The sequence below is a fragment of the Chiloscyllium punctatum genome, chromosome 17 (genome assembly GCF_047496795.1).
Source record: "Chiloscyllium punctatum isolate Juve2018m chromosome 17, sChiPun1.3, whole genome shotgun sequence".
NCBI lineage: Eukaryota > Metazoa > Chordata > Chondrichthyes > Orectolobiformes > Hemiscylliidae > Chiloscyllium > Chiloscyllium punctatum.
In genome coordinates, this window is record NC_092755.1 from 63,886,536 (window position 1) to 63,958,624 (window position 72,089).

The following is a 72,089-nucleotide window of genomic DNA, read 5'->3' on the forward strand; positions in this document are numbered from 1 at the left end:
GTGCAGACCAAGTGCTCCAAGTCTCACGCAAAAAAAAACAATAAACGCAGAATCCACTGACCTAACCGCAGGCTTGGCTTCTTCTGCAGTGTCTCAAGGCATTGCTAAGTAAAGTTAGAGTTAAGTAAAACATGCCTTTTGTTTGGCAGCCTGTGCCTGTGATTGTTACCGCTGATATTTAAGACTTTGCACACTGGGCCAAAAACCTTTTTTAAATCAAGACTGCCTGTCACTCGAATTTTAAAGAAAATATTTAATAACCCTGAGAACAAAGGGATTTTTCAGTACTGTTGTGCACATAAACAAAACTGTTTATAATTACCAACTACTTATAATGCAGACAAATTCAGCACACATGAGCTTTTCAGTGGGCAGTTGCTCTTTAGCCTGGCATTACGAGTGCGTCATACCTTTTTCTTCTTAAACCACAAGGGAATGCTGTCTCCTGCCCTACCTCAACTGGAGAACTTCCAAGCACATTTATTTCTACACCATCAAGATTGGATTGAATCCCAGAAGTCCATTGAAGATTGCTCTACCTCTCTCCTTTGACTAGTAAGCCCCTCAGCACCGTCAGAGGATAAATAATGATTCTTCACTTCCAACCCTGAGTAAAACATCATGCTTCAGCCAGGGAAATTTCTTTTATGTTTTCTGCTACACAGATATGTCCTCCCCATCACAGGCCATCAGGAATTCAAAAACGTGTACAAAAAATGACATGGAAGCTCCAGTCATTGTAATAGGCCACAAGAAAAATGTTCTATGGAGGATGATAGTTCCATTAAAACTGCTTTTCTGAAAGTGGATTAATGGAAAAGTACCTGAGTGCCAATAAATAATCATATGACCATGTTGCCTGGGAGTTGACCATTACCACAAATATCAACATAAGTGAATAACAGGAGTGATTCAATGGTCAAACTAAAACTTTAGTTTTTTAGTTCAGCACAAACTTTTTTAGTTTTTCAGTTTAGTACAGAAAATATGTCAAACAGAGATCACTTGATATATTGTGTGTTGGCTAGAAGAGTTTTAACTCTGACTAATTGAAGGGAGGTAGGCAAGGAGGGGGAGCGTGAGAGAGTGAATCGTTATGGAATCATGCTCTTTAAGTTTTGCGAACCTCATGCCTTCTCTCTTTTCGTAAAGATCAAAGGTTTCAGTTCTACAAGAAAACCAAACCTCTGACTAGTCTACTGCTTTTTGTCATTTACATAAATGATTTGGATGTGAATATTGGAAGAATTGTTAGAAAGTTTGCAGATGACACCAAAATTGGAGGTGCAGTGGATAGCAAAGACAGTTACCTCAGAGTACAATGGATCTGATGGGCCAATGGGCTGATGAGTGGCAGATGGAGTTTGGTCTCGAAAAATGTGAGGTACTACATTTTGGTAAGGCAAATCAGCACAGGACTTATACACCTAACAATAGGATCCTGGGGAGTGTTGCCGAACAAAGAGATCATGGGGTGCAGGATCATAGCTCCTTGAAACTGGAGTCGCAGATAGCTAGGATAGTGAAGAAGGTGTTTGTTACACTTGCTTTTATTGGTCAGTGCATTGAGTACAGGAGTTGGGAGGTCATGTTGGGGCTGACATTGGTTAGGCTACTTTTGGAATATTGCATTCAGTTCTAGTCTCCCTGCCAAAGGAGAGATGTTGCTTACACCTGAAAGGGTGCAGAAAAGATTTACAAGGATGTTGCCAGGATTGGAAGGTTTGAGCTATAGGGAGAGGCTGAATAAGCTAGGTCTATTTTCATTGGAGTGTCGAAGGTTGAGGGGTGACTTTATAGAGGTTTATAAGATCATGAGGGGCATGGATGTGGTGAATAGCCAAGGTCTTTTTCCAAGGGTACAGGAGTCCAAAACTAGAGGGCATGTGTTTAAAATGAGAGGGGAAGGATTATAAAAGACCTAAGGGGCAACTTTTTCACATAGAGCGTGGTGTGTGTATGGAATGAGCTGCCAGAGGAAATGGTTGAGGCTGGTACAATTACAGAATTTAAAAGGCATCTGGATGAGTGTATGAATAGGAAGGGTTGAGAGGGATATAGGCCAAATGCTGGCAAATGGGACTAGATTAATTTAGGATATCTGGTCAGCATGGATGAGTTGGACCAAAGGGTCTGTTTCCATGCTGTACCACTCCTATGACTTTACTGAGAATGTAACAATATAAACTGGCTGGGAACGAGATGGATGTTGGTGTAGATTTGCAGTCTCTCAATAAGGTTGTGGGGATGGGGAGAGGGATTCTGGGATGGTTTTGCAGGAGTGAATGGGAGACCTGGAGAAGGCTGGAGAAGGTCATTTCTTGCATTATTACTGTGGGACCTTGCTCTGGGCAAACTGTTTATCATTATTCCTACATTCTACCTTCTGTACTCTACCTCATGTGCCTTGGATACCTGAAAAGCACAATGTAGATGAAAATTGCTTCATGTGTGCTTGCCCTATGAACGTCTGCCTTTAAACGTGTTACAAACCAATTGCATGGAGAATGATGACAGGTAAAGCCACCCCATGTTGGAGCACGAAATTCAGAAAGTTCAAGAGAATATGTTAGATTGGTAACAGATAGCTGGGCTAAGCAGTTAAATTTCTCGTTGTGGATAAATATTGTGCGAATTATCTTAAGACATTTCTCAATCACTTCAATGCTGCTGATTAGGAAGTTCTAAGACCTTAATATAAAAACCCAGGAAACATCTATCGAGAAGACGAAAACTAAAAAAAAATGAGTTGGCAGGAATTGATCATGGGGATACCCTGAAAAATAAATTCTTCTTTATTTACTTTAATTCCATTTTTTACCACCTCAGTTGGTACACTAGTCTATAAATTCAGATCTTTATAAATAAATTATCCCTCAAAGAATTTTCTCAAGTTGCTTGTTTCTCAACATGTTTACTTCATATGTCGTTTCAAGTTTTCAATCAGTGTAGTAAACATTACAGAGCTCACAGAAAAGGGAAAATTGTAATGCATGTCACATTCTTTGGTTAATACAAGCACTTACATAAACTACAGAAAAATTCAGAACATTTTGGATTTGGCTCAGAAATGTTAATGGGGAGACTGCAGGGAATTATTAAACCCTTTCATACCTAAATCTACATTTATAAAATAAATAATAGAAAACAATACTGTTACTTTGTTTATTTCTCTCATTTGATTACAGATGGATTTTAAAAAGAATTTAAAGATTCCATTGCAGATGTCTGGTATGTTTGTGGCCAGTAGACAATGTCTTACTCAGTTGGGTGAAAGCATATTTTGGAAATGTTTACGACACAGAGTCAGGAGAGATGCTGAAGCTAACAGTCAAAAAAAGCCAGGAAATAAAACCAAAACAAATTCATGTGATATAAAAGCAGTAAAAGTTAATAAATATTTTGATAGTTTGTGGCAAACTCTCTTATATAATAAAGCATTGGGAGGATCAAAAACGATTGTTCACTTTCAGTGGGTTTAGATTGACAATCAACTTATGGTTGGATCAGGGGACTTAACACACGAAACACATAAAGGACTTGATCATTAGAATGAGACACCATTTTGTTAATATGATTTATTAGTCTAATTAATTGATAAGGGAAGATTGATCTGAGTATTGGCTGGTTGATACAAAGCTAATGTGATGAGGTGATGTGGTTTAGACTGCGATGCCAGATGTTCGTTACCAATGTGACAGAAGTGAGATAGAGAACACACTCACACATTAAAACACGCACACTTTAACATACTTTAATACTCCCTTTAATACACCCTCACTTTAACATACACACACTCATACACACTTTGATACACAAATTCACAGACACTGACACACACATTCACACACACTTGAATGCATACATTCACACGACTTTCGCACACACAAACACTTTGACACACACATTCACACACACTAACACACACATTTTTCCCACAGCAGCACTTTGACACATACATTCACACACTTTAACACCCCATTCACACACATTTTAACACACTCACCATACACATGTACACGTTTTCACATGCACATTCTCACACAAATACATTTTCACACACACAAATACACACTCATTTCAACATGACCACACACACACATACACACACTCAAATATACATGCACACACTCTTTCACAACCACGCAAACAAACACACCCTTACCACAGGATTAGGAAAGAAGCCAAAGAAAATATTAACTAAGAAGGGCCTGCTCTTCCAAAAATAAATATGTCCAACTGCAGAGCAAGAGTATGATGTTTAACAGCAGCAAACTCAGCAGATGTTATTTGAGGCAGAACCCAGAAATGAAAACTAACCATGAAACTTGTGAAGATGTTTAAGTATTAGTGAATGAGGCCTCATTTTGAAAAAGCCATTTGCTTTTACTAGCAATATTGGCTGCTCTGGAATGATGAGAAGGACTGGAGAACAGCAAATCCTACATCATGACAAAAGTATCCAATTCATTTCCCAAACTATCAGCATAGGGCAGAGGCTCTGGGAGCAGGCAGAATGACTGCTCTGCTTGAGCGTGCAGTGTTTCTTTTTGTTGGCTGCCGCACAGTGGTTATTTTTCTCTGACTATTGAAAACATTGCAGAACCAGGGTTGAGAGCAAGATTGATTTCTTTCTTATTTTCCCTTTGCAAAATCAAAATACCCTACAACTGTTCCTTTTCACTCCCTTTCCCAAACTTTGTTATTAGAGTTCCCAGCTGACCACCTCCTCCCTCCTCTTGATTTGATGTATATCTGTGAAACAGGATACCTGAGGGAATTTGGGAAGTTATCCAAGACATGACAAGATCTGGATGGAAGATGTGAATCAGCTTCCAGCTGTCTGCACTCAATGTTTGATAGGCTACAAAAAGTGAATACCTTTTCCCTTTTACAAAACTGTTACACTAATTTCCTTGCCATTTTCCTGTTAGTTGTAAAACATACTCAGCAGTTTACTAACCTCCATTCCCAACACATATTATTTTTTAATAGACCAATGCCATAAAATGTACAGGGTAGAATTTAAAGTCTCCCCACTACCTCTGGGTTGGGGACCCTTTAATAAAAACAAAGTACTGTGGAGACTGGAAATCTGAAACCATTACAGAAAATGTTGGAGGAACTCAGCAAGTCTGGCAGCATCTGTGGATAGAGAAACAGTGGTAAGATTTCAAGTCTGAAATGACTCCTCTTTAGAACTAAGTATGGACTTACGTTGGCCTAGAGGCCATGGAGTGAAGAGGCAATCGGCCTTAAATTGGCCTAGAAGCCATGGGGTGAAGAGGCAGTCAGCCTTAAATTGGCCTAGAGGCCGTGGGGTGAAAAGAAAGTCAGCCTTATGTTGGTTTTGAAGCCATGGGGTGAAGAGGCAATCGGCCTTATGTTGGTCTCGAAGCCATGGGGTGAAGAGGCAGTCGGCCTTATGTTGGCCTAGAGGCCGTGGGTGAAGAGGCAGTCAGCCTTATGTTGGTCTAGAAGCCATGGGGTGAAGAGGCAATCGGCCTTAAGTTGGTCTAGAAGCCATGGGGTGAAGAGGCAATCGGCCTTAAGTTGGTCTAAAAGCCATGGGGTCAAGAGGCAGTCCGCCTTTTGACCCCTCCTGGCTAAGGAGAAAGTGAGGCTGCAGATACTGGAGAGTCAGAGTTGAAAAGTGTGGCGCTGGAAAAGCACAGTTCTGATGAAAGACTTACGCCTGAAATGTCGACTCTCCTGCTCCTTGGATGCTGCCTGACCTGCTGTGTTTTTCCAGCACTACACTTTTTGACTCCACCTGGCTAAGTCAGGCAAGCACATTCAAAGTCAGCTCCTCTGCTGCCAACAAGTCAATTAAGAGCTCCTTACAGGACTCATTCTGTTTCTATATCATGTGTCGGCAGGTAAATCCAGGTGGGCACTCCAGTCAACCAGCACCAATCCCTTGTGAAGACCATCCCTCCCCTCAGCAGCATTGCCCCAATGAATCCACCCAGTTTCCTCACATTTGGGGTATGTTGCTTTCCCAAGTCTCCTCTTATGCCTCCTAGAGGCTACTGCTCCTGAAAACTGGCACTGCAGAGAGGCCAACCTCTAAATGATCATAGACATGCAGGAGGCTGGAAGAACACAGCATGCCAGGAAGCAACAGGAGACGGAGATGGCAATGTTCGGGTATGACCCTTCTTCAGGAATGTAGGTGGGGGTAGGGGAGCTGCAGATAAACAGGGGGTGGGGGAGGGCTTTGGGTTGGGAGAGGGTAGGGGGTGAGGTAGTGATAGGTGAATACAAGCAGAGGATATGACCTGGTTGGTCAATGGGAAGAATGAATCCAGTTAGTAGCTGGAAGGAAGAGTCAGTTGGTTCAATGGAAAGGAGGAGGAGGGGCTGGGAAGGGAGTTGGGGGATGAGAAGGGAAGTTATTTGAAATTGGAGTACTCAATGTTGAGTCCTCTGGCTGTAGGCTGCCCAGGTGGAGGATAAGGTGTTGTTCCTGCAATTTGCGGTCTGATTCATTATCTCTAACCTCTAATTAATCAGCAGCTCTTAAAAGTGGGATCCTCATTGTGATGCCTTTGGGAAATCCCAGTGCCAGGAAGTTAAATATCTGATTAGGATTTAATTCCGCCAGGCTTCAGGGAATGACTTGGAGAGAATTCACTTGCTGTCTGGCTGATGGACAGGGCCAGTATTGCATCCATAAATTCAGCTCAAAGTGTGCAAAACTGACATGAGAAGCTCATTCTTCACTGCAGGATGTTTTCTATAATGGCCTGTTGGTCCACTGAACAAATACCAGTCCATTTGTCAATTAGTATAAGTCTTTTCTTGATATAAATGAACTCAAATCTAGCACACACAGCTTAATTGCACTCCCTCTGCCATAAGGTGGGACAGCACAGGGAGGGAATCTAGAAAATGATAATGACCTCAACTTTTATCCTCCACTTCAGTTTGCCTGTCCACCAGTCTTCCTGCATCAACATTTCGGAACTCGCTTCCGAACGGCACAGTGACTGTACATGTCCCCTAGAGTCTGCAATGGTTCAAGAAGGCAGCTCGCCAACACTTTGTCAAGGATAGGTAGGGATGTGTAATAAATGCTGGTCTGGCCAGTGATGCCCAGACACCAAAACAATTCCCCAAAATGTAACCAAATCCACAGGCATCCATCTTAAACAAACAACTGTAACCCTGAAACATGTTAACCCACCATAGGAATTGTCACAGAAATAATTGGAATGTGCAAATGTACTTCCTCCTCAAGTAGCTCTAAAAGAAAACTCTAAAAGCGTTCACAAATTTATGTAAATTTGTAAATATTGTAATATTTTTATCAAGATGCAGATCAAATTCTTGTCTGTTGCATCAGTTCAGTTGCGTTGTTTTTGAGATAAAAAGACTTATATGAGTTGGATTTTAAAGATGAACGCATTTTCAATGACTGGTCTTCACACAAATCAAATTAATGTTTCAACTCCATGTGCTAAAATTGCTTCAAATTAATTAAAGTCATGAAGGTAATAGTATATGATTTAAGCAAATGCTTCAAAGAGCAGTCATCTTGGTAATCCTAGCAAAAAAGAGGTTGCTTTAAGATTCATCCAACATGAACAATGAGGTTATGTTTATCTAAAGAAATTACTTTGGAAAGAATTCATGTTCCCATCCATTGACATCCTTTCTGCAAACTAATACTCCTGTCAGTAGTTCCCTATTTATATCAGCAATAGAAACTGATTCATGCCCCACTCAGTCTGTTCAGTTATAACATGGAAGGCAAGTGGTAGGTAAATGATTTTATATTTGCTGCTCCTTGGATGCTGCCTGAACTGCTGTGCTCTTCCAGCGCCACTAATCCAAAATCTGGTTTCCAGCATCTGCAGTCATTGTTTTTACCTAAATGATTTTATACACCCACAACAAAGAAAGCCATAAATAAAACAGGCCTACAAACTGAAGAGAATATTGTCCATATGTTAAAGATATTTAACACAGACATGGCCAATTAGGAAAATATGAGTTTGAAGGTGTGGGGCATTAAAAACATCAGTATGTCAAAATTTGTTTTGGCAAGAGGAAACAGGCTTCAGGATCTCTATGTAAAATAGCTAAAACTTTGACAATATTCCTTTCATGACCATGTTGTAGGCACTTCCGTGTGTACGTGTGTGTTTCCGTGAATCCATGTGTGTTTCCGTGTGTGCATGTGTGTGTTGGAGGTTGGTGGGGTGGTAGGTGAGGACCAGTGGGGTTCTGTCCTTGTGGCGATTGGAGGGGCAGGGCTCAAGGGCAGAGGAGCGGGAAGTGGAGGAGATGCGGTGGAGAGCATCGTCGATCATATCTGGGGGGAAATTGCGGTCTTTGAAGAAGGAGGCCATCTGAGTTGTACGGTATTTGAACTGGTCCTCCTGGGAGCAGATGCGGTGGAGACAAAGGAATTGGGAATATGGGATGGCGTTTTTACAGGGGGCAGGGTGGGAGGAGGTGTAGTCAAGGTAGCTGTGGGAATCAGCCGGTTTATAGTAAATGTCCGTGTTGATTCGGTCGCCCGAGATAGAAATGGAGAGGCCTAGGAAGGGGAGGGAGGAGTCTGAGATGGTCCGGGTAAATTTGAGGTCAGGGTGGAAGATGTTAGTAAAGTGGATGAACTGTTCAACCTCCTCGTGGGAGCACGAGGCAGCGCCGATACAGCTCCGATGTAGCGGAGGGAAAGGTGGGTGGTGGTGCCAATGTAGCTGCGGAAGATAGACTGTTCCACATATCCTACAAAGAGGCAGGCATAGCTGGGGCCCATCCGAGTGCCCATGGCTACCCCTTTGGTTTGGAGGAAGTGGAGGATTGGAAAGAGAAGTTGTTCAGAGTGAGGATCAGTTCAGTCAGTCGAAGGAGGGTGTCAGTGGAAGGGTACTGGTTGGTACGGCGGGAAAGGAAGAAGTGGAGGGCTTTGAGTCCTTCGTGATGGGGGATGGAGGTGTACAGGGACTGGATGTCCATGGTGAAGATAAGGCGTTGGGGACCGGGGAAGCGAAAATCATGGAGGAGGTGGAGGGCACGGGTGGTGTCCCGAATGTAGGTAGGGAGTTCTTGGACTAAGGGGGACAAGACCGTGTTTAAGTATGCAGAGATGAGTTCGGTGGGGCAGGAGCAGTCTGAGACAATGGGTCGGCCGGGACAGTCAGGTTTGTGGATTTTGGGCAGGAGGTAGAAACGGGCGGTGTGGGGTTGTGAGACTATGAGGTTGGAGGCGGTGGATGGGAGATCCCTTGAGGTGATGAGGTTATGGATGGTCTGGGAGATGATGGTTTGGTGGTGGGAGGTGAGGTCATGGTCAAGGGGGCAGTAGGAGGTGGTGTCCGCGAGCTGGCGTTTAGCCTCAGCGGTGTAAAGATCAGTGCGCCAAACTACTACCGCGCCTCCCTTGTCTGCCTGTTTGATAGTGAGGTTGGGGTTGGAACGGAGGGAGTGGAGGGCTGCACATTCCAAGGGTGAGAGGTTGGAGTGGGTGAGAGGGGTGGAGAGGTTGAGGCGGTTAATGTCACGGCGGCAGTTGGCTATGAAGAGAAGAGATCGTGGGCAGGTAAGAGACCAGCGCGGAATTAAGGGCTACGGGGAGAACGCTGGCAAGTGGAGCTGAAATGCGCATCAGCCATGATTGAATGGCGGAGTGGACTCGATGGGCCGAATGGCCTTACTTCCACTCCTATGTCTTATGGTCTTATGGTCTTATGGTGTCCAGGTGGATGGGGTGTGTTGGAGGTGGGAGAAGGGGTCATCAGAGGGTGGGCGAGAATCCTGGTTGAAGAAGTAGGTGCGGAGGCGAAGGCGGCGGAAGAATTGTTTGATGGGGAATGAAGCTGAGGCCTCTGCCGAGGACCTTTCTATACAAGTGGATTCAGCAGCTCAGCAGCTTGGAGAGAAAGAGCTTTCTTTTGTCCCTCACTAGTTCAATGGTTATGGTTCTTGTAGACTGCTTGGACTCTTTTGTCAGAAAGCAGTTGATTTCTGAATACATTCCGCTTTGTGTTCCCATGGTCAATAAGCCTTTCAGATGTCTGTCAGAGGTTTTACGGGGCAGGGTGTTATGTACACAATTGCTGTAGTCAGCCAGACGTTATACAATTCAGAACTCAAAATGACTACTAAACCCGAACGAATTATGTTTCCAAATTAAAGGCAATGAAATCAATTAAACTGGAATCTCATTGAAGTTTAATCCTTGCCATTATCACAGGAACAAATTATTCTTCACACTTTTTTTTATTAGATTACTTACAGTGTGGAAACAGGTCCTTCGGCCCAACAAGTCCACACCAAACCGCAACCCACCCAACACTACAGTCAATTCAGCATGGCCGATTCATCTAACCTGCACACTTTTTGGATTGTGGGAGGAAACCAGAGCACCCGGAGGAAACCCACGCAGACACGGGGAGAACGTGCAAACTCCACACAGTCAGTCACCTGAGGCGGGAATTGAACCCAGGTCTCTGGCGCTGTGAGGCAACAGTGCTAACCATTGTGCCACCATGCCGCCCTAAAGGTGGTCTTTCCTGGAAGAGTCTTGCGTGGTAGTAACGCAGTGATCTAGAGGTGATAGAGTCTGACAAGGTCAGAAACAAACATAGACAGGTGCCAAAATATCTGCCTCCACCTGCATTTTTAAAAGGTTTGTAAACTCAGTTTAAAGAGTTTAATTTAACTTTAAAAATCTGAGGTTTTAACCCCTCTTCTTCATAAGCTCTTCTATGAACAGATTTTCCATGATGCCTAAATTTGTGTATAAACTCTAATTTCCACATGATAGTTAACTGATTTGTTAGGCTGTGTCTTCTGCATAGTTTGAAAATCAGAGGGAAAACATATACTACATGTTCAAATTATTCTTGGGCAGACTTTTGTGGAATTAAAGATATAAGCCATATTTCTTGCGTATATTTAAATCCAATATCTGTTGCTCTGACACTGTGATATAGGTTTACTTATGACAATGGATGAGTGTAGTTAGAAAGTCCTTAAAAGTCATAAACCTGCCAAAAGTAAGAGAAATGAAGGATGCTTAATGTGTCTTTATATCATAATTTTCATTTGCAAAAGGAGATTAGCACTGTTGATGTAATATCGCTCTGCTCTTCTGGTGCCACAAGTCCTGTGACAGCTCTCGTAATGCTTTTCGTTTGTCTAAAATAAAAAGAACAAAATAGGGAAATTAGCCCATGCCAGCAGAGAATGGCTGAGAAGCAAATCTACATTTTTAAAAAAATTTGGTTATGAGATGTGGGCATCACCTGCCAGGCCAGCACTTAAAGGCCATTCCTAAATAACTTTGAAGAAGCGGTCATGAGCTGCTTTCTTAAACTGCTGCTGCTCTTGGATACAGGGACATCCATTTTGCTGTTAGAAAGGGAGTTCCAGTATTTTGACCCAATGACAGTAAAGGAACAGTGCTATAGTTCCAAATCGGGATCATGTGTGAGTTGGAGGAGAACTTGCAGGTTGTGGTCTTCACATGTATCTGCTGCCTTTACCTTTCTAGGAGGTCCTGGGTGTGGAAGGTACTGTCAAAGAAGGCTTGGTGAGTTACTGCATGCATCTGGTTGATGATACACACTGCTGCCAAAGTGTGCCAGTGGTGAAGACACTAAATGTTGAATGAGGTAGATAGAGTGTCATATCAACCAAGCTGATTAGCCCTGAATGGTGTCAGGTTGTCCTGAGTGTTGCTGGAGCTGCACCACCCAGACAAGTATGGAATATTTCATCATGCTTTTTTTTTTGCTCTTGTAAGTGGTGTACAGCCACTTGGAAGATAGAAGTTGAGTACTTGCCATATAATTCCTAGCCTCTGATCTGCTTTCATAGCCACAGTATTTATAAGGCTGATCTAGTTCAGTTTCTGGTCAATGGAAACCAACAGGTTATTGAAAGTGGTAGATTTAGCATTTGTGTGGCACAAATCTAACTTGCCACCTATCAGACCAGGTCTGGACATTGTCCAAATCTTGCCACATATAGACATGGATAGCTTAAGTTTCTGAGGAGTCATGAATAACGCTGCATGTTGTGCACCATCAGTGCCCATCCCAACTTCTGACCTTATGATGGAGGTAAGAGCTGTTGGATCAGCTGAAGATGGTTGAATCATGGAAACTACCCTGAGGGTCTGCTGCAGTGATGTCCTGAAGCTGAGATGATTGATTTTCAACAACCACAACTGTCTTCCAACAGCCATTGGACAGTTTGCCACCCGATTCTCACTGACTCCACTTTTGTTATGGCTCCTTGAGGAAAGATTGGTGATATTTACTCCTAGGAACTTGAAGCTCTTGACCACCTCCACCTCAGCACCATTGATACAGACAAGGATGTGCCCTCCACTCCATTTCCTGAAGTAAATGACCAGTTCCTTTATTTCGCTGACACTGGGAGAGAGATTGTTGTCTTTACACCATCCCACTAAGCTGTCTATCTTCTTCCTGTACTCTGTCTCATTTTTCTGAGATGCAATCCACTATGGTGGTGTAATCAGCAAATTTGTAAATGAAGTTAGAGCTGAATTTGGCCACACAGTTATGAGTGGCTAAGGAGTACAGTAAAGTATGCAGACTTGCAGGGCAACAGTGTTGAGGATTATGGTGGAGGAGATGTTGTTGCCTATCCTTACTGATTGTGGTCTATGGGTCAAAAAATTGAGGATCTAGTTGCAGATGGTGGAGCAGAGTCCTGGGTCTCAGAGATTGGAGATGAGTTTGGTTGGAATTATGGAATTGAAGGCAGAGCTAAGGTCAATAAATAGGAGTTTGACATAGGTGTCCTTGTCTTCCAGATGTTCCAGGGATGAGTGTAGGGCCAGGGAGATGGGATTGGGCATGGATCTCTTGCGATGATAGGCGAATTGTAGCAGATCAAAGAAATCTGAGAGGTTGAACTTGTTGAGAGCCCATTACTAACCACATAATAATAATGTCAGACCCACCAGGTGGTAGGTTTAAAGCATGCTGCATGACTTTTCTTTGGCACTGGGATGATAGTGGTCTCCTTGGAGCAGGTCGGGACTTCAGATTGTAGTAAGGAGAGGTTAAAGCTGTTTGCAAATACTCCCACCAGCTGGTCTGCACAGCATCTGAGTGTACAGCCGTGGACTCCATCCAGGCCAGTCACATTCCGTGTATCAATCATACATTTTGGCAGCGTGCACAGCTTTTCCTCTGTTACCACATTCTGTGTGTGGGATTTTTTTTTAAAGCTATATGTTTGAACTCTTCAGCACTTAAAATATGATATAATCATTGGATTTTAACTTACTAGTCCAGACTTTTAAAGTTTTTATAGATTGACTTATGATATATTGTCTTATGACTCCAATCACCAATCCCCATTGCAACTGTATAGCCATAGAATCATTAAGTCACAAAGATGTACAGCATGGAAACAGACCCTTTGGTCCAACTTGTCCATACCGACCCAGATATCCTAACCTAATCTAGTCCCATTTGCCAGCACCTGCCCCATATTCCTCTGAACCCTTCCTATTCATATATCCATCCAGATGCCTTTTAAATGTTGTGATTGTACCAGCCTCTGACAGCTCATGCCATACAGGTTTATTAATTTAAATGCAGTCGTTTAATTCCAACTGAAATGTAAACAAAGTTTGGAGTGCTCCTGAAATGTAGTAAGATGTTATATCAATACCAGTTTTTATTTTTTTATGTTCCAATCTGTCAAGAACCAAACTAGTGACATAATGGTTAAGATGCTCATTTTATATTATTGGGTTTAAGATTGCGACTCTATTATACAACACTGTAGCAGTCACTTTCACTGTTGATCTTCCTTTCCTCGGTGGAATTGTCACCTAAATTGAACGGTTTATTGAAATTGGAAATTGAGGCTCATCTCTTCAAAACTGGCAGCACTCTTATATGTACCACTGGGTTTAGACAACTGCTTGTGAAGGTAATCACAAAGAAATTAAGGTATTATGTTCATACCTAGTGTCCTTATCTGCTTTTTAATTTGTCATTGGTGGGTCTGTGTGTGTTTTGATGGAGAGAGGTGCATAGTGGAAGCATAAATGAAAGATGTTGTGAAGCTTGAAAGGGTTCAGAAAAGATTTACAAGGATGTTGCCAGGGTTGAAGGATTTGAGCTATGGGAGAGGCTGAACAGGCTGGGACTGTTTTCCCTGGAGCATTGGAGGCTGAGGGGTGACCTTGTAGAGGTTTACAAAATTATGAGGGGCATGGATAGGGTAAATAGACAAAGTCTTTTTCCTGGAGTCAAGGAGTCCAGAATTAGAGGGCAATGGATTAAGGTGAGAAGGGAAAGAGGCCTAAGGGGCAACTTTTTCACGTTGAGGGTGGTACAGGTATGGAATGAGCTGCCAGAGGAAGTGGTGGAGGCTGCTACAATTGCAACATTTAAGAGGCATTTGGATGGGTATATGAATAGGAAGGGTTTGGAGGGATATGGGCAGGGTGCTGGCTGGTGAGACTAGATTGGGTTAGGATATCTGGTCGGCATGGACGGGTTGGACCGAAGGGTCTGTTTCCATGCTGTACATCTCTATGACCCTATGGCTCTATAATTGAGAATGCACTTAGTTTTCTGTGGCCTGCCTCATGTTGTATTTAAAAAATTGGTAGTCTAATGAACTGTGTATATCCAATTGTTGGTCTAGTCATGGAGACTGGATTTGTGACTGATTATTTGTTCATTTTATAATGATCATGTCCCTATTTCAGGTAGTGTTGGCTATATTGCACATTACTAACAAGCCAATGAGTTTAATCCTGAAGATTGAGCAGAGGCTCCTACCCACTCATCAGCTACAACTCAGATTCACCTTTTTATTTACAAGATACAAGCCCAGGAGGCTGTACAGTAATAGTCTGAGTTTATACTAATGCCCAATCCATATCTGGTGATATGTAATCAAGATGACATATTGTAGATTTTCGTTTCTGGTTGGAAATTTATATTCAGCCGGATAAACTAATTTTTCACCTACGAAAACAAGACACAGGAACTTGACCTTAAAAACGGCATTAAGACCGTAAACTTTGCTCTAACTAACTCTTTGAATACTTACTGTCGCACTTCTGCTGTATCAGATACAGAGTCAAAATAGATGTAAATCATTCTGAAAATCTGTGGATGTAAAACACATGGATACTATTTTTTAAAATTGATTAAGTAAATACATTTACTTCCACATTTTCTCCCTTTCCTCTTCCTTCCCCTATATGTGATGTTCCCTATCAAGGTTGGCTCCATGTTGTCAGTAATCCATCAGTACCTTCCTCCTGTGAGCACATTTCACACCTAGGCCCAGATTGAGTTTTTGACCATGTATTTGACTGTGCAGGAAAGACTTGCACTCAAATGTTGGATGCATGAATTCTTGCCAATTTTATTTCCCCCACTTTAACATTTCCACCCCAGTTAGGATTAGTGAAAACATCATGAGCGGCCTTTCACCTGTTTTTAACAGTCGGTGGGTAGGGGCTGATAAATGTTAAAGCACAGACTTTGCAACCCTGGCAACATTCTTGTAAATCTTTTCTGAACCCTTTCAAGTTTCACAACAGCCTTCTGATAGGAAGGAGAACAGAATTGCACGCAATATTCCAAAAGTGACCTAACCAATGTCCTGTATGGCCGTAACATGACCTCCCAACTCCTATACTCAATACTCTGACCAATAAAGGCAACCATATCACCTTCTTCACTATACTATCTACCTGTAACTCTACTTTCAAGGAACTATGAACCTGCACTCGACAGGCCCTTACCATTAAGTGTACAAGTCCTGCCAAGATTTGCTTTTCCAAAATGCAGCACCTCACATTTATCTAAATTAAACTCTATCTGCCACTCCTCAATCCTTTGGTTCGTCTTATCAAAATCCCTTTGTACTCTGAGGTAACGTTCTTCATTGTCCACTGGACCTCCAATTTTGGTGCCATCTGCAAACTTACTAACTATATCTCTTATGTTCACATCCAAATCATTTATATAAATGGCAAAAGGTAGTGGACCCAGCACTGATCCTTGTGGCACTCCACTGGTCATAGGCTTCCAGTCTGAAAAGCAACCCTGCACCACCACCCTCTGTCTTCTACCTTTGAGCCAGTTCTGTATCCAAATGGTTAGTTCTCCCTGTATTTCATGAGATCTAACCTTGCTAACCAGTCTACCATGAGAAACCTTGTTTCTTTTTAATAGATATTTTTATTGAAAATTTAACATGTTTTTACAAACTTACAAATAAAAAAAACACAAGTACAAACACTAATATACAGTTAAATCTTAAATAAATAATAGCCAAAATTTGTCAAACGAAAAGAAGAGAGAGGAACCTTGTTGATCACCTTACTGAAGTCCACATAGATCACATCCACCATTCTGCCTTCATCAATCCTCTTTGTTATGTCTTGAAAAAAATTCAGTCAAATTAATGAAACATGACTTCCCACGTACAAAGCCACGTTGACTATCCCTAATCAATCCTTGCCTTTCCAAACACACATACATCCTGTCTCTCCCAAAAACTTGCCCAGCGCCGATGTCAGGCTCACAGGTCTGTAGTTCCCTAGCTTTTCCTTACCACCTTTTTAAAATAGTGGCACCACGTTAGCCAACCATCTTCCAGCACCTCACCTGTGACTATTGTGATACAAATATCTCAGCACGAGCCCAGCAATCACTTTCCTAGTTTCCCACAGAGTTCTAGGGTACACCTGATCAGGTCCTGAGGGTTTATCCACTTTTATGCGTTTCAAGACATCCAGCACCATTTCTTCTGTAATGTGGACATTTTTCAAGATGACACTATCTATTTCTCCACATTCTATATCTTCCATGTCCTTCTCAACAGTAACACTGATGCAAAAGACTCATTCAGTATCTCCCCCATCTCCTGCGGTTCAACACAAAGGCCACCTTGCTGATCTTTGAGGGACCCTATTCTCTCCCTAGTTACCCTTTTGTCCTTAATGTATTTGTAAAAACCCTTTGGATTCTCCTTAACCCTATTTGCCAAAGTATACCCCTACTGCCTTTATATTCTTCTAAGGATTCACTTGATTTATCCTGTCTATACCTGACATATGCTTCCGTCTTTTTCTTAACCAAACCCTCTATTGCCCTGGTCATCCAGCATTCCCTACACATACCAGCCTTTCCATTCACCCTAACAGGAATATACTGTCTCTGGACTCTTGTTATCTCATTTCTGAAGGCTTCCTTTTTCCAGCTGTCCCCTTACCTGCAAACAACTGCACTCAATCAGCTTTTGAAAGTTCTTGCCTAATGCCATTGAAATTAGCCTTTGTCCAGTTTAGAACTTCAACCTTTAGATCCGGTCTATACTTTTCCATTGCTATTTTAAAACCAATAGAAATATAGTTGCTGGCCCCAAAGTGCTCCCCCACTAATACCTCAGTCACCTGCCCTGCCTTATTTCCCAAGAGTAGGTCAAGTTTTGCACCTTCTCTAGTAGGTAAATCCATACACCGAATCAGAAAATTTTCTTGTACACACTTAACAAATTCCTCTTCATCTAAACTCTTAACACTCTGGCAGTCCCAGTCTATGTTTGAACAGAATGTGGGGAGATGAATAGATCACTGCGTTAGGCAGGAGAAATGTGCCCTGTTTGGAGGTCTGAGGTAAGGAAGAAGTTATTTCTGAGACGCAATGGCTCCTATTGGTCTGTATCAGACAGCACTGGCCTGACAGGTTGTCTTCCTGTTCTGCCAGCTGTGGATGAAATGAAAGCTTAAAACTAGCAAAATAAATGATAATTTTTTAAAAATAATTTATTCCTCAGGTCAGTAATTGCATTTTTAGTAGTAATAATTAACATTTGTATCCATAATATAGTAGGAAATACAAATATTTATGTATTTTTGTATACTTCCAAATTGCCTTTCACAAAGGTACTTTGTTTTTGAAGAGTACTAGCTGTCAGTAGCCATTGATATTCAAACAGGAAGATAAATTGGCCAGTTCTTTTTGAAGCCTGGAGTAATCTGGAAAGTTTTCTCTTGAGTCCCAGACAGTTTTCATGATAATTTAGCACGCTGGATCCAAAGCCAGATCCAGCATCTTAAAAGCTGTTTGCACAAAAAAAGTAATTTTAAAAGGCACCGTTCACGTGATTACATCGAGATTAATGGGTCGATGTCAATGAATTATTACAGTAATTGAATATTCATCACCTGCATTTCAAGTTTGAAATATTGCTTTAACTCATAAATGACCATCCAACATTATTTAGAATATATTTGGAAGGCAAAGGTATTTTTCTTATTTGTTTAATGAATAACATTTGCAGTCACTTTCTTTGTTGTCAGTAATGAAATTTTCTCAGGGTCTCTGGACATGAGTCTTACATTGTAGAATTTCACAGGAAATTCTAGGTTAAAATTTTAGAGACATGCATTATAACTTATAGTTGATTTTTAAAATCCATTATTTGTCTTCTTATTGTTGCTGACATGTTACTACCTTCTGTTTTCTAGCTTTTTGTACGCATAAACTATATATGTCAACATTCTCTTGCAAACAGAATGACCTGTGAGGTATTACTGCCTGTTTGGAAAAACAGGGAAATTGTTTAAATAACTTGGGGGTTTGTCTATCTTTTATGCACTTTGTAGTTCAAGATTGATCAGATGGGTATGAATGCCACTTACTCTGGGAGCCAATAGGGTCTGCGGATGCTACAGAAATCAGAGTTGATAAAGCATAGCACTGGAAAAGGCACAGCAGGTCAGGCAGCATCCAAGGAACAAGAGAGTCGATGTTTTGAGCAGTACCCTCCTTCCGGATTAGGGAGGGGGAAGGGGGGAAGGGGGTTGAGAGATAAATGGGGGGAATGGGGAGTGGGGCTCGAAGAAAAGTAGACAATAGGTGGGTGAAAGTGGGAGGTGATAATGATTGGTTACTGGGAAGGGTGGAGTGGATAGGTGGGAAGGGGAGATGGACAGGTAGGTCAGGTCAACAGGGCAGATCTGAGTTGGAGGGTTGGATCTGGGGTAGAGTGTGGGGAGGGGAGATTTGGAAACTGGTATATTCAATGTTCATGTCGTGTGGTTGTAGGCTCCCAAGGCGGAGGATGAGGTGTTCCTCCTCCAGTTTGCAGGTGACCTTGTGTAGGCTGTGGAAGAGGCCCAAAATGGATGTGCTTTTAGGAGAGTGGGAGGGGGCATTGAAGTGGATGGCCATGGGAGGATGGGGTTGGTTGGTGCATATGTTCCCTGAACCATTCCGCGGGTTTGTGTGTGGTCTCTCTAATGTAGAGGAGACCACATTGAGAGCATCGGATATAATAGATGAGGTTGGAGAATGTTCAAGTAAATCTCTGCCAGATTTGAAGTGATCCTTGGGGGATCTAGGATGGCGGTGAGGGGGGAGGTGTGGGCGTTAGTTTTGTACCTCTCATGGCAGCAGGGGAAGGTACCAAGTGTAGCGAGGGGTTAGTGGGACATGTGGACCTAACAGGGTAGTCGTGCAGGGAATGGCCCCTACAGAATGCAGATAGGGGTGGGGAGGGAGATATATTTTTGGTGATAGGGTCTGACTGTTGGTAGGGAAAATGGCAGAGGATGATGCGCTGGATTTGGAGATTGCTGGGCTGAAATGTGAGTATCTTTGTTGGGGTTGGGAGGAGTGACATTCAAGGACAAGTGTGGGAATGGAGGAGATGCAGTTGAGGGCACCATTGATCACTTGGGAGGGAAAGTTAAGGTACCTTAGGCTTCAGATGAGGAGTGAGATGGATCAGTGCTAGCAGAAGCAGTAACAGTCTATTCATCACAAAGCTCCAATTCCACAACAGAGAAGGATGAGCAAAGACAGGCAGCTGCATTAGGCCAGAAAAATGTGTTGCTGGAAAAGTGCATCACGTCTGGCAGCATCCAAGGAGAAGGAGAATTAACGTTTCGGGTATAAGCCCTTCTTCAGGAATGCCCGAAACATCGATTCTCCTGCTCCTTGGATGCTGCCTGACCTGCTGCACTTTTCCAGCAACACATTTTTCAGCTCTGATCTCCAGCATCTGCAATCCTCACTTTCTCCTAGCTGCATTAGGCCAACCAGGGTCTCTAAGCAGAGGATGAGCTTCCCCAATGTCTTAAAAATAATATGTCTGGAGGCTTAGGGTATTACATTGGCAATCTGCTACCAAACCTGCTGTAAACTGGTCACACTTTAGCAGTGGCTGTCAAGGTCACCACTAATTTCAACTTCTTTGTTCTAGTTCTTCCCCGGCTGTGCCAGAGACATTTTCAGGATCTTGTGATTGGGGGGGCCAACAAGGTATAATTATGTTCGCCATGAGGGGCAATGCTGTCAAGTTTGCCTGTGATGTTGACAGTCAGATTGAGGGGGATGTTCAGACTTGCAGCTTCTCACATGAGAAGGATGCTACCAATTGCACCGGTGGTAATTAACACACCCTGGGTCATCAAGGATAAGTACACCAACAATCAGTAAATAAGGATTGGCCTGGCCCAAAATTACCATCACAGAGGCATGGATAGGATAAATAGACAAAGTCTTTCCCTGGGTTCGGGGAGTCCAGAACTAGAGGGCATAGGTTTAGGGTGAGAGGGGAAAGATATAAAAGAGACCTAAGGGGCAACTTTTTCATGCAGAGGGTGGTACGTGTATGGAATGAGCTGCCAGAGGATGTGGTGGAGGCTGGTACAATTGCAACATTTAAGAGGCATTTGGTTGGGTATATGAATAGGAAGGGTTTGGAGGGATATGGGCCAGGTGCTGGCAGGTGGGACTAGATTGGGTTAGGATATCTGGTCAGTATGGACAGGTTGGACTGAAGGGTCTGTTTCCTTGCTATACATCTCTATGACTCTATGAAAATGATTCACACCACTTTGACCTCGCTTGGCCTTTCCATAACTACTGGAGAAGCTACGAGCCTTGCTCATGTCAAATCATTCCCTAGAAGTAGGTCAACTCTATCTACAGGTTCACGATGGACATCCCTACAGTTACCTTTCCATATGTTAGATCACACTCTCAGTGATCCCAACATAAAGATATTGGTTCGTACTCCCCATTAATAATGTTTGCTAAAACTTTGGCATTCATATCAGTCTCCTGTAGAAATGATATGCATTTCAACAGTAGAGGAATGTGATGAATCCTGTGTCTCCATGAACAACTGGAAGTATACTTGCCTTAGTTGAGGAATAAAGAGTTACTTTTCCTTTTCCCTGTAACTCCCAGTTATTATGCTTCCAGTTCCTGTGCTCAAAGCAATGCTGATACACAGTCTCACAGCTACAGTCAGAGCTACAACTTGGGCAGAGCTCCATGCTCTGCATTGATCACGTGTATCTGATAAATTCTATGGATTTACCTCACACTTCCAACACTCTGCATAAAGGTGATGCGCATTGCCACAATAGAAACCTTAAACTTTTGGACATTACTTCCATCCTCAACGCCTTCTTTTGTGCCCTGAGGAGGAGATACACATCCAGATCCAGATCCACATTCAGATCCTGACTGTCTATTCTCAACCCTGGCTACTTAGAGTCATAGAGACGTGGAGGTGTACAGCACAGAAAAGGACCCTTTGGTCCAACTCATCCATGCAGACCAGATATCCTAAATTAATCTAGTCCCATTTGCCAGCACTTGGAGTCATAGAGTCATAGAGATGTACAGCATGGAAACAGACCCTTCGGTCTAACCCATCCATGCCGACCAGATATCCCAACTCAATCTAGTCCGACCTGCTAGCACCCGGCCCATATCCCTCCAAACCCTTCCTATTCATATACCAACCAAATGCCCCTTAAAGGTTGCAATTGTACCAGCCTCCACCACTTCCCCTGACAGCTCATTCCATACACGTACCACCTTCTGAGTGAAAAGGTTGCCCCTTAGGTCTCTTTTATATCTTTCCTCTCTCACCCCAAACCTATGCCTTCTTGTTCTGGACTGCCCCACTCCAAGGAAACGACTTCGTCTATTTATCCTATCCAAGCCCTCATAATGTTATAAACCTCTATAAGGTCACCCCTCAGCCTCCGGCACTCCAAGGAAAACAGCTCCAGCCTATTCAGCCTCTCCCTATAGCTCAAATCCTCCAACCCTGGCAACATCCTTGTAAATCTTTTCTGAACCCTTTCAGGTTTCACAACATCTTTCTGATAGGAAGGAGACCAGAATTGCACACAATATTCCAAAAGTGGCCTAATCAATGTCTTCCCTTTCCGCCTCTCACTTTCAATCCTTCCTTGGTACATTGTCAGGTAGAGGCGATAGAAAAAGGGTTTGGATTTGTGCACCAGTCCATAATCATCAGCTGAGGAGAAAGTGAGGGGACTGCAGATGCTGGAGATCAGAGCTGAAAATGTGTTGCTGGAAAAGCGCAGCAGGTCAGGCAGCATCCAAGGAACAGGAGAATCGACGTTTCGGGCATAAGGCCCTCGAAGGGCTTATGCCCGAAACGTCGATTCTCCCGTTCCTTGGATGCTGCCTGACCTGCTGCGCTTTCCAGCAACACATTTTCAGCCATAATCATCAGCCACCTCACCTGCTGGTTATGCATTGCAACCTCTGGTTATCTTTGGGTATTCTCACTAATGAAAGGAGTGAACTTCTAAATTCTTCCAAGAGAATTATTTACCTATAACCTTCATGAGTACATTCTACTTTTAGTGCCCACATCCAACAGCCAAAACTATTTTGCTATAACCACTCAGAATTCTTTATAAGTCTGCCCAGGCTTCTGACAGATATTGCAAATTTTCTGACTGTAAGCCTTAGGGGCCAACTCAGATGCACTATGAACAGCCTTTTTTGCCACCTCATAAACTATAGAAGTTTTAGAGCAACAAAGCGTAAACCTCAAGAGCTCTGACTTTCAACCTACCTTGCATTAGCAATGCCCAATTTTCTTCATCTGCCTAGCTATCTTTTCAACAGAAATAAAAAATGCCTTTTCATCAAATTTTGTGAAGGCTTGTGCAAACTTAAATAGCTTTCACTGGTTCTTGAATTGGACTTCAATCGTTCCCCGTGAGAGAGTTCCCCAGAGTCAGAGCCCCTTTCTTTTAGTCCCAGCCTTTTAGGTTGGTATTCCCTCCCTTTCTCATATTATTTCACTCGTGTCTTTCCCTCTTCCCTTTGCAATTCCAGCTTTTCCTTTTCTTTTCCCCTCTTGTTCCTCACCTTTTTGTGCTCTCTTGAGCACTTCCCTCTCAAGTTTAAGTTTTGCAATTTTCATTCCTAATTCTATTTCCCATTAATTCAATTGCAATTGCATTTTAATTGACTCACTATCAAGTTTGCATCGCTGTTCTTCTAATTTAAAATGCTGTACTCATGCCTGAATTATGTCTGATTTCCTTACTCCAACTTTTAATTGAAATTCCAACTTCTCTGTCACTTCAAGCAGCCAAACCTTGCTTACCCTTTGCAAATCATTCAGGTATAAATCTTCAACCTGCAGAAAAGTCTTAGCAATTGCCAAAATTATTTTAATATAATAATGCCGAAGGAACTTGGTGTGTCTCCTCTTATCCTCTCCGATTATTATGACCCCATTTCTAGTGAAATACCATCTCTGTCAGGCATCCAACAGATGCTGTTATGTTATGATTGAAGCTGGACGAGTGCAGTGTCCAAATGCCACAGCACTGTCCATTCAGGTTAACATGTGAGCCATGTTTATGCTTACAGTCATAGAGTCACAGAAACAGATCCTTCGGTCCAACTCATCCATGCTGATCAAACGGCCTAACCTAAATTGAGTCACATTTGCCAGCACTTTGCCCATATCCCTCTAAACCCTTCCTATTCATATACCCATCCTTTTGAATGTTGTAATTATACCAGCCTCTACCACTTCCTCTGGCAGCTCATTCCATACACGCACCACCGTCTACCTGAAAAACTTGCCCATTAGATCCCTTTTACATTTTTCCCCTCTCACCATAAACCTATGTCCTTGTCTATTTATCCTATTCATGCCACTCATGATTTTATCAACCTCTATAAGGTCACTCCTCAGTCTCCAACACCCCAGATTCCTCTTTGAACAAGTTACAGACATTTCTGACCAGAATGTTATGAATGAGTTTGCCAAGGTGTCCTACAATGCCAAAGCAGTAAAATGAATATGAACACAAGCCGGTACCCTACAAAAGTCACAACTTTAATCGGAACAAAATTACAATAATCTTGAATACTAAATTAATCTTTAATCCTATTTGGTCCCTTAAGATTACAATATGTCCTGAGTCTCTCATAAATTTACGCAAATGCTATCTCTCTGGCTCTGTTTCTGGGTCTGCGAAGCTGCTTTCTCTCTCTGTCTCTCTGGATGAAGTTAAAAATCAGCAAGTTATGACCTAGTGGTCTGTGACTTTTAACTTTGTTCACACCAGTCCAACAACAGCACCTCCACAACATCTCTCCGAATGGTCAGCTGGATTATGTTTCTTGTTATGCTGTCTCCTCAGACCATTCCATGAGCAAGGTCTGCAGGTGAACACTGTTTTTAATACTTTGTAGATGGTTTTCTGAACTTTCTATAGTTACGGCCAGTCAGGTACAGTTAATAGTTTGAAACAAGAGTCAATCATTAAAATGGCATGCTACTGTTAGTTACTTTGTGCAGCAGGACCCGTGCCTTTCTGTTTGAGCTCTCCTTTGTTTAGTGGATAAGTTATTGGGGGTGTCTGAGCAGAATAACCGCTGCTTTTTACATTATGCTAGTAACATTAGCACCTGACTGCTGTGTTTGCACAGTGTCTGGTGTGTGGGTTTTGTGATTTCAAGAGTTTTACTTGGCCAGTGTACCCTGCATCCCTTACTGTTTGGCTAAGTTTGCAAGCTATCTGTGTTTTAGCAGCCAGGAGGATGCTATGTGCTGGTGACAAATAACTTGTTTAAAGAAGTCAGTGTTAAAGCGGAATTTTGAAGTGGATGAGCTACATGAATTGGTTAAATGTAGAAATTCCACAGGATGGTACCTTAGAGTGAATGCTCAACTACCGACATTGTGCCAAAATGTGGCAGTGACCTGGATGTGTGGGTGCATTGGCCTGTACCCAGGGCTAGGATCAGTGCTGTAGGACTGGAGTGGGCTGTGGATAAGAAGGGGCAAGACCATGAAGCAATTGAAGAAGTAGGCTGAAAAATCAAACTTTGTGGTGTTGGAGGAACCAGCTCCAGTAACAGACAGGGATGATGTCTGAGCAGGACAAAGTGTGGATCAGATAGGGTCTGGCCAGCAAACATTGGGGGATTGTCAAGTTTCTTTGTAATAATGAAGATATGGAGATGGAATCTCAGGATCGAAAAGTGTTGCCATGGTTGCAAACACCCTGGTTCAGTTTGAACGTTGAACTGTAAGAGGGCTCCCAATTCCATTGTTACTATTTGCTTCAGTCGGTTACACATTACTGAGTTCACCACATTACAATTGCAAATGTTTGATCCCTGAGGTATTAATCTTAATGGCATCATACATCTGACAGAGTAGAGTTAAATTATATTTGTTGATGGAAAGTTCACTTGAGATAATGATTAATCTCATTGCTTTCATTGTGCTGAAAATGCTATGATACCACATAGCAAGTTTAAAGATACAAAAGCATTTTCCATTTACTGTAGGACATTTAAACATCACTACTATGTTATATTGTACTTTATGTACAGTGATGTGAAGGGTGAGCAATAAATACATTAATGTTGGTTCTTGTTTGCAATGTGAACTTGGATTTATTCATGGGACAATGATAATGTGTCAAGTAGCTGAAATGCAATTAACTCACAAGGGGATGGTAAAGTCTTGAATGTGCCTAGTTGGTATTTTACAGTCATTTTGTTTGTTTCTATAAATAAGTGAGCCAAGCTTTTGTCCCTTCTCATCCCATCATAAAGTCAGGAGGGACCTCCCCCTTTCCATGTGATGGGCACAAAATGCCTTCAAGCTTGGAAGAAAGTGAAAGCTTTCAGCGCTCAAGGGAAGCTCCTCGATCCTCAAATTCGCTGTTCTGTGAGAAAAATGTGGAGTAATAAATTTTCTAGGAATAGAAGATTCTTTAAGTACAAACAGAGGCTACAAGAGATTCAACTAAACCACCGAGAGATGCGAGATTAGGGACTACCATGTTATCTTCGTGAAGAACAAGTTGTTGGAAATATGTTATTAGTCAATAGTCTGAGACCTGCCAGAGGATTGAAAGCACTGCTTCAGAACAGAAATAGATAATGGATATAATGGAGATTTGTGCTTCATTGGGTCTGTACTCCATTGTTATGTAGAGATACTACAGAGTACAACCAAAGCAGCAATGGGAACATCCAAACTGTGACATTCACACTTGCAAACAATACTGTAATGATGCAAAATGCTTGGTAAGAATTGTCACTTGGAAAAAGAAAAATTGGGTCATAATTGGTAGCCAGTCTGGATTTGACAAAGTCATTTCTTGTTTGACAAATTTGATGAAGCTCTTACTTGAATTAAGGGAGGATTGATGAAGGTGATGTGCTTGATGCGGTGTCCATGGACTTTCAAAAACCATTTCATAACAGTCTTGTTAGCATATGGGGTTAAAGGGGCACTGAGAGGATGTGGAAGAGATTTACCGGAACAGTGGAAGCAATAAAAGACTTTAGTCATATGGAGAGCAGTGATATGGAAACTGATTAATTAGTAACTTTTGAAACGGAATGTATAAATAGTTGTAGAGGGAAATGGTGCAGGGCTGTTGGCGAAGAGGTTGGGAATGGGGCTTATTGGATAGCTCTTTCAAAGGGTTGGCAACCGACTGAATGCACCCTCCTCTCAAAGGGCTTTCATTCCACGAACATATGATTTGATGGTGTAAAGATGAATATCTCATGTCTGCTGCTGAGAAATCTAGTATTTAATTGCAATGTGAGGTGCAGATGGTTCACACATGCGATCAGAGCATTCAAAACATTCCTGTAATGAACACTTCTGTGTGCAGGAACTCACGGCGCTACGCTGGAGTTCTCCAGTAACCCCCTAGATGTATAGGAACCTTATCGTTCAGAAGCAAACTAGGACATTGATGTACTGCTCACTGCTGTCAGTGAAGAACTTGTTCTGCCAAATTGGCATCAATTCAACTGACTGACTGTGACCGATATCCGCACTCACCCCAGGGAAAAAAAACCTCCCAAAAGAAATTTAAAAGTGTTCCTGTGACAGCTTTATCATTGCCACTCCCAGTGAAATAGAAGTTCCAGACACGTTATTCCTTTGGTGGTCCAGTCAATTTATTTACCTGGTCGACAACGTAATGGTGCCTGGAAGAACATAGCAACCAGGCAGCATCAGGAGGTGGAGATGCTACGTGGTTTGCTGTGTTCTTTCAGCCTACTGCTTGTCTACTTTGGATTCCAGTTTTTTTGTCTCTAATGTAATGGTGCCTAGCAACCTTTCTCCTGTAATAATGCTGCACTTCCTTAGCAGCTAAATATTTCTCCTGGTCCTCCTCTGTCTTGAGCTACTGTATCGCGAATGGTCTCTGTAAAGGGACACTGATTGTAAATGGAAGGTGAAACAACTCCCAAACTCTCTTGAAATGCTTCTGGATAGACTGAAGTGCTACTGTAGAGTGGCCATGTCTTTGTACAGATGTAGCATGACCTCATGGTTCTGAAATCCAATCCCTCTACTAGTAAAAGCTAACATACTGTATGCCTTCTTAACAGCTTGATCAACTTGGGTAGCAACTTTCAGGGATCTGTGTACGTGGACACCTAGATCTCTTTGCTCATCTAAACTACCAAGAATCTTACCGTTCACCCAGTACTCTGCATTCCTGTTACTCCTTCCAAAGTGAATCACCTCACATTTTTCCACATTAAATTCCATTTGACACCTCTCAGCCCAGCTCTGCAGCTTATCTATGTCCTTGTCTTGTAACTGCCAACGGTCTCGCTGTCTCATAATTGCTTCCTGTCTGTTGCTGTGTAACTGAGAGCATCTAGTTTAAATAGGCAGTAAGGGCACAAGATCAAAAACCAAGGAGTGTGTGCATGTGTGCATGTGTACGAGGGACTTTTTTTCAGGTGCTAGTGTTGGACTGGGTTGGACAAGGTCAAAAATCACACCACACCAGGTTATAGTCCAACAGGTTTATTTGAAAACACAAGCTTTTGGAGCTCCTGTTGGACTATACCCTGGTGTCATGCGATTTTTAACCTTGAGAGCGAGAGAGGCTGAGAAAGATGGGTAATGAATGTCGGGGCTACTTGGACCGCTGACAGTTTCAGATGGAATCCCATTGTCACATCTCACTTGCAAAATCACACCAAGTGGAATGCTCAATCCTCAATGCTGTCCTGCAGATAGTGTATGCAGAATGCTACTGACTGAGAACTCAACCCCATTTAAGTTCTATTTGCAAGTGGCTTGAATGCCTCCCATTCATAAAGTGCTGCACAGATAAAACATTTTGTAACTGTATTCGAAACAAAAGCCTTCTGAATCATTTAATCCACCATGGCTGAATTTAACTTCCTGGGATTGGTAGATTCTATATATTCTATTTTTTCACTTTCTACCAGCATTCATGTTCCTGCTTTCATCTCAGATGCTTTCACTTACATTGATCTTCAAATAATTATGCAGTTTTTTTTTAGAAATGTTATAATTAATATTGATCGCCACTCGTTGCAGATCACTTCGCCACAAAATTGTTTGCACAAAGAAGTTCTTCTAATCTGTTCTTTCATGTACCTATGGCTTATCTTAAAACCTTTGCTCTATGTCTACCCTGTAGTTGCCAATAGAAATAATCTATTCCTGTTATCATTTTTAGTATATAAAAAAAAGTGTACTTGATATATTTTATTCTGATCACTAATTAAATTGAAATAATTGTTGTAGATATAAATTGGAAACAAAGCAAAAATTAAATGTATCTCTGTGATCCTTTGCACCCACAGGGGAGCATTACACAGAAAGACAGCCAAAACATATCAATCCCATTCTCTGGCTCTCACTCCTGGTTAAGTTAGTTCTTTGCAGGGAGTGTTCGATTGTAAAGTCATCCACATAACCTTGTTTTGGTTTTGGATTTACTGTCTGAGAATGTTTACCACCTGAGGTAGTTTTTTTCACTGTTTCTAATTTGAACAATATATGTTTCAATATTGATATGTGAACATTGTATAATTTGCTTCTATCAAATATTTGTCAATGTTATATAACATGAATGAATTACGTGGTGCAGGTCATGTTGCATTCTACATACGTTGATTAAGGACTGTACTGGGGAGGTAATGGTCAAGTGGTATTATTGCTAGACTATTAGTCCAGAAACTAAGCTACTGTGATGGGGACTTGGGTTGGAATCCCAGAATGGCAGATGATGGAATATGAATTCAACAAAATAAACATCTGGAGTTATGAATCTACTGATGAGCATGAAACCATTTGTTGGAAAAACGCCATCTGATTCATCCTTCAGGAAAGGAAATCTTCCCGAGAATCATAGAATCCCTACAGTGTGGAAACAGGCCATTTGACCCAACAAGTCCACACTGACCCTCTGAAAAATATCCCACCCAGACTCATTCCCCTACCTATTACTTTTACATTTTCCCTTAACTAATGCACCTAACCTACACATCTCTGAACACTATGGGCAATTTAGCATGGCCAATTCACCTGTCTGTCCTACGTGTGACTCCAGTACTATAGCAATGTTGTTGACTCTCAACTGTCCTCTGAAATGGCCAATCAGTTCAAGGGCAACTAGGGACAGGCAATAAATGTTGGCTGTCAACGACACCCATGCCCCGCGAGTGAATTTTAAAAATGCTATGGTAAGGTGACAGCTTAGTGGCAACACTGCTGGACTGTTAATCCAGAGATCCAGGTAATGTTTGGGGACCAGGCTCTAATCCTCCCACTGGATTAAGAATCTAATGATGACCATAAATCCATTGTTGATTGTCAGAAAAAAAAATCTGGTTCACAAATGACATTTAGAGAAGGAGACTGCCATCCATGCCTAGTCTGGCCTATATGTGACTCTGGACCCACAGCAATGTGATTGATTCTTAGCTACCTTCTGGACAATTAGGAATGGGCAATAAGTGCTGGACTAGCAGCATTCATCCTATGAATGAATAAAAGAAACTTTCAAAGCTGAAAGCCTGCCAACTTCTATCAGATCTCTCCAAACCTGATCATAGGACATCTCTGTCCATAATGTGAATATGATTGATACCTGTTGACATATGGAATGTGAGGACTGATTCCTTCAGCATGTGGAAGATTTATTCTTTTGTATAATTAGCAATGAGAGGATGATCTCCTGCAGCATGTCTTCATCCAAACCTCAGAAAAAAACACTCTACCATCCTAGCAGAAGCCAGGTGAGTGAGTAATTAAAATCTCCCAGGTTATTACCCAGTAGAAACTAACACCACAACTTCCACACAGCTCGTGCTTTCAAAGTCTTCAGGAGCTTTAAACTACTGGAGGCCAAAGCTAGAAGATTCCTTCTTTACATGTGCGTGTCTGCTCTTGATGATGTAAATTGAGGCCTGACTTCATTTTTAACTAGATGCCTGAACAGTAAAGGGAGGAATCAAGATGAGTTCTGACAAACAGTGTCACAAGCAGATGTTGTTTTACCTTACTCTGAATGAGACTTTTCCTATATCCTCAACAGGAAGATCGGACTTCCAGTGCTCCAAACCCTTTTAATTATCCCTCCACTCCTGAAACAACTCTGAAGTCATGCAATTTTGCACCTGCATGGACATGATGATTGTTTTCCTGTGCTCGAGATCTCTATGACTTTACAATTGTTCAACAGTGCTCTTTCAGACAGTACTATAGACATTTTTTATTGCAGCTTAGGTCTTTAGAATCTTCAGGTGGTCAAGATCAAAGCATTAAATTTTAATTGTTGCATTACTCTCTCATGTTGGCACATTGCATTTGCTGGTAATAATTAGTTTCATCCTTTCAGTAAATTAATTCATTAAAATGGCAAAAGTCCCGTTCTTAATGTTTTCTTGATAACCAGACATGGTGTTTTAAGTCAAATGCATAACTATCAATTGTTCAGCTGAATGATATGATGAATGTACTCTTTCTTAACTGGGTGGCTGGATTTCAAAACACAAAATTACACCACTCAAAATAGGCTATAGGAGTTAGCATAGTGTTCTGCAGTAAAAGGTTGACTATATAAAATCATGGCTCATCTCATTTGCTGGAGAAAGTGAGGACTCCAGATGCTAGGGATCAGAGTCAAGTGTGGTGCTGGAAAAGCACAGCAGGTCAGGCAGCATCCGACGATCAGGAGAATCGACATTGCCGGCATAAGCATTCCTGATGAAGGAATGCTTATGCTGGAAACGTAAATTCTCCTGCCCCTTGGATGCTGCCTGACCTGCTGTGCTTTTCCAGCACCACACTCTTGACACTCATCTCATTTGCAAACTGCTTTACAATCTTCATAATTAAATTCTGTTCAAAAACATGAAGTGAGCCGGTGTTGGGGAATAGAAACTTGATCTTCAGTGTGTATTCCAGGATGACACACCATGCAATGTTTAGGAGGATGCTATCTTTATGATGGGATGGTCAATAAAAAGATGGCCATCTGTTCGGATGAATGCAAAGCATCCTATAAGATTATTCAAACATTTAGCCCTTCAATAATAAATAGCAAAACTGATTAGTTCGCCATTCTATTTTATTAACGTTTTGTGCACAAAGCAGGTGCTATGTTTGGTTATGTAACAGCAATGACTTCTTCATTTGAGGTACCCTGAGAATGGAAACTTACATCAATACAAATTCTTTCTTTTTCATTTCGATCACTTAATCTTGTCAAGCTAACAAAAAGTGAGTTGCATACTAGTCCTGCAGCATATCTCCATCCAAACCTCAGAAAAAAACGCTCTACACTGCACCAGCCTGACATTTTTCCAATTCCTTACAACCAGCAGATGAAATATTTGTCCTATAAAATCAGTTCAGATTTAAAGTTATATCTCAAAGGTAAAAAGCGAATGACTAATTCTTCAGAACATCCAGTAGCCTCAATTACATTTTCACAATTACAGAATCTCTGCACTTTGCCAAATGTTTGAAGTAAATAACCGATTTGGTCGAGGTACATTCTGTTAGATTCTGTCATTCATTCTGTTTAAATGGTTCCTTCTCCTCCAATTTGTTAAAGGTTGCAAGTGATTTGGGTGTTGGCTGTTACAAAATGAATCCTAGGAGAGCTAAGTTCAGCACAAAAGTTTCTCAGAAGTATCCATAATTGGCATTATTTCAGCTTCAGCAACATTTATTTTAGCGGGCGAGAGGATGTAGAGCACAGGGAATGGAGATGTCAGCCTGCTGTGACAGTTCTGTCTTCTAAGTTTGGATAGGGCTTTCTTTGAGACAATGTAGAACTGCATACCATTTCCTTACATTTTAAAGACTTCCCTCTTTCTGCTTACCTTTAGCTTTTACTGGAACATGAGTTGACAAAGAGTCCTTTATATGTACTGCAACATTAAGCAGTTGGCACATGTCAGAGTTTAGGAATTACAGCTTACTTGCTGTGCGGCATCCATTATTTTCTTGGCCTCTCCCCCAACCCCCAAACATTGCTTGCCTTCAGTTCCTAAGTATGGGCTATATTGTCCTAATCTCATCACATTAAAAGGCACAAACATTAGAAACAGAAAAATAAATCAGGGTAATGTAGCGTGAAGTTATTGGCTGGATTGTACTGAGCAATGCGACACTCTGTGAGGTGATCGAAAGGTGATTTCCAAATGACTAAGGTCAACCAGGAAACATAGGCTTTTATATTATTGAGTCATAGAGATGTACAACACCAGAGAAGGCCCTTCGGCCGATCTTGTACAGGCCAGTCAAAAACATTCTAATTCCGTTTTCCAGCCCTTGGCTTTGCAAGTATGCATTTGAAGACTTTTTAAAGATTATAAGGAGTTCTACCTCTACTACTTTGCAGACAGTGAGTTCCAGCATTAACTGTAAACAACTACCCATTATGCACTGGGTGGATTTACCCATTTTTAGAATATACTCTCTTCCCACAGGATGCATGAAACTTTTCTTGAATGATAATTTGCCCAGATCAATTTGCACTTACTCTGGATTTCTTTAAATCATCCATTCAGAAATGTCAAAGTGTTCGCTTACAAGTTCCATGAATCAGTTCTAACATATAACATGGTGCTCAATATTGAACCAGCTTTCAAATTGGAGCCAAACTGAATTATTTGCATGTGGTTTCTGTTTATGCTACAAATGCTTCAAAACATTACATCATTTAATACCATGCCATAAAATAGTCTTTGCAATAAAATGATGTTTACTCAAAGTATGCAAGCAAATTCTGGACTTTGCAAGTGAGTGGTAGAATGTTGTGCTTATGTTGTTGCACCAGTTATCCAAAAGGCTGAACTAACATTCCAGAGAATGTGAGTTCAAATCTAAAGTCAGTTTGAGAATTTGAATCCAATTACAATAAATTTGGAAATAAATTGCTAGCATCAATGTGGGGACCATGCAGCTGCCAGAATTCCAGAAAAAATCATATTCATTCACTTCTGCTCTTTAGGGAAGGAAACTTGCCTATTTCAATTTTCAGAGGTAAAAACTGTAGGCAAAAGCGTAACAATGTGATGGTGTGTCGTAAACACAGTGCTACATACAGAATCCCAAGAGGCACTACAATATATCACAAAGCAAGCAAAATCCAGAGGTTTAATATACAGATTGAGTGCAAACACTAAAAAGACACAGATGATAGTAGTTAGAAGGAAAGATTGAAGTAAATGGTGTCACAGTGGAATAAAGAAATCTTTCAACCATTTACTACAAATGATGACAGAACATGGCAGCTGTGATGCAGAAGTTAAAAGTAGGATTGAAATAGCCAGAAGTAATTTTGTGAAGTTTAAGCGAGTGTTAATGAGTAAACTCATGCTTGTAACAAGTGGAAAGGATCTCATAAGATACTACATTTTATCCACTTTCCTGTATGCCTCAGAAATGTACACAACAAAATTGATTGAAAAATGTTAATGCCTTAAAACGTGGATGCTCAGACATATGCTAAAAATTCCATACACAGACCATAGGATGAATCGAAAAGTACTTGAAAATACAAGAGCAAAAGCAAGTCTAAAAAGTGACATCCAGAGAAGACAATGTCAGTATTTTGGCCATTTGATCAGAGCTGAAAAGCTACAGATATCTTTTCTAAAGGGTAAAGTGAGGGCACCACAAAGTGACAGTTGTAGTTGACAGGTATAGTTGACAGTTGACACAGAGCCATTGCAGATGAGCTACTGTGGAGGTGTGAGGTGAACACAAAACCTCATCATCATGATGCATTCTTGCAAATGCAATCTCTAGTGGAGAGTGAATATTTTAAGAAGTCCTAATGATTGCTACTTTGGACATCTACTTTATTTCATTTTTGTTATTCATTAAACTTCAGTGTCCAGCTGCCATAATGCTGAATATTTGGAGGTCAGTTAGCTTCATGGGCTGGATGGCTGCTTTGTATTGCAGAGCGACAGCAGCAGCACTGGTTCTCCCTTCTCAAACTCCCCCTTGCGTATATCCCCAGGCTGTCAGAGATGAGGAGCAAATTACATAGGTTCTGACTCAAATTTTTAAATCATCTCTGGCCATAGGGGAGATGCCAGAGGGCTGGAGGACAGCTAATGTGTGTCCACTTCACAATAAGGGTGATGGCGATAGACCAGGGAACACTAGACCAAAGAGTCTGAAATCAGTGAAATGGAAACTATTGGAGAAAATAGTGAAGGAGAAAATGAATCTCTATTTGGAGAGGCAAAGTTTGATCAGGGATAATCATCATGGTTCTGTCAGAGGGAGGTCGTGCCAAGGAAATCTGGGGGAATTTTTCAAAAACATGACCAAGTATGTAGATGAGGAAGAGCAATTGATATCGCTTATCCAGATTTTAGCAAGGGTTTTGACAATATCCTGCATGGGAAACTGATAAAGAAGATGAAAGCTCATAGGATCCATGATAACTTAGCAAGTTGGATCAAAGTTGGGTGATGGTAAAATGCTGTACCATAGGGATCAGTGCTGGAATGCTTATGTTATTTATAAATGATGTGGGGGAGGTGATAAAAAACTTTGTAGATGTCACAATGATTAACCAGGTAGTTGACAGTGAGGAGAAAGATGGGTTACAGAAGGATATAAATGGATTAGCTAGATGGGTAGATCAGGAACAGGTGGAATTTAAGCTTGATAAGTGTAAGGTGATGCACTTTAGAAGAAGGAATAAGACAAGGGAGTACTCAATTAATGACATAACGCAAGGAAGCTCAGAGGAACAGAGGGATCTTGGGTTGTTTGTCCAAAAATCTCTGAAGGCAACAGGACAGGTTAATAGGGTCGGTAAGAAGGTATACAGGACATTTGCGGCATAGATTATAAAAGCTGGGAGATCTTGTTAGAGCTGTACAGAAAGTTGGTTGAGCCACAACTGGAGTACTGTGTGGTGCAGTTCTAGTCTCCACAGTATATGAAAGATGAGATTTCACTGGAGGGGGTGCAAAGAAGATTTATCAGGATGGTTGCCTGGTGCCTTTCAGCTATGAAGAGAGGCTGGAAAACTTCAGGCAGTTTTCTTTAGAGAAAAGAAAGTTGAAGTTTAATAGAGATGTAGAAGACCTAGAGGGGCATTGACAGAGTGAATGAAAAGCAGGTGTTTCCCTCAGTCAAAGGGAATAGTCAGAGGATATAATTTTAAAGTGGAAGGCAAGAGGTTTATAAGGATTTGAGGCAAAGCTTTTTCTCCCAGAAGCTAATGGTGTCTGAAATGCATTGTCTGGGAGGGTTCTTGAGGCAGGAAACCTCACACCTTTAAAAACTACTTGGAAGTGTCATAACATTGGGTGGCACAGTGGTTAGCACTGCTGCCTCACAGTGCCAGAGACCCAGGTTCAATTCCCACCTCAGGTGACTCGCTGTGTGGAGTTTGCGCATTCTCCCCGTGTCTGCATGGGTTTCCTGCGGGTGCTCCGGTTTCCTCCCAGAATCCAAAAATGTGCAGGTTAGGTGAATTGGCCATGCTAAATTGCCCGTAGTGTTAGTGAAGTGGTAAATATAGGGGAATGGGTCTGGGTGGGTTGCGCTTCAGCAGGTCGGTGTGGACTTTTTGGGCCAAAGGGCCTGTTTCCACACTGTAAGTAATCTAATTCAAAGGTGTCGAACAGTGAACATAGTAGCCTATTTTTGGCAGTCCAGTCTCAGTGGGCTGAAAGGCCTCTGCTGTGCAGTATGATTCTATGATTCCTCATCTTTTCACTCTTGGTGAAATCCTATACTAAATTTTGGAATTTCAATGAAGGAGCAATAAAATAGTTATTTTTCTGAAATGGTGTCTTCCCATCTGTGTTAGTGCATTTTTTCTTGAATACTGTTCAATTTAATATAGTTGCTAGAATATCTTTCTCTGTAATCAATTGAAATTTATATCCATTGGTTTAAATATTAGGATCTTCTGATAAAGCAGTAATGGTGTCACAAAGAGAGGATAACATTGTTGTGGGGTTCATACATAGACCTTGGAATTCCCTCAACAACTTCAACAAATCTTGGAATTATACCAAATGCTGCAAATTATAACTGCAAAATAACCCCATAAGTTTACAAGTAGTATCCTGTCATCTGATCATTTAATCACCAGGCATAGATGATGTATTTTAAACTCCTGAAGCTTTTTCCACTATGAATCCTTTTATTATCGGTATCCTTTAATTAAAGACGGGTTTATTCTCAGATGCTATTTATTCTATACTCAGTCTATATCGAGACTATAGAATGTCTATGTCACATAAAGTGGAATAAATCTTGATATTATGGTGGTTCAAATCAAATGATATAAGGGCACTTCAGTTTAGTCCTGTGATTTGTTCATGAAGGTCTGCTTTCTGCCAGTGGATTCATGACATCCAGTTTAAGGGTGTAAAACATTTTGGTGGAAAGAGAACAGAAAAAACCAAATACACTCTGTCTCTACATGTTGGAATGGGTAAGGTAGGTGGGGATATCAGTTCCGCAGCTGTTGGTAGCATTCTTGTCTCTGATCCATAGAATTCCAGGTTCACTGGAGTTTTGCATATGAAGAAACACACCGACATTCCAGTGCAGTACTGAAGGAGTGCTGTTTTTCAAAAGAGATTTGAGGTGGCACAGTGGCTCAATGGTTAGCACAGCTGCCTCACAGCAGCAGGGGCCTGAGTTCATTTCCATCCTCAGGTGACAATCTGTGTGGCGTTTGCATGTTTTCCCTGTGTCTGCGATGGGGTGCTCTAGTTTCCTCCCACAGTCCAAAAGTGTGCAGGTTAGGTGGATTGGCCATGCTAAATTGTCCGTAACATCCAGGGGTATCAGGCAAGGTGGATTAGCCATTGGAATATGCAAGGTTATGAGGATATAGTGTGGGCCTGGTTCTGGGTGGGATACTGTTTGGAGGGTCAGTGCAGACTGAATGGGCTGAATAGCCTCTTTCTGCACTTTAGGGATTCTCTGATATTAAAGAATGAACCTGTCTGCTTGGATGGACATAAAAGATCCCATGGTGCTGTTTCAAAAAGAGCATGAGAGTTAGCCTTAGTGTACTAGATAGTATTTATTTGTCAAATTATGTCACAAAAGCAGATTAGCTGCTCATTATCACAACGGGGTCCATATGCTATACACAAGCCCATTGCTACACTTCAGAAAAATATGTCATTGGTTAGGTTATGTAAACTTCCTTTGTTAACACTAGTAGCAACTTCATTTGTACAGGCCCTTTAATGTATAAACACGTCCCAAAGCTCTTCACAGAGTGAAACAAAACCAATAGTGAGACAGAGTAAAGTTACTAAGTCGGTTCACCAAAATCTTCAGCAAGGAAGTTAAGGATTTTAAGGAACAGAGAGGATCAGAGGGATGGAGAAGTCTCACCTACTGAAGGCATGGCCCCAATGGGAAGCAGTCTGACTGCAACTAAATTTAAAACTATTGGTGGCTGCATTCACATCTGGAAAAGCTGAGAGGAGCTGGCTGTATTTCTCTAATTTTTTATCCTCCTGTTCTTTGAACCTGCCCGACTGATGGATGATCATCAACTTGAAAGGCTAACCCTGTTTCTCTCTTCACAAACACTGCCAGACATGCTCCGAGCTTCTGGTATTTTTCTCTTTATTTTAGCATCCTATTGAATTTGTACTGTACCCCGTCCATTCCCAACATCTACCACTTTGTGTTTACTGACAGTGAATTCCACCTGTCACTTTTCTCATATTCTACCATCTTGCATTATCTTATTGATATCTATCTCAAGTATCTCTTGAGCCTCAACCCCATCTCCAGTTCATTGCGTTGAGTGATTTGAAGAAATTCCCTTCTGAAATTCTTTATGGTTGCTTCCAAATTTTTTTGATAATTAATAACTTCATTTTTAATCAAAAATTCCAAAACATTCCTCCTACCAATAATAATTGTACTAACCTGTACTGAGCTAGTTAGTTCTGTCTTCTTTTGTGAAAGTGAATAATATATTAACCACTGTCCTACTTTTAAAGATCATGAAACATAAACATTATTTCTTGCCTTTCTATTTGGTATCTATGGAAGTATCCCATCCTTGCTATGTCATGCTTTAGGTGAACTAACTTCCCTAGTACCTACCTTTTACTTATTACAATACTTCTCCCATTTCTAACAATTTTAGGATCTACATATTCCCTAAATCTCCTCCCTTTCTGTAAACATTGTTGGATTTATTAAGTTTTTCTGCCAATATCATGTACTTCCTTCTGACTAATCTCTTCTCTTCCATCTTGCACTTTAAAAATTCTGTTTTTACTGATATAAGTAAACGTTCTATTATCCAGCACCCATGGGAGCAGAAGCATGCCTGTTGATCAAATATTGGGGATGATCACGAGGTCCACATAATCAATGTAAAAACACACATTAAGTAATTGCAATGCAGGAAGTGCATACATCACTTCTTTTTCTGCAGATACATAGGAACACCAACACCTTCAAGTTCCCCTCTAAGCCACTCACCATCCTGACTTGGAAGCATATCCCCATTCCTTTGCTCTCTCTGGGTGAAAATCTGAGAACTTCCTCCCTACTGGTATTGTGGATCAGCTCACTGCAGGTGGACTGCCATGCTTCAAGAAGGCAGCCCATCACCACCTTCTCAAGGGCAACTAGGGATAGACAATAAATACTGGCCCAGCCAGCGATCCCCACATCCCACAAAACCACTGTTACACTTCATTTACAGCATAAATCACTTCGATAATAATGCAATTTTGCCTTAACTAAAATTTACCAGCAGAAAGCCTTCTTACTCACACCCTCAACTGACAACTCGGATATTGCAGTAGATCACACTATTTGAGGAAAAATGGGTTTGAAATTGAATCAACTGTTGACATTTCATGTGTCATTTCAGTTGAACAACAAATAACCCAAAAAACTATAATAATTACTTAAGTAAACTTTGAGGTATATAATTTTTGCTGGTTTATTGAGAGTGTCGGTTCATTAGGTGCCAGTTAAAACAAAGTTTGCTGTAATAGTATTTCTGTTAGATTTTCTCCTCATTTCTTTCACCTTGCACTTGTTATTTCTCTCTTAACATCTTTCCTTAGGTTGGTGAACTCAATCATTTCTGAGCTGCTTCCTTTGTTTCCGATCTCAGTTTATATCTTCAGCAATTCAGCCAAGTTGCACTGAGTCTCAGAGCCAAATGTGGCAAGTTTACCTGACACAGTTATGCTAATATCATCTACCGTCACATAAGAAACTGTATATTGATATGATGGTGTGGAAGAATCCAGGAGAAATGTATTATGGCTAACATATATATACAAATATTACATTCTGGGCTAATATTTTTAGCTATTTGAGTATAATAGAGTAACATACTTCAAGTGGAAATATCATGCTTCCAGTAATCTGAGTAAAATGGATTATGTGACATCTGTATCATCAGGTCACATGCAGCAGGAGTGATAACATCATTAGCATGTCTGTTAAAGGCATACTGACATATTAACTGTGAGACAGAATACAATAACCCCTTTTTTCCAAAATTATCCCAAACAGATATATTTGGTTATACATAGGCAAGTGTTGTCAATTTGATAATTTTACAAACAGATAAAACAGTATACAAAATTAAAATTTCACTATATTGCTTTGGAGGTCTGACAATTCAACCTGATCTGGTGATTGCATATCCATCAGGAGCGGTTTGCCTTGTTCTTGTGGAACTTCTTTGATAATTTGGTTGCCTTGTTGCTGCTTGCTTTCACTCAACGTCACACATAATCATCCTTGTCAGATGTTCTACATCACTCCCTCCATGCACGATTAGTGTGCCATTCATTTGCTGGAACCTGCTTCAGTCCTTTTGTAATGTAGCACTTTGATCAGGAATGACTTCATATCATCTGGGCTCGTTGCTTATTTTAGAACCTTTCACAGGTAAGCAGATATTTGTATTTCTAACTCACAACATCTGCCCAGTTTGTAGTTTTGGTAGGTCTCTACCCACTTGTTCATCGTGTATCCCTTTCCTTGGTCTTTGAAGAAAAATGTACTATCTCAGGATGGTTAGATAATTGGTTTGCTGAGCAAAGTTGATTGCACTTGCCTTCCAACCATAAGTTGTACTGTTTTTTTTAGTAATCCATGCCATTAGTATTGTATGAAAATGCAGCAATGCAATGTGAAAAACCTATTTTATTGTTTGGCACTTAAATAATCACTGATTTAATAATATATACCAGAGATTCTGCTAGACTGTTTAGCATGGATAGTGCAGTGAAGCTGTGATGTGAGACACTCCCCATTTAGCACACATGCCTTGAAACAGTTTGCCAATGAACTGTGTGCAATTTTCAGGCACAATTTGATCCAGGAGACTGAATAAACTGAAAATAACTCATTACGCCAACAAAAGTCAAATTTGTTGTGTGGCTAAGTTGTCACACAATGGGAAGTTTGGAGAAGGAAAACACAAGAAGATGTAATCTCTTCCCTGTGAACATAAGAACAGAAGAAACAAGAACAGGAGTAGGCCATCTAACCCCTCAAGACTGCTATGTCATTCAATAAGATTTTGGCTGATCTTTTCATGGACTCAGCTCAATTTACCTGCCCCTTCACCATAACCCGTAATTACTTTAATGTTATAAATTTATCTATCTTTGCCTTAAAAACATTTAATGAGGCAGCCTCAACTGGTACACTGAGCAAGCTAATAGATCTGTTGCTACTTTCAGAAAGGAGTGGATGAAACACTGTTAGGATGTAGAAGCTCCCCTGTGACTGGGGTTGATACATTTGGCATTTATTACTTTTTTAAATGTTCATGTGATGTTGGTATCGCTGTATAGCTCAGCATTCATTGCCTAGGAGGCACGATGGCTGCAAGTCATTGCTGTGCTTGTGGAGTTGCAGGTAAGCCAGACCAGGTAAGGATGGCAGATTCCTTCCCGGAAGGAAATCTTCAACATTGGATACATGGGTCACTGTTGAGCTAGTTGTTAATTCCAGATGCTATCGAAGGATTTGAACCTATCTGCCCAGAACACTTGTCTGCGATCCTAGATTACACATCTGGTGATATTACCCACTATACCCCACGGCCCAAATAATGTGTTAAAAAGTAATTAAATAATCTGCTTCATCCTTTTCCTGTACATAAACTTGTTTGGTAGCTGCCTTGTATGATCAATATCCTTGTGTACCTAGTGTGACATGGATATGATGTCTTGGCATAATGTTTTGCTATTGGGGTTGTTTCCCTTGAAAATGGCTTGTTGTGCTATATAAAGCTAATCTCTAAGCTCAGATTGAACAAAATGTCTCAGTTATTTCCTTAATATTGCCAGACCATTCTTGCATAATGATCTTTTGCAACTCCTGTCACTGTTCATCTTCAGCAATTTCTGGCTGTGGGGGCAATTCACAGTGATTCTCGCCAACGTGTAATAAACAACTTTGTGAATTGCTTCAACTTCACTCATACTTCTTTTAGTCTAGTATACTGTATTCGCTGCTCACAATGTAGGCTTCTTTACATTGGTTAGACCCAAAGGCAGGCTAGGTGGCCACTTTGTAGAATTTCTCTGCTTTGTCTGTAGAAATCTTGTTCCTACCATTTCAATAAACCATCTTGCTCGCATACTAACATTTCCACCCTGGGCCTGCTACACTGTTTCCAATGAAGCTCACAGCAAGCTGGTAGAACTGCACATCATTTTCCATTTTAGGCACTTTATAATCATCAGGGCTCAGCATTGACACAATTCATTGCATGATCTCTGTCGTCCATTTTGATAATATGCCCTGCCCCCGCCCGTCGCCCACTAATGCCCTCGTCATTCCTGTGTCCCACTCAACCGCCTCCCCATCCCCATGTTCCCCCAACACCCTTCCCATCCCCTTGCCCTCCAAATCCCTCCTCATCCCCATGTCCTGCTCAACCCCCTCCCAATTTCTATGTCTCCCCTAAATGCATCCCGATACCCATGGCCCCCGCACCCTCTCCCCATCCCCTCATCTCGCCCAACCCTCATTCCCATCTCTATGTCCCCAAAACCCTTCTCATCCCCATGTCCCCCACCAATCCCTTCCCCATCCCCATGGCTCCTCCAACACTCTCCCCATCACCATGTCCACCTAAACCCCTCCCCATTCCCATGTTTATGTTGCCCCAACACTCTGCCCATCGCCATGTCCCCACCAATCCCTTCCCCATGACCATGGCCCCTCCAACACCCTCCCCAATACTATGTCCCCTTAAACCTCTCCCCGTTCCCATCCACATGTCCCCCCAACCTCCTCCCCATCGCCCTCTCCATGCCCATGTCTTGTTTGTGCCTTGTTAACTTTACTCTCAGCAGAGCACACTAATTTTCTCCTTTTCACACCTTTCATCTAAACCCATTTTACATTTCCATTCTTCCTTTATCACTATTACTTTTCCTTTCGTGTTTTGCTCTGAGTACCCTCCCTTTTTGTTCCATTTGCTCCACCTCCTCTGTTGTCAAAAATTATCTTATAATCTCTATCAGTTCTGAACTAGAATCATATCAGACTCAAAAGATTAGCTCCGTTCCTGTGTTTCTTCAGAATGCTCTGGTTTTATTTGTAATCATCTTGTTACCTGGCTTATGTACCACTTCAAAGTCACAGCCTTGCAGATTTTGGAGTGATCCATGTGTGCTTTCAAACTTATGAACTGTGATTATATCAAGATCTGTGCATATTGAAAATCCTGTTACTGCTGGATGTTTGGGATTTCCCAACTCGAAGTGTACAGAATTGGTGATCTGTTATATTCTGTGAGGTGGTCTCTTGTAGGTTGTACCAGGAAATGCCACTCTTCATGGTAAATGTCTTTCAGGATGAGAGGCAGTTTATGTTGACACTAGGTTCCCTGTATTACAGCTTTTTTGTGTATATCATCCTGTCTTTTCAGGATATATTATATTAATGATTCTAAATGTTTCTGACCACCTTATACCATCAATAGGGAGTGCTAAGTTAACAATATGGAAAGCTTGGTCATCTTCTGAAATGTGCCTTTTGCTGGAGAGGGATTGATTGATGTTTTTGCATTTGTGCACCTTCTTAACACTTCCCTTGCTGTCAACATTGTGACTTTTAATCATTTTTTTTGTCACGTGTCTTTTGCTCTGGGTCTGACTGGCCATTTGAACCAGATTTCCTGCACTTGAATGCCCAGTGACCCTTGGACCACATTTCACAATATCAGGAAACGTTGGGCAGCTTTTGGATAGGTGTGTTAAGCCGTATCTGTTAGAGCTTTTGTTAGTTTGGTGTATGTTGCTGACTATAGCAATAGTGTTGGTTGTACCTAAGGCTTGTCTGCCTCAATCAGAAGAGGAACAGAGAAATCTAGAGGTCTCCATCTAACACTCATCCCTAACCAGCTCTAGAAAATCAGATGTTTTGGTATCAGCCAACCTGGGTTTTTACTTGATACTAAATGATGATTCTTGTTTGTCTACACAAGAATAAGGCATGCCCTTCAAAGACAACATATTGTTTGTAAATTAATTTAGAATTTCCTAGGAATAAGATACCATATAAATGCAAGTTTACTTTCTTTCTTGGCTTGCTTTTAGCACTCCATGTACATCTTTGCTTTAACAATGTTAGGATATTTTAGTAAAGTGAAAAATGGTTAATTATACTACTCTGCCAGCAAGACTGGGCTATATCAAAAACATTAAATATTTGCCAATTTTGTCTTCCCCATAGTTATTGTTAAATTAAAGCTTTTCACTGTAAGGTTTCATTGGCAAACATTCAGTTTCTTTTTTCTACGAAATATAAATACCTGAAGTAAATGCACATGATTGTTACATTTTTAGATTCAGTTCATAGTCAGTTGTCATTTTAAGAACAATCTTGCCCCCAGAGTCAAATGGTGTAATCAGCACTTTACAAGAAGCTGTTTCTTTTCAAAACTGTTCAGTCTTTAATTATGAATTTGCGTTAGTATTCTATTGCAATGTGTTGTATTAATCCCGCATGGAGACCTGTGATTTCTCAGCCATCTTGTTTCTACACAATGATTAACTGACAGCTTATTACTTGGATGGTTCTGTGCCTTTAGAAGCAAATATGTCATCTCATGACAGAAGATGTTCCATCTCACAGCGATGATTAAATGTGTGTTTTATCCCATAGCTTTTCCCCACTTCCTGTTTACATCTCAGAAGTGATACAATTGCTACAAAGACTAATTCTCTAGTGGTTATCCAACCCTCAAAATATCTTTGGGGAGTCTCCTGATTTCTCAGGGAAATTTCGCCAGCCTCTTACAACTTTGGCAATTTTTTATTCTTATTTTCTTTGGTTACAAATTTCTCCTGTTCAGAAGGCTTTGCCTTGTGTTGGGGTATGATACCTCAAGTACCAGGAACTAATTAGTACCCCACTTGGAATCATTCATCAAGCATGAATACAAATACATATTCATGCACTATTGGTTACAGAAGACACGCACTGCCAAACTTCACCCTCTGCCTACCTCCACTGCCTTCCTCCAATTCAGGCCACTATTTATTGCAGATATTTTACACTCCACCACTGTCAGTCAATTCTTCAGCTGATTAAAACTAATCTCCTGGATTCCCTGCTCTCTTCCTTTTAAGGCACAAATTCAAGTTTATCTGTTCAAACACATTTGGTTACCTTTCCTAATGCCCTCTTATTTGGCACAGTGTCAAGTATTGTCTTATTGCAAAATGACACAAGCAGCTTTGCAGGAGTACAATGTTAAGAGTTTTATATAAATGCAGATTAGTGCTTCTTTCAACTATTGGGGAAGTTTCATTTTCTCAGTTCATGAACCCAGGGTGCCCCAGCCAAAGCCAACTCACCACAAATCAAGAACCACCACTGTGTGTTCATGATTACGGAAGGATTTTGCGTTCGCCCGCTATTGCACTTTTGTAGACCCCAGAGGAATTCTGAGATGGCTCTAGTTCTGAGTCTAAGTCTAAATCTGCAACAGATTTATATGACAGAGATTTAAAATATTGCTGCAAACGCAAAACGTCTGCACTGTTTGCTGCTTAGCTTGTAGAAACTTCTATATTTACTCAAGATTTGAGTCATCAACCAGACTTAAACAATGGAGCACAGTGAGCATAGCTTTCAATGCCAAATATTAAAATTAATTAAACACTATACAATACCTAAGTAACTTCCAGTTAATGTCGGACATTTGCTCCCTGTTCCCTATCTGTTATTATTCCGTATCTGTCCATCAATGAATTCCTACGAATGGTCACGATCCCTGACAGTGTCTTGACTTCATGCAACACATTTTGAGCATGAATACAGACTGGCCATGAGGTTTCTGCATCTGCAATAATTTATTGAATGTATTTGCCTGGAAAAATGTTTTGTTACATATTTTCTCCATTGCTTCCTTGCAAATCAAGTTTTCTTTGATCACTTCAGCTGTGGTTTGGTCATTGGTACTCCAGCCTCAGTGTCAGAACAGAGTAGTTTGGAGTCCCACTTCAGGGATCAAAGGGGAACACAAATCTCCAGGCTTGCAGTCAATGCAGTACCTGTGAAATGATGCACTGCCAGAGCTGCTATTCTTCAGGTAAGATGTTAAACTAAGATCCCATTCACCTCATCGCATAGATACAAGTGTCACTTTGAAGAAGATCAGACAGTTCTTTCTGGTGTTCTGGACAGTATCTATCCCTCAACCAACATAATTGAAATAGGTTATCTGGCCATTAACACATTGCAGTTTGTGGGATCTCACTGTGTCCAAATTGCCTACTGTGTTCCCTACATCATGAATGTTGTTTCACTTTGAAAGTATGTCAGTGACTCAAAAAATTGAATTGTCCCAATGTCACAAAAAGTGTGATGTAAATGCAAATCTTTCTCCTTAACCAATTAGCAACAATTCAAAATGTAGTGCAATGCAGCACTTTTTAAAAAAAATTCACCCAGAGGTTGAGGGCCTCAGTGGCTAAGCCAGCATTTATTGCCCATCCCAGAGGGCAGTTAAGAATCAACTGCATTCTATGGGTCTGCAGTCACATGTAGTCCAGACCAGGTAAGAATTGCAGTTTCCTTCCCTAAAAGACATTAGTGAACCAGATGGACTTTTCTGACAATGGTCATCGCCAGACTCTTAATCCCAGATTTTTATTGAATTCAAATTCCCCCATCTGCTATGGCAAGATTCAAACCCAGGTCCCCAGTACATTAACAGTCTCTGAATTAACAGTCCAGCAATATCACCACTAGACCATCACTTCTCCATGCCTTAACATCTTATATATTAATATATCATGTATATACATCTTATATATTAATATCTATAATACTTATGATGCCTTAATTAACAAATTGTAATTGCAAGATAAAATTCCACAGGAAAGGATCCAAAGGATAATATACGAGAAAAAAATCAAATTTTTGATTTTTTTTAAACAAAATAATATCTGCTACTAATTCGCCTTCAGACTACTTGTAATGCTGTGATTTACAGTAAATATCCAAAATATAAACCTAAATGCTGCTATTTGAGATAACAGAAACATCCCACTAATTCTGTCCCCTGTAGTGTTTATTAATTAGTTTGGGAAAGGGGGGTGGAAGGAGTGAGGTCGGGGCTTTAACCGCTCCCCTTAACTTTTACATTATTGAGAAAAGACTTTGTGCAAGGGAAGTACCATTGTCACAATTGTCAACAGAAAACTGCCACTTAGTCTTTCCAATTCTACAATAAATGAACACGAACTGTAAAACACTTGCATGCACAACCTAAAACAGCTACTGTAATTAAGGTGATTCATCGATTAACATTATTACAAAACATTTGAAAAGGATTTATTGCATTAAAACCACTGCAGTGGCACAATGCAGTCTAAGCCCTGCCTCACTGATGATGCATCTCTCTGATGGTTTTATCTAATATGACTAGGCTAACTGTTCAGAAATGAACATCTGCAATCTTTCCTCTCCTTTTATACCTCTCAGTGTGCACAATGAACTGAAGATGGGTAGGGATTAACATTTCCTAATTTATCAATGTAATCAGAAAGAATGGATTTTGATTTGATTCAAACAGCTGCTCTCCACTAAAACCACTACTTAATTGATTATATTTCTTAACTGCAGCAGGCGTCACTGCTTCAGTGACCTGTGTCTTACAGACCTCTTAAATACTGAATGAACATTTTTACTGCAGAATGAGAATGGACACATTAAGCATTAACCGTCCGATCACTCGATGTTAACCAGCTCTGCAGTGAGGCTCATTTATTTCAGATATATAAAGCTGGGTTAAAATGCAGCATCCTCTCATGTTAGTACAGAATTCACAGGAGCAATTGAACTATGCCCCGAAGGGCTGATAAGATTATCCTATAATCAGCAATACAGATATGATGGGATTACTCTGCATGCCTAAGTGCTCAATAACATATAGGGATATATTTTATAATTCACCGTTACCATGTTTTGATTTGTTCTTTGACATGTAATTATGAAATTATCCAAATATTAACCTCCTTTCACCATTTAATCATTATGCTGCTGTTTCAGTATAGTTTGGTGCATTTGCTAAATATAGCTCGCAACAGGAAGTGCTTTGCATAAGGCCATTAAGGAAATGACAGCTGAGCTGCTTATAATGACATTCTGCACCAGAATTCAACAAATTGTTCTAATATTTAAATGCTACTGGGCAACCAACGACTTGATACAGAAAAATGCAGTGAGCAACTGTGTTCCATCACTACATGGTGGATGAGAATACTCAGGCTCAAATTAATGTTAAAGTGACTTCTTCAAAAGGCAGGGGAATCTTCCCACTCCAGTTCAAATTTTTTTATCTCAGTAATGGTGTGCAAAATGCATTTTTCCAAAATTCTTTATTCAATGACAGAATATGTTTCTTTCCCAGTTACAGTGCATTGTATTCACTCTGGACCTCACAAGTGTGCAATTTTGATCAGGACATCTTTCAATCACTCTGAAAGCAGTGCAGGGACCTCAAGCTGTAACATCAAACGATTTACCAGTTTCATGGAAACTGGGGATTCCATTCTGGGCACAGCTGGAAAATTTCACTCTTTCGGAAAATTGCCGCTTGAGATGGATGCAAGTTGTTATTTCTGCAATGAATATCTTGGCAGTTGATGTTTCATTCTTTTTTGGATGACCAGCCAAAATTTGTTACACACCTATAATCACTTACATGATGTCTACTGGGTCCCAAGGCTATCTGGTAGTGTCAGAAACAGAAAGTGCTCATTTCCCAGATAAACTCTTTTGTCACTAAAATCAGGAATCAAAAACTCGAGAAAGAGAAAATACATCATCCGAGAAAATGGACTCTTTCAAATGCAAGAAGAGATTGGCTGATCAATTAGTTGGATTATTTGTCCATCACATTAAATTGTGCCTCCCATGGGTTACTTTCTTGATCAATAACTGTTGTCTGCTTGATAATTGTCAATAAATCAGACTCCCTGAAAATCAGAGAGGAAAAAAAATACATTTAACCAGTTTTGAAAATAATAGGATGGTTTTATTGCCATGCATTGCATAAAAAGCACAACTTGAAACAAGTTTGTACCTCTCACTACATTGCCAAGAAATTGCTTATGTGATGATTGCATATACACAGCCATGAATATAAATGGCACATTTTTCTCCACTTGTTTATACATTTTCTTGATGTCGCAGTATTCTTAAATCTAACAGAAACAGTTTTCCTTTCTATTCTGTTATCTAACACTAAACAAATGTCATCTTTCTCTGCAGATATAAAACAGTTACAGTCGACCCTCATTGTGAACAGCTTACCGGAAATAACAAAGTAGTGCAGTTCTCTTTTTTTTATCAAAGGCTGATCTTATCTAGCAGAGTGTTTCACTGCTGACTAAAATGGAAATTCCAAAGAGTCGAGGTTCATGGATGAGATGTTTATATTGAGCATTTCAATTGTGTTCAGAATACTAGAACTGCAGTAAAAATTGAGAGAGTGATTGATGTCTTGGGAACCTCTGACATATCTACAGAATTCTTGGTTGTCTTTGGGTCTGGCATTCATAGCTAAATACATAAATATTAAAGAATTTCAATACAGTAGGTCTATAAATCAAACCCTAACACAAAAGCAAAATACTGCGGATGCGAGAAGTAACTGGAAAATGGTGGAAATACTCATTTGGACAGACAGTGACTGTGGAGAAAGTAGCACAATTAATATTTCAAATAACACTGAGTATTTCTAACCTTTTCTAATGATATTTATGCTATTTCTTTGTAGGTGACCGCCCTCCCCCCCCCCCCTCCCTCCCCATCTCCATTCTTGCTAGCTTTGGGGAAAACTATCATTTTCAATTCCCTGCTGAAGATTTTGAGTCAAATTATGGAATAAGCACAGAGAGCAAATGAGATGGAAGAGTAAGCCCATTTAAAGGATTTGATCTGAATTTCCCTCTAAGCACTGTGCTCAGATGCTCCAGTACGTCAGGAGCAAGAACTCTTACAGTTTGCCTTCTCAATACTTAATAAAAACACAGTTGCAATTACAAAACCTGACATTTTTTCAGGGCATTTGTAGCAATAAGCAAATCCTTTGCTTTAAATAACCATATCAGGCTGCCACCTCTGTCTTTAATCAGTGTGGGAGTTGATGATTGGCTTGTAGTCTGCAAACATAATGGATGCTCTCTGTTAATTACAGCTGACCAGAACTTGAACCATTCATTTGAACTTCTGAATCTGTACATCATGTTTTTATTTTTGCGAACACATGATATTTTAACATTCAAATAGCGTAGACTGATGCTGCCAAGCTATATCAATTTTATTAGACATGAAAGAGTTGCGCAAAAGAAAATTTCAACTGTATTAGCAATTATATGTGAATGTTGATGTAACCAGTTCAACAAATCCTGTTAATTTGTGAGGCTGAATGTTAACCTTCTAACCAAAGTGTGATGCTGAAGTGTGTACAGTGGGATTATCCATGTGGCTGATTAGATGTGACATAATTATTTCTGATCCACTGTGATTAGTTGCTCATTCTGCATTCAACAAGAACTACAACAACGTTATTTTGCACATTTCACCAGTGAGGCATAAAGTCCCTGCGCTACATTTTATAGGATCTGCAGCTGTCAATGAAGCTTTGTAGAACGCTGGCCATGTAGTAGCAATATCACTAAGTGATCTGGGCAAGTAATCCAAAGCCTTAGCCTGATGTTCTGAGGAAATGGGTTCATAACCTGGCACCACGGCTGGTGGAATTTCATTTCTATCGATAAACTTCTGGAACTGAAAGACAAGATGGCACAGGTTATCACTGCTCCCTCACAGTGCTGGGGACCTGGGCTTGATTCCACCCTCCTGCCTGTGGAGTTTGTGCATTCTCCCAGTGTCTGCGAGGATTTCCTCCCAGTGCTCTGGTTTCCTCCCACAGTCCAAAGATGTGTGGGTTAAGTGAATTGGCAATGCTAAATTGCCTGTAGTGTCCAGGGATGTGCAGGTTAGGTGGACTAGCCATGAGAAATGGAGGGTTAAGGGATTGGGTGGGGGATTTGGTCTGGGTGGGATGCTGTTCAGAGGATTGGTGTGGATTTGATGGACTGAATGGCCTGCTTCCACGCTGTATGGATTCTATGATTCAAAGCGTCTCAATCATGGTGACCATGATTATTGTTTAAAAACCTGCTTGGTTCACTAAAAGTCTGCCTAAATGTGGCTTCAATTAACCTCAGCAATAGCCTAGAAAGCTACTTAGTTGAAGGACAATCAAGGCACTAGTGATCCCAGAGTAAGTAAGGGAGGATCAAAAATTCGAGTAATTGATGTCATACACCATAAACCAAGGTACATGTAATGGTTGGAAGGAACACTGATATAAAACCTGATACCATTGCAACGTCTCCTGTCTGATGTTTGGAATGAATTTCTGTAATTATAGAATAATGTTAGAATTTACCTCATCATGAGTGTGTGAACCAAATTTAAATATGTACCGTATACATTTTTAAAACAATCAAAAGTGGTTACATGGTGACCATTGCACTAGCTTTTTATTCTAGATTATTGAATTCAAATGGTACCACCTGTAGGATGCTGGGATTTAAATTTATGGCCCCCAGACCTTTACCTTAAGGCTCTGGTTTACTAGTCCAGTGCCATGATATCTCTGCCTTCCTTATTAATTGCCTTTTCTTCCTGGCATCACTTGTCTTTTTCCCCATTCAGCCTTTCCAGTGAAACAGATGTAGGATTTTACTCACCCCTTCAGTGCAAAAATGATTATTAGAATAAATTTAAAAACCATCACTATTTGATGACTATTTCATGAGTTTTGTGAATGGTGAGCATGCTCAAAATCAAAACTAGACAACTGTTGTTTTTGAATTTTGAATTTGTGGTCTGGAGAGATTACAATAAATAATCTCATCTTTCGCAATAGCATGGCAGTGGCATTCTTAGGAATGCCTTTAGATTTGACGTGGATTCATATGATACCAGCTACTTTCCAAGCCACTTATTTTCACCAGTTTCCTCCATTACACAAAGGGATGCTGAAACAACAATTTGCACGGTCAACATTGCCATTAATTAGACTTGCTTGTTTAATTTTTATGTGAACTAGAAGTTGCTATTCATGGAAGATTGCAAGAGTGGCATCCTCTGCAGTGCATCTTGCTGAACAGGGAGATGGAAGGCAAAAGGGAGATGGAAGTCCTCCTCACATGTCTAATAAGCCATTTAAGATCTATTCATTATCTTAGAGTGTTGTGAGGCTGGAAGTTTGCCTCAGAAGTTGGTGGTGACTGGTTATTGAATATCTTTAAGATAGATGTCAAGAGACTCTTGTTAGGAATGAAAATCAAAGGTTATCAGTGATAGATATGAATGTGGAATTCAAAACACAAACATCAGCCATGATCTTATTAAATGGCTAGGCAAACTGGAAGGATCAAACATCAAAAATTTATATTTTTTTATGATTCTATTGCCAGTTACTTTAAATCTGTACCCTTTCATTCTCAATCCATTCACAGGTAGAAACAATCTTTCTATAGCTACTCTGTCCAGTCCCTTCCTGATCTCCTCTTGGCCTCCTCCATCCTCTGGGCGGCACGGTGGCACAGTGGTTAGTGCTACTGTCTTACAGCACCTGGAACCCAGGTTCAATTTCACTGTCTGTGTGGAGTATGCACATTCTCCCCATGTCTGTGTGGGTTTCTTCCAGGTGCTCCGGTTTCTTCCCACAATCCAAAGATGTGCAGGTTAGATGGATTGGTCATACTAAATTGCTCATAGTGTCCAGGGATGTGCAGATTAGATGGATTAACCATGAGAAATGCAGGGTTACAGGGATGAGGTGGGTATGGGTAGAATGGTCTTTAGATGGTCACTGTGTATTCGATTGGGCTGAATGGCCTGCTTCCACACTATAGGAATTTGATGGATTCTATGATTCCTCTTCTCCAAGGAAGTCCATCCTAACTTCTCCAACCTACCGTCATAACCGAAGTTCCTGGTCCCTAGAACCATTCCCATAAATTTCTCATGCACTTTGTCAGCGAAAGTTCCATGTTATCTTCCTCATAAGTTACAAAGCTTCCAAGTTTCATATCATCTGGAAATTGTATTCTATACACCAAGGTCAAGGTCATTAATTTATATCAGGTGTAGCAAGCATCATAACACTGAGCCCTGGGAAATCTGCTATAAACCTTCCTCCAGCCTAAAGAATATCAATGAGCTTGTAGCACAGATTGAAATTGGAAAGAACAATGTTGTGGGTATCACAGAGACAATATCTAGTCTGGGAACTGAACACCAATGATATACATCCTATAGGAAAGACAGGCAGATGGCCAGAGGGTGTGAGATCACCTTGTTAGTAAGAAATGAAATTAAATCAATAGCAAGAAGCAATATAGAGTCAGAAGGCATAGAATCTGTGTGGGTAGAGTTGAGGAACCGCAAAAGAGAAAAGACCCTGATGGGAGTTATGTACATGCCTCCTAACAGTAGTCAGGATGTGGGGAAGAAAATAAATCAGGAAATAGAAAAGGCTTGTAAGAAAGGCACTATTAAAATGATCATGGGGGACTTCATTATACAGGTGGACTGGATAAATCAGGTTAGCAGCAGATCTCATGAGAAGGAATTCATGCAATGTCTTTGAGGTTTTTTTTGGTGCAGCTTATGGTAGAGCCCACTACAGAACAGACTATTCTGGATTTGGTGATGTGTAATGAGATAGGTTTAATTTGGGAGTTGAATGTGAAGGAACTGCTAAGAGTCAGTGACCATAATACAATTCACCTGCAGTTTGAGAGGTAGGAGCTTGAATCAGATATGAAGGTATTAACAGTTGAGTAAAGGTAACTACAAAGACATGAGCTAATTGGACGGAGAGCCTTGCAGGGAAGGTGGTGGAGCAGGAATGGCAGGAGTTTCTGGGGGTAATTCAGGAAGCACAGCAGAAATTCATTCCAAGGGAAAAAAAGCATGCTAAGGGGAGGACGAGGCAACCGTGGATGACGAGGTAAGTCAGGGCCAGCACTAAACCAAAAGTAAAAGCATATAAAGTGGTGAAGACTAGTGGGAAGCCAGAGGATTGGGAAGTTTTTGAAACCAGCAAAGGATAACTAGAATGTATAGATGAAGGTAATGCAGTTGCTATAGTTTATATAGCTTTCAGGCAAGCCTTTTGACAAGGTTCCACATAGGAGACTTATTAAGGAGGCAAATGCACATGGGCTACAAAGCAGTTTGATAAAGTGGATCCAAAAATGTCTCAGTTGTAGAAGTCAGAGGTGAGTGGAAGTCAGTGTCCAGTGATGTACCACAGTGATCTGTGTTGGATCCTCTATTATTCATCATTTATATAAATGACATGGATGACTGTGTGTCATCAATGTTGGATTAGTATGTTTGCAAATCACACTAGGATTGGTTGGGTGGTTAACAGCAAGGTTGAGTGCCTCAGGCTAAAAGAAGATATAAATGGGATGGTCAAATCGGTTGATAGAATTTAACCCTAAAAAGTGTGAGACGATACACTTTGGAAGGAGTAATTTTTTCAAAGCAGTATTCAATCACTGGCATGACACTAGGAAGTTCCATGGAATAAAGGGACCTTGGTGTGTTTGTCCATGGATATCTGAAAGCAGAAGGGCATGTTAGTAGGGTGGTGAAAAAGGCAGATGGGACGCTTGCCTTTATCAATTGAGGAATAGACTACAAAAGCAGGGAAGCCATTTTGAAGTTGTATAACACTTTGATGAGACCACAGCTAGAATACTGTGTGCAGTTCAGGTCACCACATTACAGAAAGAGTATGATTGCACTGGAGGGGGTGCAGAGAGGATTTGCCAGGATATTGCCTGAGTTGGAAAATTGAAGTTATAAGGAAAGGTAAGATAGGCTTGGTTGTTGTCTTTGGAGCAGAGAAGATTAAGGGGAAACCTGACTGAGGTGTACAAAATTATGACGAGCATGGTTAGTGTGGATAAGGAGCAACTGTTCCTCTTAGTTGTCGAGTCAGTCACAAGGAACAGGGGACAAGGTGAGGAGCAAGATGATTAGGGGAGATTTGAGGAAAAACCTTTTTTACCCAGAGGGTAGTGACTGTGTAGAATGTGCTGTGTAGGAGAGGGGTGTAGAGGCAAGTTACCTCATATCCTTGTGAAAGTATCTGGATGAGCAATTGGCATATCATAGCATTTAAGGCTATGCACCAAACGCTGGTGAATGGGATTATGTAGAGGGTCAGGTGTTTCTCACGTGTCGGTGCAGACTCAATGGGGCTCCTCGTCTGCATTGTATGATTCTAAAAAGGCAATAAGGAGGGAGACGATGAACTATGACAGTAAGCTAACTAGTAGCATAAAAGAAGATTCCAATGGATCTTTTAGATACATAAAAGCTAAGAGAGAGGCAAGAGTGTAATGAAAAATGAGGTTGGAGATGTAGTAATGGGGAACAAAGAGGACTAGGCACTGAATAACTACTTTGCATCAGTCTTCAAAGTGGAAGACACCAGCACCATATCAAAACTTCAAGAAAGTCAGGAGGCAGAGGTGAGTATAGTGGCCAGCACTAAGGAGCAAGTGCTGGGGAAGGTGAAAGGTCTGAAGGTGGATAAATCATCCAGAGACCAGATGGACTCAGCCCAAGAGCTCTGAAAGGGATAGCTGAAGAGGTTATAGAGGCATTTGTGGTGATTTTACAGGTCATTGGAAAGATTTTAGAGTTCATTATTCAGAATGAGATTGCAGAGTGCATGGTAAAATAGGATTGAATCAGCACAACTTCCTGAGGGGTAGGTCAGGCTTGACAAATCTATTAGAATTATTTGAGGAGGTAATGAGCAAGTTAGATAGAGGAGACCCAGCGGATATGATTTGTTTGGATTTCCAGAGGCTTTTGACAAGGTGCTGCACCGGAGGCTACAAAATAAGATAAGGGCCCATGGTATTAGGGGTAAGGTACTGGAATGGATAAAGGATTGTCTGACTGGCTAAAGGCAGAGTTGAGATAAAGGGATCTTTTTCAAGATGGCAGTTAGTGACTAGTGGAGTTCCATAGGGATCAGTGTTGGGACCACAACTATTCACTTTATACATTAACGTTCTGGATGAAGGTAATGAGGGCATTGTTGCTAAGTTTGCAGCTGACTCAAAGATAGGTGGAGGGACAGGTAGTGTTGAGGAAGTGGGAAGGTTGCAGAAGGACTTGGACTGGCTTGGAGAGTGGGCAGAGAAATGGCAGCAGGAGTACAATGTGGGAAAGTATCAGGTTATACATTTGGTAGGAAGAATAGAGGGGGAGAAGGTTTTCTAAATGAGGAAAAGCTTCACAAATCTGAAGCACAAATAGACTTGGGAGTCTTAGTTCAGGATTCTCTTAAGGTTAACATGCTGGTTCAGTTGACAGTCAGAAAGGCAAATGCAATGTTTGCAATCATTTCAGGAAAGTTAGAATGCAAGAACAGTATTGCTGAAGCTGTATAAGGTTCTGGTCAGACCGCATCTGGAATATTGTAAGCCATTTTGGATCCTTTACCTAAGAAAGGATATGCTGGTATTAGAAGCGCTCCAGAGGAGGTGTACAAGAACACTCCCGGGGATGAAGAGCTTATGATATGAGGAGCAGTTGAGGACTCTGGGTCTGTACTCAATGAAGTTTAGAAGGGTGAGCGGGTATCTGACTGAAACTTACAGAACATTGAGAGACCTGGACAGAGTGGACATAGAGAAAATGTTTCTAATAGTAGGAGAAACTGGACTGAAGTGCACAGCCTCAGAATGAAGGGATGACCCTTTCAACCTGAGGTGAAATTTCTTCAGCCATTGGGTGGTGAATCTGTGGAGCTCATTGCCACAGAGAGCTGTGGAGGCCAAGTCATTCAGTGAATTCAAGACAGAGATAGATAGGTTTTTAATTGGTAAGGGGATCATGGGTTACAGGAAGAATGCAGGAGAATGGGATTGAGAAACATATTAGCCATGATCAAATGGCAGAGCAGACTTGATGGGCTGACTGGCCTAATTCTGCTCCAAAATCTTATGGTCTTATGGTTCATTAACCATTACTCTCTCTTTTCTATTACTCAGCCAATTTTGAATCCATGTTACCACTGTGGGTTTTATTTCGATGAGCTCTAATTTTTCTCACCAGTTTGCTGTGTGGCACTCCATTGAATACCATTTGGAAGTCCATCTACATGACATTATCAGTCTGACTCTGATTAACTCTCTCTGGAAGCTCTACAGAAGACTCCAGCAGTTAGCTGAATATCATTTCCCCTTATGAATTCCATATTCACTCTCCTTAATAAAGCTGCATCTGTCCACGTAACTCTGAATTTTGTGCTAAATTATTGTTTCTAGTAATTTCCGCACCACTGAAGTTAAACTGACTGCCTCTAGTTGCTGAGCTTATCCTTATAATTTTTTTGAACAAAGTGTCATTTACAATTCTCGAATCCTCTGGCATCACCCTGAGTCTAATGAAGCATAAAGAATTAGGTCACAGCTGCACAATTTCCATTCGCACTTCCCTCAGTTTTCTTGGATGCATCTCATTCGGTCCCAGTGCCTTAATGACAGCCTAACCAATATATCTTCAGTATCAAGTTTAAATATTTCTCGTGTTTGAAATTCCTCCTGTTTCACCTTGGCCTGTGTAGTATCTTCTTCTTCGGTAAATATTATTTAAAACATTAATTTAACATTTCAGCCATGCCCCTTGCCTCCATGTTTAAATCATCTCTTTGGTCCCAAATAGGTTTTACCCTTCCTTTCACCACTTCTGTACTATTTATATGCCTATAGACAACCTTTTACATTAGCTGCCAGTCTCTTTTCATAATCCCTCTTCACTTCTCATATTTGCTTACTTGTCTCTCTTTAATTGCTCGATTCTTCATGGGAATGGGAATCCCATATACTTATTAAAAGAGTCTTGTTGCCTTTATACATGAAGAGCAGTAAATTGAAGAAAGAGTTCACTGCCTTACAAGTCTAATTGGAAGGAACTCTAATGATGCAGTGATTCTTCGTTTTACTGTCTAGCGATGCTCTTACACATCACTGACTGTTTCTAAACAAGAAGACTTGGAATCATAGAATCATACAGCATGGAAACAAACCCTTCAGTCCAACTTGTCAATGTTGACCAGTCATCCTATTTGCCAGTATTTGGCCCGTCTCCCTCCAAACCCTTTCTATTCACAAACCCATCCAGATACCTTTTGAATGTTGTAACTGTACCAGCCTCCACGTCTTCCTCTGGCAGCTTGTACCTGTCATGCACCACCCTCTGTGTGAACAGTTTCCCCTCAGCTCTTTTTAAAATCTTTCCCCTCTCACCTCAAACCTATGCCCTCTAGTTTTGGATTCCTCCATCTTAGGTAAAAGACCTCAGCTATTTACCTTATCCATGCCCCTCATAATTTTATAAGCCACTACAGGGTCATCCCTCAATCTCCAATGGTCCAGGGAAAATACACCCCAGCCTATTCAGCCTCTCCTCATAGCTCAAATCCTAAAAATCCAGCAACATCCTTGTAAATCTTTTCTGCACCTTTTCAAGTTTCACAACATCCTTCCTATAGAAGGGTAACCAGAATGCATGCACTATTCCAAAAGTGTCCTCTCCAATGTCTTGTACAACTACAACCTGACATTCCAATTCCTAAAGTCAATGCATTGGCTCATGAAGGCAAGTGTACCAAATTCTTTCTTCCCCAATTTGTCTATCTGCGATTCCACTTTCAAGGAGCAATACACCTGCGCACCTAGGTCTCTTTGTTTGGCAACACTTCCCCAGGGCCCTACCATTGTGTATAAGTCCTACTCCAGTTTACCCTTCCAAATTGGGGTGGCATGGTGGCACAGTGGTTAGCACTGCTGTCTTACAGCACCTGGGTTCAATTCCAACCTCAGACAACTGTCTGTGTGGAGTTTGCACATTCTCCCTGTGTCTGTGTGAGTTTCCTTCAGGTGCTCCAGTTTCCTCCCACAGTCCAAAAATGTGCAGGTTAGGTGAACTGGCCACGCTAAATTGCCTGTAGTGTAAGGTGAAGGGGTAAATGTTTCCACACTGTAAGTAATCTAATCTTACCTAAAATGCACCATCTCACATTTACCTGAATTGCACTGCCCATCAGGGCAACAAAAAAAAGTAAGGAAAGGTCGGGAGAGAGAGTGGGGGAGGGGGGTTAAATTAAAATGAAGTTCTAGATGGCATAGTTGTAGTTTGTTTTTTAAAGTGAACAGGTTGATTAGAAAGAACATGCAAGTCTAACAGGCCCTATATCTTTCTATTATTTTGCTTTGATAGCCATTTTTCTAAAATCCAGTACTTGTTAACAGGGAATTTTTCTTGTCATTTATTGAAGGACTTTCTCTGTGGAAGTGTGAAACAGAACGAACTACCAGGAAAGGCTGATGTGTTATATGGCACTGTTCACAGTTCTTTTCTTCTTCTGGAGTAGGTGAGCACCACTTTAATTGTGTCAACACTCAATGAGAAAGTTGCACAATGGCTTTTAGCAATATAATGACAGTAACAGTGGTAAGATGCATTGATGATAGCAAGTAAAACTCAAGATAATCTAACCACAGAACTGAAGCACTCTTTTAATAAAGTGCTGGCATTTGCCTCATGATTCAGTTCAAGTTCTTCAGTGCTTTTTTGTTGGTTTATTGTGGATTTGGCACAGAGCATGAGACAATTTATAAACTGGATTGGATTTACCGTGGCTGAGGCTTCACGCTCCCCAGTAACTTGGGGCCCCCTTTAAGAGATAATGCTTTTTATGGGCGTCCAGCTGCAGCTTATGTTCTGCATGTTTGAACACAGCACTGTGTGCAAGTCTTGGCAACTGGCAACCGATTCCTTCTGTTTCCTCTGGTCTCAGCTGTACAGAGATGCAATTGTGTGCCACACCACCAACTCCTCTCCAAGCCACTTGCAAACTCTGGCATAAAGGACCAATGTGAAGCACACCACCAGAAAGATTTAAAGAAACAGGCTCCAGTGTTTTGCCTTCACATCTTCAGCAGGTGTATACTGGAACTATTAGAAACTACACCAGGTATTAACTGAATTAAACGCAGGAGGCTGTGCACTTTGGTAGGGAGAATGCAAGACAGATAGTATCTGAATGAAAGAGACTCCAAAAGGTGCAAAACAAAGGGTCCTGGGTGTCCTTGTACATGAAACATAAAACGTTGGCAAGCAGGTACAGCAAATAATTAAGAAGGTTAATGGAATTAACTCAGTGTGGAAACAGGCCCTTCAGCCCGACAAGTAAGTCCACAGTGACCTACAGAAGAGTAACCCACCCAGACTTGTTTCCTCTGACTAATGCATCTAACATTGCCAATTCACCTGGCCTGCAGGAGGAAACCCACACAGACACTAGGAGAACATGCAAACTGTCAGACACCCAAGGCTGGAATTGAACCTGGGACCCTGGTGCTATGAGGCAGCAGTGCTAGCCACTATGCCATCTGTACACACTGTTGATCCTTAAGGCTCCAATATTTAACCCTTTAAGTTCTACATGCCATTTTAGTATGAAACATGCCCCAAAGTTTACGTATTCTGTTGTTTTGTGTAATTTGACTGAGGGCTACTATCTACTCCTACATGCTTCCTGAAGCTCTCAGCAGCCAGCACTTGGACATTTGCAGCTGAGGACTGGATGGTAACAAGCCCTCTTTCTGACTGAGCATGAGGGTTTAGTTTCTGCACACTATTGCTACCTGCGAGAAATCATGGATACAAGCTTCGTCAAGCGAGCTGCTTCAGTCCTTGAATACTCAGGCAACTTGTTAGGACCAATTTGATCAGATAAAGGGGCTGCTAGATTATAGTGATGACATTACCGAAATGCTGTTACAATTTGTCAGTGTCACGCACAAATCAAGTTGTTATGTAAGACTGAATTTAAAACATTTTGCAAATTCATATATTTTATTTTCTGTGGGTTCACTTACTAAAAATGTAAATTGCAAATTTCAAAACTTTACTTTGGGCTGTTCCTCAGTCTGTACCCTCCAGCAGTCCTGCTATTGGTCTGTTCAGTTTTGTTCAGTTATGCAAACCATGAGGAAAGGGTCTGATAATGGAATTCAGTAGCAGTACAGCAGACAGTAAGGTCAGATCTGATTCAATCAAAGGCATCCATTTGCTGAATTTCACTCTCACTTCAGTGCAGCTTGGTATCCAGTTATCTTGAATTCAGTTGTGGCATCTACAGCGTCCCTGACTTTCATTGCCTCACCATTGGTGGCCATGACTTCAACTGTCAAGACAGTAAACTGTGGAATTTCTACCTTCAACCTCTTTGATTCTCTATTTCTTTTCCCTCCTTCAAAACACTTTGAAATTTATCCCTAACACCTATTCAGAATCTTCCTGTGAGGATCAATTTCACGTTTTATTCTCTAACACTCTTGTGGAGTGCCTTGGGATTACAATTTGCATTTATGCCTTTGACCAAAGCCCCTAAGGTATCAAAATTATAGTCATGGAGTGCACTTGTGCAAGTTTTTTGACAGATCATTTCCAGTAATTAGTAGTCAATACGAACAGAACTGCTTGCTGAATAGTTATGAATGAAACCTTTGCATTCTAAAAACTGGAAGTAATCATTTTTCTTTCTATGTTGGAAAGGCTATGGACTCTGGAACCAACTGCAATGGGCATGTCATCCTAATTTCATTTTGGTACATTTAATATTATGCTCTCATGATACATTTGCCTAAAGATAGGGCTTTTTTCAAAGATTATAAGATAGGTTTGTGATCTTTCTGCCATAGATATGGTGCATCTTTGCAGAGCAAATCTTGAGGAGGATCCCCTTATCTAACAAAATTTGTATTATATGGTGATAAAAGTTTGAAGAATCCTTTGTAAGTCACTTGTGTTTTATAGTGTCAGTGACTCTTGCAGGTCTTTGGTTTTGTTAAGACCAGGTCTGATTTCATGTGAAAAATAAATTGATCTGAAGGTGTTGATTTTGACAAGGTAATATTTTTTGTTTTTGAAAACAAGACTACAGTGTCATGCACTGAAGTACCTTTCTGCCGTGTGTATGCTTAATCTTCCTAAATACTGCAATTTCAGCTGTGACACAGAGACAGCCCTGTAGATCCATTTTGATAAAATCTGTAAAATGTTGGAATATATCCTGGCTAATAGGTAATACAAATGATAATCTGAGAGGGATTTTAAATGTTTCCATTTGCTGATGCTGTTGACAGTTGCTGTAAGAGTTAAATAGCCTTATAGTTGTCCAGACTGTTTTGCAGAAAGATTTGAAAGGGTCTAGATAATGACCAGTTTCATCAGCCTTTAACTAGATTAGCTTCAGTGAAATTACATCTTATACTTTGGTGTCAACAGCTCCCTACGTGTTAGTTAATATTTTCACTGGTTGTTAGCAATGTGACATGACCTCAAGCATATGTAATCTGGAATTGATTCTGACCTGAACTTGATTTTCTAGGCCTTGGAAACTCTTTGTCTGGATCTCTCTCAGTGACCATCCTCCAAAATGCTGAAGGATTTCATTCTTCTCAACATTTCACTTCCCAAAGCAATGAGTGGTTTGTGTACCCATCTACCATTGTCTGCAGTCAGTTGGTCCATAAAGAGAAGATTAATTCTTGCACTGAATGATTGAAGTTCTGACAGAATGTCACTGGGGAAGCACTCCATGTTCAGATGTTTGCTTTCCATTCTTATTCTGTTCTTTAAAAATGTCAGAGTAACGATCTACATTGTGGTGTTGTGCTTTTTCTATTTTTTTTTGTTGTTTTGGCTTCTCTTAATTCTTTTTGTTTCTTTCCTTAATGCTGCTTTAGAGGTAGCTGCTTTAAAAGTGTACAGGGCTTTCATGCTCATAAAACGTGACGCATACATTTTTCTTTTTACGTAGGAATCACGATCGGCTCATGTCTACACAAAGGCACTTGTTTCCAGATTTGCCCTTTTGATATTTAAAATCTTTTCTTGCTATTTTCTCTCTGTATTTTTCGCAATGATTGCTTTACTAGTTGAGAATTGTCTATCAGCAATCTATACAGTCACGACTTTTAAAATCAGATCAGGTGTGGCTTTCCATTTTTTCTTTCAAAGAGAAAGAGAGAACTCAAACGTTAGTTGCTTCAGCACAGTTGTAGCCTTTCGTCTTGGATGGTAAATGTGCAGTTCAGCTCTGCTCAACATGTGTGATTGGTTACTATAGGGAAGATAACTCCTTATTATTGCTACCACCTTTTCAGCTTGCAGTACCAACTAGCTGTCATCAGCTTCTAGTATCCACTTATTGTCAGTATACGACTGGTTTTCTATACATTAACAAAATAATATTAAAATAACATATACTAAAGAGAATCTGGGACTTATTGAGTCTGATATTTGGAAGTTTGTTAAAAAGTAATGGTATACATTAATACAACATCTCAGTCTCACATATACAGTCTGGGTTACATGCTTACTTCAATTTTTACTATATTTCATTCATACTTGACTGGCTGACTAGTAGTCTGACTGTCTAACTGTTCACTGGATGACTGACTGAATGCAAACCTCTTGTTGTGGAGCATCACTTCTTTGGATGTCAACTAGCAGTCTTAAAGCCGGCGGTTAGCATAGCAGTCTTAAAGCTATGGTGCTTTCTGAAATGCAAGCAATAATTTAGTTATGTAATGACATTAAGGTAATACTAGGTCCTTAAAAGTATTACAAAACAAAAATAAAATGAACGATATGAGGCGATAATTGTCACCTCACAATATGACCTGAGGATTAGATTCAAGTTTCCACACGCTGAACTCTTCAGAGGAGGTCACAGTGGAGTGACATGAAGTATCAGATAGCAGCACTCTGGCTGTCTCATCCCTCCCTCAATTTAATTGTGTTAAGTATGCTTTGTAAATACAAGTTGGTGCTTTTGTTCATTGTAGTTGGTATTTTGATGGAAGAAAATTGGTGGTCCGTTCTGGTTGGGGAGCTATTTGACTTGTGTAGCTGATCAACCAAAACAAGCATCCCCACAAAATCCTGAAGAATTCTTTTTTGAGTATTTGAAATGTCCTCAGGCACTTTGCACAAAGTCTTTGCATTAATGTGCGGACTGTGTACCATTTTTAACTGGTTTACTCACTCTTGCTATGAAAATTAGCTTTAAAATGAACCTTGAATAACAAAAGCACAAAGGTAGCTTTATCTCTTTAAAGTGTTATCTTGCAAATGAATTAAAGTAGTGATGGTACTGCAACAACTACCTCTGAGACCAATCTTTTGGCATATAGTTAGATAACCAATAATTCTGTACATTGTTCAGTATCGTATTTTGTTTTATAATGCTCCTATGAAGTGCCTTGGGTCATTTTATTACAGTGATGTCTCTGTATGAATATCCATTATTGTTATTGGTATTGTCAAAGTTATTGCTGGTGGTGGGACTGATGCTGGCATCAATGGTGTGAGACTAAGATGGGTACTTTTGAGAATTCTGAATCATGTACATTTCCAGATTGTGTGTTTTTGTGCCAAATGAAATTCTTGTGACTGCAGCTTGCTTGTCAAGTATTTGAGATTTCTGTAAATGTAATTAAAGTCAATGTTACTGGGAGCAGAGATCTTTTACAATGGAGGCTGCTCCATATTCTAAATGTGACAACATTGTCATCCTTCTGGCGGTTACTGCAGAGGCTGCGTTCTGTTGCTTGGAGTTTTCAGTTCAAGGTATCCTCCTTAAGTTTTAGTAGAAACCTTAAGTGTTTGACAACCCACGGGGATTAAATTTAATCCGCGCACACTGGACTTTGCAGAGGGCGTGACCAGCAAACTCAAAGGGCCAGAGAAAATATAAGATATTAACAAGCTGGCAACTCTGCCTCTGCCTCAGCTCATCTGCTTTTTTGCTCCCATCTTGCCTACTGCACTCCTCATCAGACATCCATCCCCCATTCTCCCATCCCCATATTACATGAACCACTCGAATCTCTGCAGCTTCTGTCAGAAGCCACGTCGATGCTCATTCACGTACTGCGGTGTGCTCACAGGCCAACATGGGCTGACAATGCTGGTGTTTTAAAATTCCCTTTTTTATTCGGAAACCCCTCCATAACTTCACCTCCTTCTATGCCTATAACCATTTCTATTCCAACAAGCTTTTGGGTTCTGTCTGTTCCTCCAAATCCAGCCTCTTGGATATTCTCAGTTTCAATGGGTGCACCCTCGGCTGTTGACAATCAGTCACCATGACCTAAGCTATAGATGTCCCTACCTATAATGTTGTATAATGTAATGGCCCCAGACCATACAAATCAAACAATGTCTGATCTTGGAAGCTAAGCACACTCGGGCCTGGTTAGTACTTGGATGGGATACCATCTGGGAACTCTAGGTGCAATAAGCTTGGGTTCCTCTTGTGATGCAGTGATATTGTCCCTGTCTCTGGACTGGGATGCCCAGGTTCAAGTCCCACCTGTTCCTGAGGTATTTAATAACATCTCTGAACAGGTTGATTAGAAAAATATGCTCATTGAAAAGAAATATATAAAATAATGGCTCTGAAAGGGTTAATGCTCTCGACTGTAATAAGCATCACATCATCCGATGGTGTCTTGTGGACTTCAGTTTGGGAAAGCTTAGAGTCCTATAAAAGAATATCTATATCCTAGGTCTCCTCATAATCTTAGTAACACTGTATATCTCACTGATGTGACCTGTATCTGATTGCCATCATTCAATAATGATTATGATATCATTCAATAATGACCAATAATTAAACTATGCCTTGAAGAAGACAAGAGTCTCTTTTCATTAAAGCTTTTCTAGTGATTTTCCTTCACATGTGTAAAAACCTCAGCACTTAGAGCCACTCAAGGAAAGAGGATGGTGACTGTAAATGAGCCCAACAACAAACTGTGGTTAGCATCTCAACAGATATATTATCTTCTCTCCTTCTCATTCTGTGAGATGCTACTTAAAACATACACTTGACCAAGCTTTTTATCATCTGTCCTGATACTGCCAGCTGGATCATGATCTGCTTTAAAAAATAATTATGCTCTTCAGAAGTACCTTGGAAAGTTTAATACATTAAAGGCGCTATATAAATGCACATTGCTGCTGCTGCAGAATAGTTGGTCTGCTGTGTTAGGCACTGCTACTTGGTAATAAGATTAGAAGCATATCCAAAGAAGCTAAAGTTTTGAGGGAACTTAGCAGCAATATGGTGCCATCTTCATCTGGATGACCTTAAAACAAAATATATATTGCACACTATATTTGGCCAATGAATTCAATGCAGTTCACAATGTTTACATCTTTCTAGGCTACTAATGGGGGACACCTATCAATGGGTTTACTATCCACAAGTGTATCAACTAGTTTACAGTTCCAATGATTATTAATACCTTTATCACTGGCAAGCCTTGTGCCAGCAACACAATTCTAAAGGCCTGTTGGCTTCCCAGGTTCTGGGGAATCATAATTAAAAGTAAAATACAGTGGATGCTGGATATCTGAAATAAAAACAGAAGGTGCTGGAGAAACTCAGCAGGTCTGGCAACAACTGTGGAGAGAGGAACAGAGTTAAAGTTTCCAGTACAATAACTACATTTTGGAGCTCATTCTTCAGAGTTCTGAAGAGGAGTCACACTCTGTCTTTCTGACTGTATTCCAGGGAATCATTGATTCTGCCCATGTTATATTCAAGGTCCTTTGCAGAATGAGTCTTGGATGAGCCAAAGGTGATTTTGGTTTTTAATTTCCGTGTGGACGTTGTATATGAGAAGCGCTGCAGAAAGATGTAGCCGACTTTCAACTTGCCCCTCCTACTTCTTGGTGCCTCTGGAACCTTTCATTGACTGTTTATAGCAATCTGGGCACCACCTGGCTTATAAAACAGGCTTCTCTCACTTCATAATATCCAATTCTGCCCCGGTTTTGTTCGATAAACGTTTACATTTCCTGGTGTTGTTTCAGGTGTTGAATAACCTCCTATTTGCAGTTTGTAGTCGATGAGCAGGAATGGTGTTTCTCACTTTTGATTGGCTGTGCATGCTTTTCAGGAAATAAAAGCTGGCACATTTCCCCACAAACTGACAACAGCAAAAACACATGTAGCGGGCTAACTCTCACAGACATCCAGTGGTCCACAGTTAACCACTGATGCAGCAATCTGTAGACTGATTTATTTAATGAGTCCTTTCATAACAATTGATGTTGATAAATGTTTAAAACACTGAATGGAAGGGCCAGCTGTGTGAGATGAAAAAGGTATACTCTAAAATTAAATCATTCTTGTGTGTCAAAGCTTAAAGATTGTCTCTTTAAAAATAAGATTTGTCCATTTGTTTGTACAAGAAGTATGCCCACTCTCAACTGCAGACTGACAAAACATAATAACCAAAGAGTTAAGCTATCTTGTGCTATGAGATGCAGTTCCCATCTGTACCACAGGTGGCTCCAGGCTCTCATATATTAACCTCCCATCACGTGATCATCTTTCTACACAATGTTATTGGTAACTGAAAGGATCCCATATTACATGTTTTAACACAGAACCCATTCAGAGGGTGCACACATCATAATTCAGACAGTGGCATTGCTCCAAGGATTGTGGTTTACCACTTTAATTGACTCCCATTGCGTGCCTTGCCTGAATGTCTCTAAATTTTATCAAAAAATACAGTAGATTCTCAGAAGCCCATACTTAATGTTTCCATGATCTGTGGCAGTGCTAGTAATTTGCCTTAACTGCAGCAATCATTTGTACTAACAGTGCACTTTTTTATATTAATGATTCCACCTCACTGCGTCTGTGAGATGAGAAAGATACAGGGAGCTGCGGAAGCTGGCATTGAAAATGTCTACCTTGCAAATCTTGCAATGATGAAGCATCATATTGCTTAATTGCAAAAATAATTCAAAACTGTTTTTAGTCTCTGCAATTAAGATCATGACAAACAAAGAGGCCCCTCATCTTACCAAAGAAAGTTCACAACGATCTGGTGCCAATTAATATTTCTGCAGAACCAAGTATGGTTAGCGATTGTGTGAGATTGGCTGGGTGGGGGCACTTTCACTGCTGAGGCATGTCATAGTGTCAAGCCCCATTGCAAGAATGAACACCAGATCTCAATGTCAGTGCTGTACAGAAGGAATGCTACACTGTCGGGTGTGCTGTCATTCAAATGCAATGTTAAATGGAAGCCCTGCCCAGTTGTTTAGATGGATAGTCAAGATCCTATAGTATTATTCTATGAAGAACTGAGAGCATTCTTGATGCCCTAGCCAAAGGTTATTCACAGAGCTAACACCACAAAAATGATTGTCTGGCATAAAATAAAGACCTGCAGATGTCATAGATCTGAAACAAAAACAGAAATTGCCAACAAAACTCATCAGATGAAGACTCGCCAGACTCAAAACATTAACTCTGCCCACAGATGCTACCAGACCTGCTGGGCTTCACTGGCAATTTCTCTTTTTGGAATGATTATCTGGCCATTGATATTATTGCTATTTTGTTGGCCCATTTGTGCATAAAGTTGCTAGCATATTTGCTTAAATAACAACAGTGACCACACTTCAAAAGTAATTTATTGACTTTAAGGCATTTTGGGACATGATGAGAATGTGATTATATGAGTGCAAATTCCTCCTTTAACTCAGTATAAAGTTACCACTGTTTAATATATTACTGTATAAATATTGCATCAGTTACTGTACAAATGTTTTAAAGTAGAACGCTCCATACCAAGACTCATGGTGAAGTTAGATGAATTCATATGGGATTCATTGGCAAAGTTATTTGAATAAAAAAACTGCAGATACTGGAGTCCAAGGTAGTCAAGCAGGAGGCTGGAAGAACACAGCAAGCCAGGCAGCGTCAGGAGGTGGAGAAGTTAACGTTTCAGGTATGACCCTTCTTGAGGTCACCTGAAATGTTAACAAAGTTATTTGAATGACTGTTATCAGTTTGTGGAGGCATGAGGTTAGAACAGATTACAATATTTCAGCAGTGATGGCTTCACGTATAAATGATTAACTTTCCAGGGTGCAAAGGTGGTTTCTGATTTATAAATTGTACATTTACATCTCATGTGGAGAAATAGTGTTTTAAAACTGCCACCAACTTTTCAAAGCATGAATTTGCTGATCAGCAGGTGTAAAATTTTTTAAATGTTTGTGTAAACAGGAAAAATTGTAGGAGCAGTAGTGGTGGTGGGAAGAAAACATTCTGCTTAAGAGAGGCGATTGCTCTTCCAGCTTTGTGTGTGATTTTTAGCTCTTATTTTTTTCTTGAAAACTTTTATCTGTAAGTTGTTGAATCCGGATTAACTCAGTGCATGAATTGTACTGAGTGGGAGTGGATTGATTCAGATAGCAATCTCATGTTCAATGAATGTGCCTTTAATCAGCTGATTTATGTGTCTTGTGGCTGCTTAATTATTTTAAAGCTTGTCCTGTACTACGATACAAATTATTTGAAAGTATTTAGTGCCTCTGGGTTGCCTATCTGTTTACTCCTTTTGTTGCTTATACAGTTTCATAAATTAACTTTGTTCTTCTTCCCTGTTACTTTTCTGTTGCTTTCAGTATGTCTTTAGTTGGTTGCAGGCCAATTTTGGTTAGTGGTATCTTACTATTTTTTTAATCTAGCATTTAATTTCCCTTGCTTATGGGAATTTGTCAGTGCCAAATATTTTAAAACAGTGGTTTCTATTTTCCCTACGTTTGGGTGTCATTTGATTGATGAATTTTAACAGTGTAATAAGGCTGAGTCTTGACTATAACATCATAGATGGGAAAATGCAGTAAAGATTGGAATTTTGCAATCAGCAGTGAAGTGACAATGGCTCAGCATTGACCTCAAAGACAGTGGCCTAAGAGGATCCAGCATTGATGTGGCATGGATTACTTTTTATATGACATTTGTTTGAATCTGGAGTGAAATCACGGGCATTGTCTGGTGCTAAGGAACAATGAAGCAGGGCAAACAACCAGTCACACTGAAGTTTTCTCATAGACACAGACTAGGAAGTAAAGTACACTGATTAACCTTCTGATTCAATGACATTTTACAGAGAACAAAATTGAGACATATAGATGGGATTAAAGTCGAGCTGAAATGTTATAACATTTTTCAGTTATTATTTCAATGTGGAATATTTATCATTGTGAAAAAATTTGATGTTACACAAATGTTAGTTCTTTGGGAGCAAGGGAACAATTCAACCATGACTGTAAAGTTAATATGCCAGTTACACCTCATTCAACAAGTGCCAAATTATTCAAGGTTTTATTTTTGTGAAATTTAGATGATTGAAGGCAAGTACTTGCATGTTCAGTCAATTCTATTTGGGTACAGTCCGTGGGGACTTCAACAATGACCTCAACCTCTGAGAAAATGTAAAGGAATTGACACAAATATATGGATTTCCACTTTGAAGTATGGAGCTGCAGCAGATTCCCAGAATTTCACTGAGACAATAATGGAGAGCGCTGATAGTTTCACCATCAATGCTACCCCAAATTCAGGGTCATTTCTTTAAAAATTGCTAGCAGACCCTGCACCAGCTGCAGCCTGCAATCTAATAAACTTTCACACAATGTTCTGCATGGTTTTAAGTAAGAAAAAATCTTGACTTTCTCCTTGCCAAATTAAGATAGGTTCATAGATTGTTCTCCATAAAATCTTTTCAGCTGTATCTGGTTTATCAAGACAGTTTGGGTTAATGTATTTTTTTTATATTTGAATCCATTATTTTTCAGTATTAGTCATTTGGATCCTTAAATAAAATGCTGTGAATGTAGTCTCAACTATTTAAGGCAAGACAAACTGAATACAAATATCTCAGAGGTTGTAATTGAAACAGGTTAAGGATTTTTAAAATGGAAATGAAGGTATTGGACTAAGAATTGGTAGCAAGTAATTAAAGTGGTGGGATTCTTGCTCAGCATTAGGAGAGTGGCAGAGGATCTGTTGAAGTCTGTGCCTCTCAAATACTCAAATGGCTAGTTGGAGGGTCTCTCTGAGATCAAGGTCCCCAGTTCCTGAAATCCTGCCCACAAGAGTAGCTGGATAATTGGACGCTGCTGGACGCCATTGTTGGCAGCAGCACCAGAGGAGTGGTAGCAGTCTTTGCAATGTCAAGGGACCACCAAGCATTTGGGCCATAGGTAAGTGAGGCTGCGCTGAAGGTCACAGGGCAGAGGGGGCAAAGAATGTCAGCAGTGAGATAGTGGGGGGTGGCTGTCAGTGGGCACCTCACCACACTGCCTGGTCCCTTGATCAGGCACTCAATGCCTTTGATGAGCAACATCCTCTGGGAGCTTGCAAGCAACCCTGAGAGGATCTGCTTTCTTCGTGACTGTCCCACCAGTCAAATGTCGAGCAGTGACACGATGAGGCTCAGTGAAGAACTTCAATTGGCAGCAAGGGTGGGAGACCATCCACCAAGCTTCCCACCAGGGGTTTAATTGGATTAGAGCTAAGAAGATAGCACAGTCCCCATGTGGAAGTCTCCTGACTGAACAAATACCACACCCCACCCACACCTCCAACCTCAAATCTGTAGAGGGCATTAAATTCTGCCTTTTGCAAGGATGGATTTAAGAGATAAGGCAGGAGTCCTATCAACAAGATGGCTGCTCAATTTAGAACATTTTGGCCATGAGACCTTCTTTTGAAGGAACTAAGGAGAAAAATGTAGAATGAGCCCTTTCCTTTCGACAGATTCTGGTAGAGATTAGTCTCTCATCCCTCCTCACCCCAAGACTGTGACTCATTATGAGACACAGTTCCGGAATTGTAAGCAACTCTCTGGCACCCCATCAGCAAATCAAAAACACGAGTGGCCAATGTATTACATCCAAACTCAAACATGTTCCCATCAAATATCCTCCATATGAGC